The sequence below is a fragment of the Ptychodera flava genome, chromosome 11, assembly GCF_041260155.1.
Source record: "Ptychodera flava strain L36383 chromosome 11, AS_Pfla_20210202, whole genome shotgun sequence".
NCBI classification, from domain to species: Eukaryota; Metazoa; Hemichordata; class Enteropneusta; family Ptychoderidae; genus Ptychodera; species Ptychodera flava.
In genome coordinates this window covers 37,876,840-37,948,928 of record NC_091938.1, presented here as the reverse complement: position 1 = coordinate 37,948,928, position 72,089 = coordinate 37,876,840, and the positions used below count along the sequence as shown (strand labels likewise).

Genomic DNA, 72,089 nt, shown 5'->3' with positions numbered 1-72,089 from the left:
TATCATTGGGCACATAGTCCCTTGTTTGGACTATAATATATAATATGAAAACAGATTTTTTATCAACAAGGCAATTGCCAGAACTCTAAAGGCTGTGACGTTTCCCAAAACTTACGTGTAAATCATTCTGAGGGTTCCAGTCAGAATCAGATATGATGACAGTGTTATGAGCTGTCTCATCAACACCTAATCCCATTGTATGAGAAGCAAAAAAAACAAACCTATTTGAGTCTGAAATGTAAAATAGAGTTTAGAAGTCTTTATTAATCTTGCTGGAGATCAATGTTCTGTTAAAAGATATACTGACTTATTAACTTGCATTTCAATTGAGTGTATATATATCCTGTGTCAAGAATACATGGGCATTGTAAAAAGGAATGTTCTTCATAGTACTTGCATTTTCACAGAGTTTGGGGGCAAATTTTGCCTGGGGCAGGGGGCACATGAATAAGAAATGGCATCCACAATGAATACATTGATATTGGAAGTATGGTATAAGTGTAACCCCGTCAATGACAAAAGTAGGTATGTTCATTTTTGAATATTGAAATGCAGGATTTTAAATTCAATCAGGAGGGTTTCCTGCTGTAACTGAGAGATGAAGGCAAGTTTGGGTGGTTCACATTGCAATTAAGCTGCTTTCATTTCACAGGACTGAGGTGCTGCCAACTAAGCTGTTCATGCAAAAAGGTGTTTGTATGGGGTATCTCAGTGGGCGGGCAAATTTAAAAACTAATCAGTATCGGGGAGAAGAAATTGATATTTAGTGTTTGCGGGGAAGAAATTTCATTTTTTTAGTTGGTGGGGAGAAAAAATTTGACAGTGGGAACTGGAATTTGGTGGGAAAATGAGTAGAGGGAGGGAATGCCATGGCTAGTAGAAATTGTTGGTAGGGGAGATAAGCGCTTAACTTAGGGAGCAATGTTCCAAGGAATACTGCTTGCAGTTTTGCGTTGATCTGGGTTGCCTGGTGGGCATCTTGGGCAATGGGGGATTTCAGTAGTAAGAGAGGGCAGTGGGGAGCTTGAATTGTTATGAGGAGTGGGAGCAGGCAGACCATAGATACTGGAGGGCAGTTGGCATCAAAATTCAGCGAGAGGGCATATTTTCCGTACATGCTAGTGTAAGAGCAGTTACGAACAGCTTACTTTTGCCTCCATAAAGGTCAAAGATAAGTAAAATCAGCATATCAGCCTTAAAACATGTTTTATGATGATTTAGAAAAATTGATGAAATTTACCAGTTGGCGGCACCTGTTTTTATCCACGTTACACAAGCAATTGCGAGAGACCAGCATCAGAAAACTCCACATGGTCGTTTCACTACACGTCTATAAATACAAGAAGAGTAAATTGAAGGTGTATAGATTTTCAGAGTTTTTACCTGGCTTGCTCACTCTCTAGTTTTATGATGGTTGCTTGTCTCTTGTAAATTCTAAAACTCTTCCATCAATCCATTCATAGCAATGCCTGGTAATGAACAATGCAATTGTTGAAATTCAACTTAGGTAGTATGCCCTCGAAAATCGAGACTTAACTTTTACTCAAACTTTCTTCAATGTAACTGTCGACCATTCTCTTACCAAATCAAAATAAAAATTAGGGGTCACCATACAAAATTTGGTACCGAGGGACAAGTATCTGAGACTTCCCGATATTTCAAATTCAAAATGGCAGCTATCCCTGTGTTAACTCTATGCGGAAAAAATACAATTTTCAATTTTCAAAAAACTAAGACAGTGAAAAGTTTTCTTACACCAAAGAGCTTTAAAATGAACACCCACAAGTGGTATATGAGATAAGAATTGGAAAAGTGTGAGAGTCCAAATATCTGTCCCCGAGGTTAAAGTTAATATCAAATTGATCAGCGCAAGTTGTCGGCACTACAGAGGCAAATATGAAAAAGGGGATAATTAACATACTACTCTAGATTATGCCAAAGCTGACAACATGTCAGAAATAAAGACATTTTTGGCTATTACTTATGTGCCCAGAAAATAAATAGTTGCCAGAAAGGGGAATCCCTAATGATGATTTATGATACACTTCTTTCATCAGTTTTTAGTGGTTTCTTTGTCTAAAAACAGTCGATAAAATAACTGCTGAGCTGCCAGTCATCTTTTGAGCAAACTCCAGTGGCGTACACTGAGTGAGTCTTCAGGCTTCAGCTTCAGTTTCCACTCTCCCTACACGTGAACATGAGACAAGTTCAATAATTGACAATTGACTGGTACATATAGCGTGTGTTGTGGCCAAGTTGTCAATTTTCACAAGATATCTAGGAAGGTTATTCTCACCACTGGAATCAGTAAGCTTAAATGACAAAACAAGCAAGGAAGAGGCGAAAGTGGCTTTACAATACAAATGACAGTGCAGTAAGTAGCTGCAGTACTGTAGCTCGAGGTTATGCCTGGGTATTTGGGTCGGACGGCAAAACCAAACCCGAATACTCAGGCAAGACCTCTTGCTTACACTACAGGAGCTACCGTGTAAGTTGCAGCACCATAAACAACATATTGCTGGTATGGCACGGTTTGCACCTTGCATTTCATAAACAAGGGTTCCCGGAGGCGCCATGATCTACGAAAGCCAAGAAGTTCTATATCTGACAAAACATATCTGTTTTATGGTGGTATGGGGAAGGTATATATTATTGATAAAGACCAAAAAACCTGTTAAACTTATAATGACGGTGTATAAACGATAAATGCCTGTACTGTGAGAATAGACTCCACCTCCGCGACTCGACGCACACCCCTTCTTGGACAGCAGACAGCGGATGCCGAAATTCTTTTCGCCAGAAATATTGGCATCAGAATCAGATTAATTATAATGGAAGAGTGAGAGCGCCGCCACTGTTTGGAGTGTGGTTTGGAGGACGATCAGGAAGAACTATAGGCCATAGACCCTAGGGTCTATGGATAGGCTTGCATCAAATCGGGCATCAAATTCGAATAGCCCGAAGAGATCAACAGAATGATTGGTAAAAAATTGAAAACAGTAATGAATTTGACCAGGATTTCCTATTTATAGAAAATATCAACAGGATGGAATTAAGTGTTTGAACCACAGTCGCTGTTTGCTCCGATTCCGCTCTGCGTCCACGCGCCCCATAGGCCTACATGTAGACCCGTTTATATACAAGTACAAAGTTCGTCTTACGAGTATTGCAACGCTCTGCCCTGTAAACATTTATTTGATCTCGAAACGTTCCTAACGTTGCAAAGGCGTGTTAAGGTAGGTTCAAGATCGTACGAGAAGGAGACGGGAGATAACGTCATACCTGTAAAACTTGAATGGGGACAATCGAGAACGGGATATTCCAATAAGCTTATGTGATTTCAGAAACAATCAAAGACTGACGGAAATTTTTATTGTGATGAGCATTGTATAATGATGATAATTTTGTAGTCATGAAAGTATAGAAAAGTATATAACTTTGTAGAGAATCTACACTGACGATTAGAATTCGAAAGTGGAACGTCAAATTTTATTGTGATGAGCATTGTATAATGATGATAATTTTGTAGTCATGAAAGTATAGAAAAGTATATAACTTTGTAGAGAATCTACACTGACGATTAGAATTCGAAAGGTGGAACGTCAAGTTGTCATCTCAGACTGGTTAATAAGCTTCAAGATCTAAAGTGGTGCTGCAATCAACATAACTTGGTTTGTCAGCTGCAGTTACTGAAAGCATTACGATCCAGACAGGTACCTCAACTCATATTCCACCAACTACGAGCTCACAGTATATACACAGTCTATTGGGCGCGTAGGCGCAAAGCAGATTTGAAGCATACTATTAGCGACTGTGGTTTGAACTTTATTCATTTTTTGGGATACCCTAGTATGGGCAAGTGATCTCCAGTTTTGTATAGATGGTTTTGAGTTAAGCTTACACGTTGTTTTAAATTTTTTCCTTTTGTCAACTCTACTCGATATCAGTCAAATCTATCAATCATTGATAATGATAATGACGAACGATGCGCCAAATTTCAAAACAAAGCTCTAGGCGCATGGCAATCTAAGACTACTCCCTAAAATATGTGTCTGGAAGGCATCGCGGAATGAAATATATGAATTCATATATAGCTTAACAGGCAACTTGTGTTAACTTTTCGGCCTTGAGTAAGAAAGCCTTTTAACCAAAGGATTTTTGGCAACACATGACCAGGTATAAAAACGCGTGTCGGATGAAGAACGTAGGAGTCTTGAGGGAGTATTTTCAAAAGGTCAGAGAGATATTGTGGTCCAGTCCCTGAAACGAAGTCGAAAAAAAACTGTAGAAAGTTTCTACTGTGTACGACAATTGATTGGTAACCAGTGCAGTGATTTCGAAGTGGCTGTATGTGTGTGGATTCTTTGGCTTTGTAGACAAGTCTAGCAGATGATTTTCAACACACTGCAAGTTGTGATGATATGTTACGGACAGCCAGAAAGTAGGTTATTACAGTATTCTACAGTAATAACAAGAGTCTGAGTGACTTAAGCAGAGAGCAGATGACGAATAGAACTGATCTGCATCATCAATCGTACGCTTAGTTTTAGAAATATCGATTGACATATAACTTTTTGAAACCCAATAGGGAACAGGCAAAAGACTGTTGCAGATTTTAACTTCAACTTCCTCTCTATTGTTGCCTGATATGGAGAAGGGTTGATCATCAGCAGCATCATGTCTAAATTACCCACTTTAAGGTATAAGGGAGGTCACTGAGAAATATCAAAACTAAAGCTGCACCAAAATGCATCTCTTACTAGTAGGAGCATTACAGACAATTGGCAAGACCTTAGAATTTTAAACTTCACAATTATCGAATTGACTATGACCTTGGGGTAAGAGCGAACTCAATATAAAGATGAACCATTCACGCCATTGATTGAAAGATTCCTTATGATCAGCTTGTAGTAGACCATTTTCATAAGATTAATGCTTTACTAAGATCTAAAGATAGCAACACTGTACAAACCATTATAGACATTTCTCAGAGGTTGGTCTTTATAAGTGAAACTGCCGTCGGAACGGCTTGCCATACAACTAAATTGTTTGTCTTGAGATAATTATAAAAGCTATTATGAAAATGCCACTCGAGAATTTTAGATAAAGCTGGTAGAATAAAAACAGGCCTACCCACTACGTCTATGACTTTAACTTTTCTTTTACTTTTTACTTGTTTACGCACACACTTATATGGATTGGCAATATGAGGAATGGCTATTACATCAGGTTGAGAACCCCCGCACGTGGGTCCCGAAGTGGGTAGTGAATTAAGATTACTTTCTGTAAAACAGTTAAGATTCCGAATAAAGCAAGACAAATTTGTTGGTTTCACAAATTTCCTAACAAATACAACACTAACGTCCATCAAACAGGAAAACTATGCAGAACTAGATGGCCAGAACAGCAAGGTTTGACCTATCAGGTTCAAGAAGATGCTAAAAGCGTGCGATAGATATATTGACGAGCTTCTTTGAATTTTATTTGATACACAAATCAACGGGCAAACCTACGAACAGATCTGCGAAAAAAAGTCACAACATCACAAGACAAAAGTACAAGAAAACCATAAAAGTGACACGTTACATGATTAAATTAAAAAAAAATACACAAATCAAAAAGAGAACTATTAAAATGACTGGATAAAATAGTTTTAAAACTACACAGCGAAGAAAATATCTACATTGCATTTGAAAGAGATATCGTTAAAAACATACGTGCATCTTGGCACTGTCGAGAATTTTCTGCAATTAACAGAACACAAGTCTGGTTTAAAAAGGGTTTTCTTGCGTAAATTTCTACTGGGCATAAAAGCAGATTTGATTTAAAATTTTGGTGAATCATAATGTGAATGGATTATTTTGTATAAAAAGCACATGTCAAGGTTAGTCTTTTATTGTATAACTTAGGAATTTCAAAATTCTGCAATAGAATGGGTAGCTGGATTTTCTGCAGTGAACATTGAGTTTGCGACAAATGTACTTCACAAACTTAATTTGTACTCGCTAATTTTTTTTCTGACAGGACCTGCTGGTGGAGTGACCACACAACAGAGCCATACTCTAGAATAGATCTTACATAAACAAAATACAGAGAAATAATTGCTGAAATGTCATTGAATGGCTGGCAGAGACGCTTAATAAAACCAGAGATTTGAAGGCTTGAAGATTTGAAGATCAACATTGAGAACCGTTGGATTAAGGAAGGGTAACTGGTCTGACCTGTTCAGTTTATGTGTGGTGTAAAGTTGGAATGCAAGATTAAAAAGTCAAGGAGGTATCATGAATATAACCGTGTCAATTGTATCTGATGGCATGAAAAGTGGCGAAGAGATCCATAAATTATTCGGTCGTCATATTAAGCAATTTGCAAAAAGGAACAAAGTGTGGCATCAGTTGTACTCCCGTGAGTACTTTGCCAAAACAACAGCGAGGAGGTGAAGTGCGTGTGGGGTCCCCTCAAACGTCAACCCGGGCCCATTTTGCGCAAGTCCCTTTCCTGATTAGCTGTAGAAGTGGTCTTGCCATCTGAAGTCGGGATCTGTGCAGGCCAACCGATGCAATAAAGTCTGCCTGTCAGCCAAAATAATATTTCAATTTCTTCAGTATTAACAATATTAGCAGCGCACATTTTACATTATGTGTGTGATACACAAAATATGATATTGTTCGGAAAAAAAAATCAAAATTTAAAGCTACTTTCTCAATGAATATACTACTGAATGCTGTCTCTGTACAAGAAGAGCACTGTTTTTAAACGGCGTCCGAGACTACATTTTGATAACACTTGGCAAGGCCAGGTATGAGTAACTGCGCAATCTCCTAAGTCGGTAATCATAGCATTAGTCTATAGGCGGTATGCGCAGTTTAATGTTCAAGTTTAACAAAGCTCTGACAGTGAACGCCAAGGGAAATACACATCACAGTATGACGTCATCAATTTAGAAATTTGACTTATCTAGAATCATTATTGCGGTCCGATATGATATGATGAGATAAATCTAAAGTCTCCTGATTTCGTGCAAATCAATGATTTCTTCCGATAATTTTCTCTAAGACTTCATCAAAATATATTTTACTTGCAATTCTATCACCAGTTAACAGATAAGTTATGGGGCTGTCGTGAAGTATATGGCAGCTTTGTTTCATAAACAGAAACTAAGTTAATTCCTTAACAATACACTTGCTCAACTATTTCACGATGTGAACAAAAAATTCGAAACGGGAGCAGCAGGTTCCGTTGCATCGACATTGTAATATAAATTATCCAAGTCCCTGTTTTTTGTTAGCGTACCAATCAAGACATATTCAAGCCACTGTGGAGGCATTTTGTTTAAGCTATATTGACGTAGTGATATTAAAGACGAAAGAAGGCTTATAACGTGTGATTCTAACGTGTGATGGCGTCCATAGAAATTCCCGCCTCGATTTGAAATACTAGGCGCAACCAGTCAAATTTTTAATGACCTACCTCTAGAATACAATCCCGGTGTTTGCATACAATAGACAATGAACAGTTTGCTTTAAAATTACAGTAATTTACATAAAGAGCATGGAACGAATCTAGTTTTGCCTACACTCTTTACAAGTGGAGTATATTTCATGGATATGGCGAACGAGTACGCAAAAACGTAGTAAAACCTTATTGCCTGGTGCGGGGGCGCTAGACAGCGCATCATCCTATCGCGGTTTAGAGAATATTTCTGTCACTCAACTAGAAGTAATCGCACCAATACATATACCTGTTATAGTGGAAATAAATACAATTGACCAGTTGTATTTTTCTGGTTACAGAAATCAAAATGTATTCTGTATTACTTTTGGACACATTCACTTTTCCCTTCATTAAATATTCACCATGATATCATCGCCTACCTTGCGCAGTACCGATCTAACATTTGCAAAAACAAACGCATTATAATTCTCTGTGAGAGTGACTTTCAACGATTACTTCGATTTGGACTTTAAGTTGTCCTTACTTGAAGGAACTCATACATTCAACATTTTCTCGGGGATTATATTTGCCATAAATTTTTTACATATAGACTCAAGAATATTACTTCATTCTAAATTTCAACAACGTAAAATTCGGACATTTACGTCAAGCTGTGTCATCTCGATTCAACACAGACACTTGTCAACAAACAGCAATTAATCTACTGACAAAATCCATATCTTAACATTTTGCTCGCGGCTAAAAGGCTTCTACTGTGTAATGGAGGGATCGTTCATAGAAATACAAAACTGGATAATTTCAGGTAATTTTCAAACATCAACGTCTTCACTTTCTATGAAGTCATTTTGCGGAAGCTGCTAGTGTACTGCCAGGAACTCACAAAAATGAGCTGAGGACTTAAACTCTTGACACGTACACTCCAAAATGAGTAATCCGAGCATTAGTCAAGTCTCTTAATTGCGTACACTAGTAGACCTATTGCTCAATGTAGTGTTCATTTTCGACAACGTTCAGTCGATCGTCTAAAAGTTAGGCCTATAAGTAGAAAACAGCAAATCATTACCCCGACATTTCCAACATTAACTCCTCGGAAATAGTGTCTCCTCACATCCTGGAGATTTACGGTAATTATCAAAAGTTCTCAAGCATCAGTAAGGATACCATCGTCGCAAAATGTGTCCACCAACAAGTCCGTCCGTTGAACGGACTATTCGCATTACGATTGGTATTTGATATTTTGATAAGGCCAAAAAATTAATTGTGATATTCCGATAACATGGTTTTCAAAAATAGGGTAGGTAGGTCCTCAGGAATTTTTTTTCCAAAATATTTTTATTCTTAAATATGCATTTTCAGGGATTCAGGGCGGTCAAACACTGGCTACAACATTTCCAGAAAAATGTATCATACATATAAAAGGGAAAAAAACATAAAAGACATCCTCTTGGTCAATGACTTTGTCAAAAAAACAACGCATATTTGGGTGCCGTTAAAATGTTGACCTTTGCCTGAAGGTTCAATAATCTCTCTCGTGTTCCGTATTTTGGATAACGATCCACACATCATTGCTAACGGACAGTTTAACTGCTTCACCGCTCTTGACTGTACTCAGCTCCTAACAAGCGCGGCCCGCTTAAAATTGCCCCCCCCCCCGGTCCAGTTTCTGTACGTCGCATACACATGTTACAATAGATGAAAAAAAAAACACACTTTAGATCCCATAATTCACCTTCCGCGAAAAGACGCGATGTTGACTATGTAAAAATACTGATAATATATATCGATCGTGCGTAACAGTAATAGCGGTTTCATTACCATGGTTTCAACGGAATTAACGTCACTGGGTACATATTCTTTCTGTTATTCACATAACACAGTATACTTTCGGAGATTTTCAGATCTCCAAGTAAACATTCCATTAGTTTCACTGCCCTTGATTCCGGAAGCCAACACGCACATCAAGAATTTAAGTTGCAAACATTATCGAATTTTGGGAAACAAGCTTCTCCCGAATAACATCTATCTTTACACGAATTAAAAAACGCACGATAGCCTTAGATCTCCTCAAATTTCAATCTGAGGAGATATGTAAAGACGAATAGTCAATTTTATCCAACGTATCTACGCACGGAAGAGTTTTGGTGCAAACGGACAAATCCTACAAACGCGTACGATTTGAAGTGCAGTTTTCTCTTCGCCCCGATCCCGTCAAAAACTGAAAATATTACAACCAAAGTCAAGCAAAGATAACTTTTCCTCGACTTCACCTTGGTCGGCTGCAACGTGTATGAGATGCAGTCATGGTGTTGGCCGGCTCGTTTCTAAGATCACGTTGACGTGGTTGTTACATGTAGCTGTCAGTGACTTTCGCCTCGATACCAATCCCGTTCGGAAGATTTTCAAAATGCTGGCTGATGCACTTTGAACTCAAGGAGAAAGCAACAATACCTTTGATTGACTTATATTTGACATTTAAATACCACTCTCCGTATTTACTGCCTGGGAACAAATAACTTTGATTGTCAAAAACATGACTCTGAAAACTTCTGTAATTTGCAAAATGAATCTCTAAATGAGCTGTACACCGGGATATATTACTGACCGCGCGTACAGTAGTTATCTGCCAGTGGCTGATTCACCACGATTTCCCTGGTACTTATTAACAAGCGTCATTGGTTTTGAACTATCTCAATACTCCTTAAATTGTCCGTAAAGGAAGGCCGAAAGAGTACACGATCGGTTAGAGTTCGTAAATGGAAGCAAACAAAATTTCAAGGACAGTTTCAAGCTGTTCGTAATACAAACAAGCATGATGTCTTTGAAGCAGCGCACAAGAAACAAATCGAAGGTCAGCGAGATGAAAATGATGTAAACTCTTCAAACAGTTGAAGTGTCCAGTCTTAAAGAAATGTAAACAGTATATATACACTCAAATTTTGTTTTCATAGCAGTGACTGATAAGCCAGTTATAAAGTGAGTGGATGTGGCGACTATAGTCCGGTTGGAGGGATGGTGACGTGACCAGATAGACTTTTGAAGTGCAAATTTTAACACTTTTATTCCTTGGTTTGGATCCATCGAATGCGAGCAATAAATGATTGCGGAAATAAAATTATTGTGTCAAGGGAACACTAAAATTGATCTTATTTAACGTTCTTATTTTGCGTGCTGTGGGTCTTTATTAATGTATCAGTATATATTGAACAGATTGATGTGTAGCCCCTCTGCAGGCGATATCCATCAATGCCACTGTTTCTCGTACTTGTCGAACTTTGAAAGCGACCATATTTGTCCGCATTCTAACAACTTCTACGGTATACGTTGAGCCTGGTACTTTTTTCTCGTTTTCTTGGTACTCGAATGGTTATAATGTATCTTCTTTTCGCACTATTTGCCCAAACGAAAGCAAACTGGTTCGGAAAAATTGGCGGCGCACATGGAGATGGAGACAAGAAAATCGCATTGGTGAAGTCTGAGATAATATCAATTTTTTTTCTTTCATAATGACAGTGGGACATCACAGTAGGTGACAGTAACCGAGAGAGCGTGATTTGTATTTACAATCAATAGAATAATTTATTTTGTGAATTGTGCAATAAAATTCAATAAGTTTTAACCGATGTTAATGAGAAGTTTCATTTCAATATATACAGGCAGAGAGAGAGAGAGAGAGAGAGAGAGAGAGAGAGAGAGAGAGAGAGAGAGAGAGAGAGAGAGAGAGAGAGAGAGAGAGAGAGAGATCAAATGAAAAATAATTATGATATCACGCATGCAAAACAACATACGACTTTTACAACGACCAAGCTTTGCCTGACAAGGGATCAATCACCAGTCCAAAATTTCCATTATTATCTATAACTGACCTTTGTATAGAATTCGGATTTACAAAACAATATTCTAGGCACAAGAAAATTTAGTCTTTCACAAAATGTCCTGATCATCACCATCAATAGCTGACTATAAAACTGAATTAGGACTATCTATTACTCTTCTTCTTCGCCGTAATTGAGATAAATCTTGCCGGTTCGCCGATTCCTATGTAGCTTTTGTGGGCAGTGAAACAGCGCCACCAGCAGTGCTTAAACGAAGGAAGATTGTAAAATAAAGCGCTCGATTTAACGTGTCCTGCGTTATCTCTATCAACATTTCATACTGATTTACCTACTTTATCAATACATTTCAGAAGAAAGTCGGCTTCGCAAAAGTCGAAAAGCCTGACTGAAAAAAGTTTTCGCAGAAATCTTTAAATAGATCAAAGACCATCGAGCTGATAAATGCACTGATATTAAATGATAGTGTCGTTCACAAAAATGTTTCCAGTGAAAAGTGACGTAACTGCGACGGTCCTGGTTTTGGTGATCGAGATGTGTGGTTTTGTCGTGTTATATCGATTAGGTCTTCAGGGAACAATAACATGGTCTAGATTGTTGCTTGAATCCAACAACCGGAAGTGGGCGTCTGCTCCGCCTTTCACTTAAATGCAGCCATAATGTATGATAATGAATTCTGTTGTTATTAACTGCGTAAATACAATAATGATGTAGGATGATAATCCCGATATCCTGAGCATGTGAATAGCTGTTTCACTGTAGAGACGATAAATACTAGAGACGATCGCTTGAACCACTATCCATCTATCACGTGCTTGAACTGTACTGTACAGCCCAGGCGGCGATTCCGGTTACCGCGTTCCCCTTAATTTCAGCTTCACCTTATGAACGTGTGATCACCTCAAAGCTAGACTAGTAACGCCACAATCCAGTGCTGAATGAGTTTCATATTTTGTTGAAATTACACAGAATATAGAGTCTTTGAGTTTTGTGTTGATGCGGAGACAGTTGCCGGTTCACTGATATGTCCTGTCCATTTTAGCATGATGTCGAATACCCCCTGGCCCTATGAGGCTGCATTCGGGCTGAAGGAATTCAGGGTGGATTCGAAAATCCTTGGGTAGTAGAGGGGAGACTTGAAAGGTTTGCTCTGCATATAAGGGGGACCTGAAAATATTTTGGTTCCCTTTTATATTTTTACATTTTTCGATTTCAAGGTTTTCAATGAAAATGAATAACATTTTTATGTCATCCAATGGTTCTAATGTGAATAATAATTAAAGAAAATCTGGAACAATTTTGTCGCATTTCATGACCTTTATCTAGACAATGAATTTTTGTTAAGAAAAAATAAACTGGCCTCCTAATGGGGCAGAAGTGCAACAACTGTTGATATTTTTTTTTCAAAAGTTTCTTGTTGTCTGCTTAAAGCAAGCCAAAACACACAATTTTCAGCTGCAGTTTGTCAACAAAGCCTGGATATATAAACGTTGGTGTTAATTGAATTAGAGCCCAGACTGAAAGTCATTTGTCAATGATGCAATCAGAGTGCAAACTCATGCACAATCTCTACTTGAAAAGTAGGCCAGCAGCTTTACTTACAGTGGTCAAGAAGGAAATCAACTGGTCGTGAGGGCACCCTGCCGTGTACCAAATATAATGTATATTTTTGTACCCAGAACATTTTACTGAAAAAGTTAAAAGATACCAATGCAACATCAAACATCAAATTTTTTTGGTCTTTTTAATTCTTTTAAAGGAAATAAACGCAAATGAAGATGACTATCATTATAAAACCAAAAGTGAGGCAGCTGATCTTATCGCTAAAAAACATGAAGCCAGTGAAATATGATAAACAAACACACACAACGTCGTAGCCTTTCAAACAAACTTATCTAACATTGAAATAAATTAACGAAAAAATGGCGCTAACACGGGTTTGAGATATTTTCCAACACCGAAAAGCAAAGTGTCCTGAACTCCGCTCAGGGATACCACAAATATTAGATCGCACACAAATGGAGTCATTACGACAATTAAATTTTTCGAGAACAACGGAAGATGGCAATCATTAAGTCTACTGAAGGGAATACAAAAAGTAGGGTGACTAATGAAGAGAAAAATTACTTGAAATCTCAAATGGACGTTGACAGCATGCAATCGCAAAACTTTAACCTTTACACGTGACCAAAGAAATGATCAAGGTCAATCGCTATATTACTTGCGATTATATATGCATATATTTCACTCAAAATAACACAACTGAAATGATCTGCATCACTAACAGCGGTGGATCGGATAGGTGAAGTTGCCATCATTTCGTTTATTCGACATTTCAGTACTTTTATTACATGCCTCGTATCACAGTCGCTTGTTGTTCGATACACGACTGCCGCTGTGTGGCATGCACTAGAAAAGTAGGACAATGTTTCTAATGCCTACCACGCGGCGACCGTCGTGTATCTAATCAAGCGACTGTGCCTCATATATCATATCGAACGTTGAGCGCTTCATAGGATTCAAGGGTAACTTGTTAATGACATCGCGGGCCGCATAGTGGCATAAAAGTGAAAGGGAACGCTTATCAGCTTGACAGCTACAGGTTTTAAAAATGATCAAATTACATGCTTTACCAGGAAATATTGTTTTGAACAAAATTCTGCTTAAAAAAACCGAGTTATTTAATTCTGTAAATTTTCGAGAAGACATCACAGTCAAAGCCACTCGGTCTAATCCCCGTCCTTACGTTAGGCAAATGGTCACCTACCCTCGGGTATATAGTCCCATGTTTGGGCCACAATCTATAACAGGGCCTACATCTCAGCAAAGCGTACGGCACCTGCGTGCCGAAGGACCGTGGCCTGATACATCCCCGGCAATGGCCTGGCAATATCGTTTGCGGATAGATAGATTTATTGTATTTCTAGCCTCCGGCCCCTATATTGGTATTGTATAAATTGTCACTTCTTGGTGTATCAGGTAGAATGTTTTATATCTTACATTCTATGTATTCAAATGTCAGTCTTGTGTTAAATCAGGGTGCTGAACGACATGCTAGTAAATTCTGGTAATTTGGAGATTCAGTTAACGCAAGACATTTATAATCTATTTGCTCTGTTATTTGCTGACGATCTTGCCATTTTTTGCAGACAGTGTTGTAAATCTACAAAGGTTAATTGATGTTTTAAGTCTTTTCTGTAAAAAATGGGAAATGAAAGTAAACATTGACAAGACCAAAATCATGATTTTCGCAGAGGTGGCATACAGCACATTCTGAAAGTGGTTTTTAAATGGTCAAATGCTAGATGTTGTAAGTTATTATAAGTATTTCGATTTGTTACTTTCATCTAGAAATACTTGGGGGAAAGCAGTATCGACACTTGCTAACCAAGCCAACGAAGCGTTAACTGCATTATATGCTTCTTTCAAAACGTTTAATGGTTTTCCTTTTCAATTCAATATCAATTACGGTATTTGATACAATGATTATATCCATTGTAATGTATGGGTCAGAAATAGGGGGTATCAGTATTATGACAAATCTGACAAGGTACAACGTAAATGGTGTAGGATATTTTTGGGTCTACCTTCAAGTGCAACGAATGAAGCAGTGCTTGGAGAATGTGGTAGATTACCCATTTTTGTCAGAACTCTGCAACGTTGTGTAAAATTCTGGCTTAAGCTAATTAAACTGCCACCATATGGGCTGCCATGCCAAGCTTACGTCATGCTTTTTAATTTATACTCTCTTGGCAGGCAGAACTGGGCAACTTCAATAAAACATATTTTGTATTCACGCGGTTTTAGATATGTATGGCTATCCCAGGAAGTGGGGAATAAAGAAAGGTTTGTGCGGGAAATTTTTACCGGAGTCCAAGATATTGTCAAACAGCAAAGGTGGGCAAATCTGAACAGAAAACAAAAAATGCGTTCGTAAACTTTTTTTCAAGAGTGCTCTAGAACCCGAAAAATATGTGTTTATGAATTGGAATTTCAAATTTCGTCAAATCTCTGCATGTTTTCGTTGTGCGTGTCTGCCATTAAATGTTGAAGAAGGCAGACGAAGTGGTATTCAATTAAGAGTCAGATTTTGTAAAACTTGTCAATCAAACAAGGTTGAAGATGAATATCATTTTTTATTTGAATGTCCTGCTTATACTTACTTACAAATTAGAAGTATTTCCAGTGACTAGATTATATATCTTTGTAAATTTTACCGCCTATTACGTACATCTGATAAAGAATTATTATGTCAATTATACACATGAGGCTTTTTATTCACGTAAAGAATTGATATGTTATATAAATCAATGTTGTTTTGTTCCTGGTATATTGGCGTTTTCTCAGCTGATATTCGTTTTGTTTACCATAAATGTTTGTTCATTTGTGATTACTTCATATCGATTGCACATAAAGCCATAGATGACTCTTTATAAGGTCTATGATTTCAATTCAGAGAGCGTTGTACGATAAAAACCTGCAAAACTTATTCCAACGTCCGCGTTGTTAGAAGCGGCCAGTTAGATTTTTCGGCTCCATGATTGTACTCGCTGAAAAAAATTGGTTACGCTTTATGGACTTCACTGGATGCTCTGTTGCTTGTTCACAGATCTCAACCAACTTCTTTTGTTTTTTTATTTGTCCGCAAAGTTCTTTTGGTTTCTGTTAATTTTCACTACCGCGTTAACGTATGGCTGTAAAATGGTTATGGTGAAAGTTAGGATAGGTCGAGTAACTTTTACAACAAGAAGTTTCATGTCAGCTGATTTAATTACTACTCGTCGCCGCCTGTCAATAAATACATAAATAAATAATCATTGAATTACTACAATCAGACAATATTCTATTGATAAAAAGCCAAAAATAAAAGTCCAAATCTCGAAAAACGTTGATTTACGAACAGTAGTTATCAGACGTACATTACCATATAGTATACTGTAATGGTGATACTATCTCTCCATGGAGAAGAAAGAGAACTACTCAGCCATTGTAACTACACGCTACCCAAAACATTGATTGAAGCTTTAACAATTTGTGTATTTTTCAAAAATTACTTTAAGGCCTGGGACTTTCATATTTATAATCGGCAAAGTTCTTTGTAATGTAGATATCGAAAGAAAACGGCAAGTCATTTAGTATTTTACGACGGCGGCGACAGGCCACGTAGAACATGGAAAGTGACCGTGGACCTAAAAATGTGAAATAGTCCAAGAAGTGGTAAAAGTAGGAGGTCAGGGAAATCTTAGAAAAGAAATTCTCCGCCCTAATGACTAGTCACTGCTACCAAATAACGAATCGAAGGTTTCCATACTCACCTTGAATGAATACAAGCATCGGTTGTTGGAGATAACCTTAGTGAAGTAAAAAGGATTATAAAATCTATTATGTTGTAACATGTGTGTATAACGTATTGAATTAGTCTAGGGCCTCTCCTCGGTTACTACATGTTCGAAACCTCGGTGAGAGCATAGCGTATACACTGTAGATGTAATAGAGGAGATGTCTGTGACTATAGTGTTGACTGTATAGAACCAGATGACAGTTTCCTGGTGACAACCGACAATTAAAGCGCACAGTCACTTGCACAAACTCCAAGCCGACCTCGTATACAAACACACACATGATGTTTTGTTATTTAATTTTACTACATTTTATTGAGAGGTAGGCCGGTAAATGTTATCAGGATATAATTCGAAATCGTTTTATATAGGTCATGTCTCCCCACTTTTTTGGAGATATTTGTACTGTATACTTATCACCACGGCATTTGTAGCGGCGTTACAATTTTTGTTATTAAATATTTATTTATTTATTTGCCCTGGCCCTGTTACCGAAGGTGATTTAGCTAAAAGGCGAAAATAGACATAAGTAAATCTAAAAATTCATTACTTACCCTTACAATTTTCAATGCAAGTTAGTGAAACCGACATAACGGTTACATTTGGGTCATCGTTTGGCCCCTGACAGAGGTCACTGCAGGACACACAATGGTATCCGTCATATGGAGCTATACCTTCTCCCTGGTCAATACAGAATTTGTCTGGATCTCTGTAGCAGGATAGTTGACAGTTGACCTCATTATCAATAGATATTAGCAGTATTCAGAGAAACTGCTATGCCGAATTCAAAACATGAAACGTCATTATACAAAATCTCTGATTGCGATCCAAACTCTCTCTCTCTCTCTCTCTCTCTCTCTCTCTCTCTCTCTCTCTCTCTCTCTCTCTCTCTCTCTCTCTCTCTCTCTCTCTCTCTCTCTCTCTCTCTCTCTCTCTCTCTCATTTGATACCAGGGATTGTATGTTGTTTGACCAATTGAGTTTGCGTCAAGTAGTGTGAAAAACTGCATAATCCGCTATGGTAACTAATCGCCTTGTAAGAGGTTTCCGCTGTTATGTTTACCATTGAAAGGGGACGAATGATTATCAGAAAACGGCTCTTATAACAGGCGCACAAAGGGGTAAAGAAAGATATGAAATTCCACTCCCTAATGCAGCATAGTTATTGGTGTGCCTCTTATCCTGAAAGAACCCAATTATAGATGTCTTCTGTGACCCAACTAATTTAGTTTGATTTAATTTGTAATAACGATGAACTACACATCAAAATAAAGCAAACTATACGAGATTTCATCAATATCTACGTCTCTAAACACAAAATAATCACTGGACGGTAAGTCTCTGTCTCACGCGTCAGTCCGCTTCAACGGCAGCTTCTCAGGCTTCTCTGTATTGTCGATCAAGAGTATGAATACTCCCAGGCTAGTATGAATGCAGCATGGCTGATTGGACAAGTAAGGCCAAAAAAAAAAATGTTTCTGGTCCTATTCAGCAAAAGTGATGCGGCGACGCTGTTTTTTTTCCTGTCTTTTCCTATTCATAACAATTCTTGTTTGGCACTATTGATGCAACAGTTGTTGTCTTTTATCACTGGCTGCATAATACTTCCGTTTCCTTTTTAGCATTTTTGGACATGCAAACAGGGATATCAAGGATAGCTGTACTGATGAGTATGTAACCCCCAAAAAGCAATAACTCGCAAGTTCTGAAATGACGCGCGCGGTGACCAGAAACGATTTTTTGGCCTAACTTGCCATATCAGACGGTCACTTTAAAAGTACTACGTGAAGGTACAATATATGTAGTTATCTCATCGGGCCACCGACGGAACATGGGGTGACCACACTTGAGCTGATATTTCATCATGGAATACAATTTAACAAGCCGAGAGAAGTGCTAAATATAGAGAACATCTACAGTCCACGAATTTTTCCCAACCTAGAGCGTGGTATAGAGATAACTGTCATAGATGGTAAGGGTTATATATATGCCCGGGGTTAGATGTATACATGTAACTCAGCAGACTAAGTCATGTGGACTAAAAGGTGTCTTGAAATGCCCTATCGGACACTCCTTCAGAGGATCGTTAAACTCCTACAGTCTACGGTCGTTTTCCGGGGGTTAACTCCCATAGATGGCTATACGGGGAGGGTCCGCGCGAAAAGGGGTCGTTTTTTTTGCACTGTTTGGTATCAGAAAGGGTATACTTTTCACGAGGTGTTGGTATGAGAAAGGGTGCGGTTTTTAAACACAAACTGACATTTGTTAAAAAATCATGCTGTCAACACTGGAAACCCATGTATCTACATCCCAGATCTACCATCAAAATTTCCGATCTGTCGGTTGGACTGTTGGTACCCCTGGTACGCAAGGCGAGTGAGTCATATCTGTAACCGAAGATAAACGTTCCATTTGTAAGCAGAGGAAAATGCCCTCGAGAGGTCTCGCGGTATTCTATGAGATTTTACATGTGAGCATGGCAGATTAAGAACAGTCCGACTGTTCTTAGATTGATTAGATTATTATATTGTATGGTATCAGAAAGGGTAGGGTTTTTTTGCTCAAAACTGGTATCATAACAGTTTTGGTTTCCATGTTCGTGCGGAGCCCCCCCCCCCCCCGGTACTATTAGCCATGGAGTTACCCCCCCCCCCCCGGGTCGTTTTTACGGTTTCCGTAAAACATTGAACAAGGCTTATCGTAGTCCTCTCACCTTTCATGGCGACATCAAATTATGTTGACGATTTAACCAGCCTTCTGAGTTATGCCAGACGAGTTGATACAAGAAATCGTTCTTCGAGTATAAGCGTGAGTTGCAGTCAGTATCTACTTGTATAGACATACAGCAAGGGAGATTATTCCCTTGTCTACGGTAAGTTTCGTTTGAGTCGTAATCACCGATGAGGGCGACCTACAATATTGATACAGGTAGGCGGTCATCATCAAGGTGCAGACGGCGGTAGCGCACAGTAAGTGAGACTACCCACAATTCCCCTTGATTTGTGTGCTCAGACATTATTTGCTAAAGGCTTCTTCAATTTTATCAGTTTCTGAACAATTTGAAACTTAAAATTTAATTTTAGAATTATTGGTTAAAACTATGGTCCAAAATTATTGATTATGTTTAAAATTCAGGAGTAAATTGAATAAGAATTCCACGTTTGAAGGTGCTAAAAATTGTACACTTGTCAAGGTAAAGTTATCAGCAACTAAGATGGTCTCATCATACCACCTGTCAGACATGCAAATTTCCTTTGTTACAAACATTCAAAAAATCAATACCCTTTCTTTTGCCAACACAGATGCAACTTATTCCCTTAGTTTCCTTGAAAATATTGCATATGGCTGTCAAAAAACTATGTTGACAAAATCACAAAATTGCTATCTCCTCCGCGGAAAAGGGGTTGATCTTCTCATTATTCACAGTGAGAAATTAGAGAATTATGATTATCAAAACTATGGTCCCAGAATTTCGAAATATGGACCAAGCTGTTCTGTGTACAGAAGAAATTTGCTTCAGTTCAGTGAGTGATCTCCGTGTGTACGGATCATGGAGAATTGTGGGTAGCCTCACTTACTGTGTAGCGCCACAGCTTCGCAAGTTGTTGTCACCGGCATCGAAATTAATGCTGTTATGTGGAAATAGTCTTCATATTACAATACTCGTTTGTTGTGAAAGTAGGTCTCTTGGATGGTACGGAGTACGCTCCTTGAAATTGAAAGAATTTTACTCAAACTTGCTGAAAGGAAACTTTAAACCATTTCCTTTTTCAATCACGAATAAAACCCGAGGATTTTTAAACAAGTTTTTTATTGAGGTCATCAAAATAGTTTTACAATCTCAACAGTTGGAGTGTACATACATGTTTATTACAAAAACTACAATGCAACACCTCAGCACTTCCTATTAAAAATGACGATCGTCCCTGTATTAACTCTTCAGGGTTAAATTGTTCATAACTCCGTGAACTTAAAAATGATCTTAGATAAATGTTAGACCCAATAATTTATGTAAAATTCTGAGAGTAAGATTAATATCTGTCCCTAGGTGCATTAATTCTACCTTAAATAGAGGACGCTTCTTTGTAAATTTGATGTTAGTTGACAATACAGAATAGCAGTGATACCTGCAATGGACAATTGACATCATTATCTCTGATGAGAGAGAGAGAGAGAGAGAGAGAGAGAGAGGAGAGAGAGAGAGAGAGAGAGAGATAGAGAGAGAGAGAGAGAGAGAGAGAGAGAGAGAGAGAGTACATTTCTCGAACGTGTGTCACTTTGCGTTTTTTGTGGTTTAGATGTCTTGGGTCCGCTGCTCAATGTTCTTTGTATTGTTTTGAATGGGATTTTAAACGTTATCTTTACGGCGTCGTTTTTAGCATACAATAAATATGATTTAAAGATAAAATGATACATCCAATCATAAACATTAATGCCACAACTAATATAAAAAGTGTAACTGTGACACGTTGTAAACCTATAACGTGAAATTATCATGTTCCTTCTTTAGTGTTGACTATTTTCATCAATCAAACACATGTTCTTGTTTTCATCCTGACTTCCGTAACATCCTCGTAAAACGTAATTAGCGTTATTTTGCGTTTGTCTCAAATATGGCATGTATTCATATCGACTTTTATATTTGAGATCTTCTTGTTTTAATTAATTATTTTACTGGTGTCGATGACCGCTAGGTTGATTAACCCTTCTGTGAGATAAACTGAACAAGTACATGCATATGGTTAATCATACACCGCCTTTTTAATACATGCCTGCTAGCTTCCTGGGCCATTGCTATGAAACTCATTTCTATCGATATAGGCTTCAAGTCAGAGCACACCGATCAAAAAGTATTATAAGATCCGCTGCTGTAAAAGAGCGATGATTCGCCAACAGTACTGAAATATTTTGCTTATCAGAAACAGTAAATAGGAGTTGATCAAAATAGATAGAAAATCTCGCGGAAGCTTATCCATCCATGTGGCATATGTCTACTCGAAGGAGGATATATGGGAAAACAGCCGGTCTTTCTGAGAATTTCGACGATAAGCTTATGTTAAAATAAAATGAATACAGAAACAGTTTGTCTTGGCCACGGAAACATGACCCCCTTTCCTTTCCTACACTTGTTTGTCGTCAATCTGACAGTCAGGGGAAATATTGGAGATCATGAATGCTCACTCTATAAGTCGTGGAAACTTCCAACAATTTCATTTACAGCGGACCATACTGCATTTGATCACAAACCATGATTACCCGTGAATAGGTAACGCCGCTTTTACACTGGTGCAGTACAGCGCCGCGAGCGGAAAAAATCGCAAAAAAAGTCGTTTTTTATTATACCGGCGATAAAGCCATCGATGGCATAATGTGAACTTTAAAAACAGATTGAAACTTTTCAGGGTTCAATCGACTCCGTCTTGCCCGGTCGATAGACAGTAACGTTGCCATCACCATGACGACAAAGAAATAAATTATTTTCGTCACAAGGGGATAACAAGGGCGCAACTGCCTATTTTATGGCAACAATGATATCCTGGCGGCAATTCATAAACGGCAAAGACAGCCGTTTTTTTGTACATTACCAACGATGCACTCCCTTACTTAAGCTATATATAAATTAATATCTGTAAAGCGTATTAAAATATTCACACCTACATACCCAGTGTTGTCCTTATATTTAAAAGTAGCCAGGTAATTAGAGAAAGTAGACGGGTGGACTGCGACACCCCTTTCTCGCAAGGCGAAAAATGAAATTTTGGAGTGGAAATGGTGTTCTCTGGTGGCATCTGAGTTGCATTTGACTTTGCTGAGACTGAAACATTAATTTTGTTGTGTGTCTTAGACGTGGCTCACATACAACAAAACAAACAAACATGATTTTGTTTTGTTTGTATTATTTATGACACATGGTTTTATTTGCAGTATAGATTTAACATTTAATCTTAAGTCACCTGCAGTCTGCTCATTTCATTGCTCATTTCCCAATCTTCATTACCACATAATTTAATTACATGCACCAAATGAATAAAAATGTCTATTTCAGACAATTAGAAGAAAAAAGAAGTTTTCCAGTTGCAATTACGGCAATGTAGGGAGCAAAAATATGTAACTATATCATCATTTTACAAGAATACTCAACCAAATCAAACTAGAATATCGTCTTTGTCGGATGTAAACCTTTTTAAGGAATTTAGATTTTTATCCGACATCGATCTTTTGACGTGGTCCTTTGGTAATATATTCCATCGATGAACCTTATTATCTAAAAATGACACCAAATAAAATGAAATATCCTGACATACGCTTAAATTTTAACAGTGCGTATACACGCAGACACGTATAGCGTATCAGTAGGAAGACGAGGCTGTCAGAGAGAACAGCGTAAAACGGTCGGAAACACAACTGCCCGTGACTGTGTAATTAACGATCGGCAACACACATGCCTGTGACTGTGGATTCTAGTACGTAAAAATAATCAATGAAAATAAAATACCCATTCAAATAAACAGTTGGTTCTAAAAATTCAGTTCTAGCTCATTTTTTTAAATCTAGAAAATGCGTCGGTATTACTCTGGGAATAACTTGATTTGTTGCGAAGACTATCATACTCGTTGTGACGTTGGCAAGCACTGCGGCGGCGGAAAACTAACTTGCCAGTCTCGTGAACTTCGAATCGTCGATCAAAATCACATCTTTTCGGTGCTTTTCTCTCACACATTCAGCGGTTTTTCATACATAAACTAAAGGTATTGTTGAAATTAATTATAACTTTTAAACGGGCTTTCTTCGGGAAAAATATTCCCTGGTGCCGCCAACTAAGCTGTTCGTGCAAAAAGGTGTTCATGCGCAATTTTTCAGCGGGCGGGCAAATTTCAAAACTAATCAGCGGGCGGGGAGAAATAGTCAGTATTTAGTGTGGGCGGGGAAGAAATTTCATTTTTTCAGTGGGCGGGGAGAAAATTTTTGACAGTGGGTAAAGGAAAATACGGAGAGGGAGGGGAAAGTCGTGCTTGATAGAACTTGTGGGGAGATATAAGCGCCTAACTTAGAGGGGCGCTATGTTCTAAGGTATAGTACGAGCTGCTTTCAAGGTTTTGCGCTGTCTTTGATTGCCCATTTCTCTTTTATGTACTTCACTAGCCTACTCAACTACCGATTGTTAATTCATACTGATTTGTACTGTACAAAATGATTTCTATATTTCCTCTGATTATTCATAGTCTATCATCGCTCACCTTAAATAACCTAGCCTGACTTACGTAAGACGTATGTTGTTATAAATAAACGGGAACTTTACAGGAACATTTTATGTTCAGAACTTTGTGGCAACATAGCATGCATGTTCATCCGCGGGTCTCTTAATTATACAAACTTCTAATGCTGATAATATCATGCACTCGATCAATATAATGGATAATCTTTTTCAGCATGGCCTGCAAAAGAAATCGCTCTTTCTAGAAAAAATGTTGGAAATTGATTTCTTTGCAGTCAACCAGTTTGACAAGTTTCTTTCTCACAGCAGATAGTAGGGAAAAAATCATATGGCCAAATTTTCACCATATTCCCGAGAGACAATTTGCAAGAAGTCCGGCCGACGGCCATGGAGTAGATTTGCTCTCTCTTTACCAGTCTGCCGAGGGGTATAGGAGATAACCCCTTGTGGTGAGGAGAGGGCAGTTTGGAGCATTTGTAATGCACAGAGGCTGAGTTTGCTGTGTTTTAAAAGCGAAAAAGTCGAGTGGATTGTCAGTTGAGAAACATCTTTCCACCTATTTACTTAAATTATGCTTTATTTCTGCCAATCGGAGACGTGTTAACCGATTTGAAGTAAAGTAGAAGAAGTAATGACGCTCTGATCTTTATAATTTATCAATCGCGAATATGTTTGTGTAGCGTGCTATGTACAGTGACCTTTGGCAGCATGATTAGATAGCGAAAGTGCCGACATTTGAAACTTTGAACTGGCATGTACAACTCACAATAGTTTTATGAACTTTGCCGGACTTGTCCCTGTTTATCAACCTTGCCGGCGTTTTATGTCCGTGAATGTATCAGAAATACAGCCTGCCAATAGACTAATTATAACATTAGAATGAAATTCACACCAAGAATCCTTCATTTAATACGCAGTTTTCAGTTTACTTTCTGTACCCTCCCGTATTGATTTAGCAGTCAGTGCCTCATCTCGGGGCGGCAAAAAGGGCGCCCCAATGTCAAGAATTACACCTCAAATATTTAAAAATTATCACCAATTTTCAGCATTTTCTCCTTTGGATCTTACCAGAGTCCGTTCAAAAGTCACCAGGGTTGTACATTAAACAGAACAAAAGGCATCAGTAGCGTTTCTGCCTCTCTTAAGGCTTTAAATCCGGCGGAGGAAGAAGAAAAGGTGTAACTAACCCACTTTTGCTGTAACGGTCAAAATTGACATCGATTTGACCAGTGAAAGGGGTTTTGGAGAGAAAGTGTTAGCAGGTCACTTTTAAGGGAGATTCACGAATGGTTTACGTGGGGGTAGCTTTTCGCCTCTAATGCAAACCTCTCGTTGCTTGAAATCCTGATCACTGACGTAAAAAAATGAATTCCCTTTTCAATAAGATTTTTCGTACGCATCTGATATCACAGTTTCACATCCCTGCTATGGTGTATCTATATTAAAATACGAACAATATTTATGAAAATAATATTTATTTTTAGTAAAGAACCTTTCTTGCAGCCGTCCAAACCTCATTTTACAAATCATGAACTTCGGTCAACTTTTATTGAATATGATGCCGTCTAACAGCTGTATTCCATCGGCAAGGTACCGAGTACGAGTGGCCGACGCCACATTTCTTTTTGACGCCATCGTTAAAGATGAACTAAGATGACCTTCATACTAATCAAACCAATCACGCTGCTCGTAACAAAGGCAACACCATAGGCGCGTCCATCAGCCAATCACACTATTTAACAAGTAAAAGATCGGGCTCAAAAAGCCACAAAAGGGTATTTAGAAACTGTTTTATATTTGTGCAGTTCCAAGTGGGGAAAGGGATCGCGAAACTGCTAATCGCCCGTCTGCCGTCTAACAGCTGGCAGTGTGATCCCGAAATTAATACGTCTATAACATGACAATAATCTGAAAACGTTAAAAGTAGCCGGGAAAAAACGCAAAACAGGCGGGTTATTTACCCGGCACCCGGCTTCTAAGGACAACACTGTATCATACCTTCGGATCGAACGACTATGAAGCAGATTGAAACTCATTATAAATGATAACTACTTGGCTAGCACTGACCTTAGACTCTTTTATATTTGTGATTTGTCTTCACCGACCTTCTGGTTTATTTGACGTCATAAATCTAACTTTTCTTTTCTTCGTAGTACGTAAACCTTCTGAGACGAATCTGTATAAAGGGCGGGTAGTCAATAAGACATTCAGTTCGCAGACGCTGACTCGGCGAATTTTCCTTTCAAATGCCTCAAAAGAGGGCATGAGTTGAAATGGTGTGTGCGGTCAACTTGAAACTAACTGGGGAATTCATAAGGACAGGTCAACTCGACCCCGGCCATGTCCGTTTCGACCCAGGTGATTAACACCCTCTTGTCACTACTTGTGGTCACCTCGACCCAAGCTCTTAAGTCACTTTGATCTTGTCACACTTTCCCTGTCTGGCAACATTTTAAATATACCATGCAATTTGCCTGAGAGAATTGATGGCTAGCTCCTGTGCGTAAATGGTGACGCTTTGCCTTGTACACTATAAGAATACAATGCATCTACCTTTTGACCATGGAGGTTTTTGGCACATTGGGCATGCGCGTTGTCGGCGTTACTAGCTTGCACTACTTGCAACTTAATTTGCCACGAACATCTAACAAACGGGACGACGTGCTTTCGAGATAATATGCCCCTTAGGGAGCCTTCAGTAATTACAGGGGGTGGACCGGGGGAAAGAGGGGGAAGGTCATTTTTTAGAAAATTGTCCAAGGGGGAGGGTCACTTTTTATAAACCTAGCTTGGGGGAGGGTCACTTTTAACCGAAGCTGATTTTCCGGCCAAACCTTCAATTGCCTATTTGATATTTCTTTAATACGAAATCACCGACGAAATGTACCGATTCTTTTAAATACATACATATTATCAACAATTTCGCAAGCAAAGTAGATGCAGTGGTATCCTATATTAAATACATTTACCAGTTAAAACTGCTGAAATACATGAGGTGAACAATCGGACAGGTGGCAAAGTGTATATCAAATATCAAACGTCTATGCATTGTGTTTTATATCGGAAAACAAAATATTCATAGTTCTTTCATACACTACCACGTAGAATCAACATTTTCGATGAAATACAAAGTCTGAGTTCTTGTATATACAAATGCACTTTTACTTCCCACTTCAGGCAAAATACTTTCAAATTTATTATCAAACATATATAAGTACAGAAATAGCTTGTTTTGTGGGGGAAATTGTCCGGAATAGTTTGCCTGATAGACTCCATGTATTACGGTTTGTTATTTTGGGTGATGCACCATATGAGCCACATCTTGCCTTCTTATAGTTGCACAAATATGGCAACCCTTCCAAAAATGTATGAAATATCATTTCCCTTTAAACATGCTTGCTTGATAAATTGAGACCTTGCCTCCAAGGTGATACGGTATGTTAGTAAGAGCGGTGAAATAGTTATTAACGGTGGTGTAATTAACCACTTACGTGATAAACAGATGGTGGTCGAACAATACTTAACTAACTCTATCAAACAATCCGTGGTGCTGGAGATGATATCATGAGTTTACAAGCAAATGGCCCAGTGAGAATATTAAAAGAATAGCTGATACAGCCTTCAGCAGATAATGCTATGACTTCTGGCCATGGAGCATTCACCAACTTTAAACACCGCCAAAGTTACAGTGGAATTTGATTGAGTGTCCGGTTTGCCTTGCAGAGCTCGACGAGTCTACACGTTGCTTATCATTAGAACAGTAAACATTTGCAACAAATTCAGTCTTCGTCTTTGGTTGGTGTTAGATTACAGCGTGCAGCAAACGTTTCCCATACACTGTCTCGTCACGATCACTGCAGTCGTTTCAGCATGTCACTCACAACAAGCTTAACACTGCACTACATGCACATCACCAGTTTTCTTTTAGGTGTTTACAAATTTAAATTGGAACTTTATGAAGAAACAAGTAATTCTTTAAAAAACTCTTCTTCTCCTCTCGATGTCAGCAATCACGGCAACAGTTCCTTCAGCATGCAGTCTGTAGCATTGCCAGTGCAGTCTACTCTATCAACAAGTTTGACACGATACAACACTGAATATTGTCAACCAGAAAATGCTAAACACTCCTGCATGAAACTTTAATCCCGCTTTATCTTTTGTCTCAGCTAAATGAAACTTTCTCAATTGACACTACTCTGAGGTACAAAATAGACTTGAAGATTTTGCACATGCAAGTGCAATTCAATCAACACGGTACATTTTGTGCCATTGAATAACACACCCAGTGTTTCTGAAATAATTCACTGTATTTTGGCACTTAATTTCCCGGACAACATCATACACGGCAACGGGTTAGCATGGAGGGGACGGTGATATCTCTCTGCCTTCAAAATATTCTTTACCTTGCTGAAGAAATACAATGTTCTACTATAATAAAACGCCCAGAGTCAGTCCGGTTGATGTTGAGGACTTTCCTCGAGATATAGATCCGACACTTGAAAAATATGCCAGTGAGTTTTGTCTGAGTTGTATTTCCCAAATCAAAGTACAAAAATAGCTGAAAGAAAACTTTGATGATGTGCTATAGCTATAGTGCGGTGTCAAGCTTGTTGTGCATGAGTGGCATGCTGAAACGACTGTCATTATTGTAGACAGACAGTGTATGGGAAAACGTTGCCGCGCGCGCTGTATAATCTAACATCAAAGACTCAATTTGTTGCAAATGTTTACTTTTCTAATGATAAGCAACATGTAGACTTGTCGAGCTCTGCAAGGCAAAACGGACACTCGATCAAATTCCACTGTATTTCGAAATCTTTATTCAGACTTATCTCATCATTGTTATTCCAGTATATGGTGATTTTGTCATAATTATGTCATTACTTGGCAATAATTATACGATTGATTTATTACGTCATGATTACGATATTGTCACGACATGATTATGACATCATTATGAACTAGATGTCCTATCTGCCTCTTGAGTGAAAGTCTGTCCCTGTCCCATGAGTTGTTTAATCGACACGTTGATGCCTTGGCCGATTGCCAGACATATAAGACTTACCGCTGAAACCGTTTCTGGAGTCGCCATGTTGTACAATGATTTCTGAGTAGGGTTCAAATCATGAAGCAGGTCAAATAACGAGATCAGATAATAAAGTAGGTCAAATGATGTCTAGTTAATATCGTAATAATATCTAATATACTGGCCAAATACTGACATAATATTGACCCAAATCACCAAATAATGGAATGATAATAATGAGATGAGTTTGAATATTAAAGATTTCAAAAATATTTGGCGGTGTTCTCACCTCATATTTGGGCCCGCAGTGAAATTAACTGTCATAAAATACTTTGGTATTCAAAACCAGGGTCGTTAGGTGTGCCTATGTCTAGTAATCAGGCAACGCTGGTTGTCTTAAACTTACTTACTTAAGGTAGTATGCGCCTCGAAAGTGAATGATTTAAACTTTTGCTCAAACTTTCCTAAAAATCAGGGTCAGCGTGCAAAGTTCGGAACTACCGAAACAATTACTCAATATTTTGCGATATTTTAAATTCAAATTCCCTGTGTTAAAGGTACATGAGCTGCAACTTTTGGCATTATTTTCATTAGTTGATATTTTGATTAAAATTAGTTCAGCGAAATGTTCTTACTCAGAGATGTTTACTCAAATATAATTACCCACTGAATTGGACTGCATTTAGAGGTTTCAGTAAAACAAGTAAAAAGAACGTGTTGCCACACCTAAATATCAGGTGCAGCCAACGAACAATGCACTTTTAAAGGGGTCCTTACCATGATAAGATATATTGTGCATGACAAGTAATGTGAACTGACTAATTTTAAGTCAAGAGGGTAATTAATTAGCTGTTCATAATTTGCCCTCCCACTAAAATTTTTTCGACTTACCCTCCCGCACTCAAACTTCATTTTACCCACTCCCCACTTATTTTTGCCTGTTTCCCCTCCCCACTGTGAATTTTTGAAGCTCCCCTGCCCTATGGCATAAAAAACTTGCCGATTTCCCCTGCCCTGGAAGAAATTCCCCTCAAAATTTTGTCATTCCATTTCCCCTGCAGACATGAAAAGTTATAAGTTCTTGCCCTATGTCCCCATCCCCGGAAACACCATGGCTCAACTTCCCCTGTCCCTGTTTTAAAAGTAGCTTTCCTCTCCTCGTTTTTCGCCAAGCCCTGTCCCCAGAACAATCAACCGATATCTGCCCTGCCCTACAAAAAAAACTAAAATTTGCTCCCCTGCCACTTAAAAACATGTCCCCTGCCCGAGCAAAATTAAAATTTCCCCTGCCCTCAAAAATTGCTCCTGGAACAGCTTTTTCGATGAATAGCTCCGTTGGCTGCACCTGTAAATATGGCCGCCTCCATACAACTACACATGATAAACAACGTAAATGGCCCATGTACACATTTGAATCTTCCCCTGCAAATACAACATGATGCAACCCACTGAAACGACAGGAAAGGGATTCACTCCACTTTGACAACAAATTCTCCGTTTTTCACAAATATGGCAAGATTTGAAAATGGCGGAAAATTTAAAATGAACAAAAATCTATTCAATATCTCGCCTATTCTGTCACAAGCAAACGTTGTTGAGGCATAGTTAATGAATATATCGTTAAATGTGCAGATTGCAATGAATATTTGAGGAAATTGGAGGTTGGACAAATTTCGCAGAGTCGCAGCAGATGGGCCTTTAAAAATAAATTTTGGATTTCGGAAAACTAAAACGGTAAATTTTATTCTTTCTTCAAGAGCTTTAAAAATGAGTCCCCCAAGTGGTAGATCAAAAAGGATTGTAGAAATTTAAGAATTCAAATATCTGTCCCCGAGGCACACTCTACCTGAAATTCATATTTTGGAAATCAATCCTCCACCAAAATGACTGTTACCGGTGATGTCCTTGCCAAATAGAAAATGTACTCTCCAAATCTTTAAATATTTTACGTTCAATTCCACCGTAAAATCTCTCGTGACGCTCATTACAAGACAGCAATGTCAGTCAGCATTCAGTTCCCTTGAAAGATGAACAAAACTGTTAGACAGTCAACGTGGTCGACGAACACATTGATAGCAAACCTAATAACTGAGACTGCATATTTGGTACTGACAGAGGGCTTCTAGTCATCTCGACCCTGAGCGATTCGACCCCGTCAGCCCTGGTCATCTCGACCCCTCACAACTTTTCTTTGGACAACCGTGTATCATCATCTCGAAAGCACGTCGTCTGATATGTTCGATACTCACAGCACTTTGAAAAGCTTTTAGTGGAAGCATGATGCGTTTCTTGAAGGGTCTATGATTTTACAAGGCCAATTGTCGCCAAACTGATTACGCAAGGCTGCAATGCCGTGGTGCCTGTATTTTGTGTATCAAAAAGGCTTAATTATTGTTTTGAAGTAAGCATATTTCTCATGGAAATACTTATAAATTCCCTCAGGCAGGTTGCATGGTATATTTAAAATGTTCTAAAAGTATGACGAGGTCGGCGTGCTTGGGTACCGGGGTCGAGGTGACCACAACCAACGACAAGAGGGTGCGAATTATTTGGGTCGAAACGGACAGGGGTCAGGGTGACCTGCTTTCTGGACGGCGTATCCACACGCACTCCCAGGCTCTGACATAAAGTGAATACCGTAGTTCATAGTGATGTATAAACGGCAATGAATACAGATGCAGGTGAAATAAAATAATACATTATAGTCTTTGAAATTGGCGAAAGAAACGTTGTGCTGCAAGGATCTGCATACGAAGACTGGTTATGAAAACACCCATGAACGCTCACAACAAGAAGTACGAATAGCCCAATTGTACACAAAGGACCGGTATTTGCATTTGAACGGCCCTAGAGTGTCCTTGTCCCCGACATTGAATACAAGAGTTGACTCGTTGCTTACTAGCAGCCAATGTAAAGAAGGGAACAAGGGTATATGATGGCTTTGGCAAGTCTCCAGAGATGACGTCAGCTTACTTTTAACTAAATGTTGGATTCACATATTCTCATATGACCTGTCCCGTTCATCCTCAATAGTACGCATGCTCAGCTGTAATTTTGACAAAGAAACCCACACAGAGCACGCATTTCAAATTCATATTATTTCATAAAGTTAATATTCTTTGCAACGTTACAAAATGTTATTGCCGAGCGGTCACTTTTTAGCCCACGTGTTCAGACACGTGAGCTAATTGTGGTAGCGATGTCCTAGTGTGTGTGTCAGTGTGTGTCTGTCTGACCTGAATCCGTTCAGGCGTTCTTGAGTTATCGTGTAAACGGACAGACAGACAGACACACTGACACAAAGAATATTAACTTTATCTATGATATCATGAAATTATCAAGAACTGATAGGGTTTTGTTAGTATGGCTAGCATATTAATGAAGTTATCAAATACCATTTTTTCCATATAATGGTTTCCCGTTGAGACAGTATCATTACTGTTGCCATAGGAAACCATTATATGAATGAAAATGATCGACATATATAAGGAAATGCTGTACAAAGTTTCATGAAACTTTTCACTGGAGACAATGTCACAGAACATTATAATGACACCGTGAGTGTCATGTCAATTATCGACTCATTTGCATATTTAATGAACTTTTGTAATAAGTGATATAACTCCGAAATATCCTTCAACAAATTTGATGATACCTGCTACAAAATTGATCTGATAGATAGTTAATTGTACTTGGAAGCATTGAACGCCGTCAAAATTAATAACGAGCTCGTTTGCATAGTTAATTAAATTTGTAATTAGCTATAGAACGCCGAAATAACTGCACCAAATTTGATGAAATCTGCTGCAGAAACTGATCTGACAGATATCTGACTGTGTTGTGAATCATTTAGTAGTGTGAAATTGAGGATTCATTTGCATATTTAATGAAGTTTAATGTAGTTTGTGAAGTTAGTGATATAATTCAAAAACAATGGCACCTAATGTGGTGAAACCTGCTACATATATTACAGATATTGATCTGATAAATATCTTGTTGTCGCGTGAAGCACTAAGCAGTGTCAAGTTTGTTAAGGGTTCATTTGCATATTTAATGAACTTTGTAATTAGTGATCTAACTCTGAAATTACAGCATTACATAAAATGAAATGTGCTACAGATGTTGATCTGATAGATATCTAATTGTCTCATGAAGCATTGAGCAATGTCAAGTTAATAAACAGCTCATTTTGCATATTAAATACAGTTTTGTAATTAGTGATTTAACTCCAAAAGTACTGTGCTAAAGTTGATGAAATCTGCTTCAGACAGATCTGACAGATTTTTTTGTGAAGCAATTAGCAGTGTCGGGTTTCCAAATAACCGGTGGTCGGTCATGGGTCAAAGACGGCCAATTATCTCATTTCGTCCAAAAGATTCTATTTTGGTGGTCCATCTTGAACACCAACTTTTCGGCGGTCACACAAGTACACTGCAGAGCTGTAAATGTTACCGCCTCACACAGGGTTTACTGCTAGAATTATCCGGACACACGATAGATTGTCCTCAGAGATAGATACTTTGGCAATTACGTAGTACATATCTTGTCTGTTCAATCACAGTCCCCTATTGTGGTTCAAAGGCAGCCCTACAACAACAACCCCAATCCATTCTACTCAACTGAGCAATCGTTTGGATAGACAATGTCTTTCTTTATTTTACTGTTTACTGCAATGATTATTATGATTATGTCTGCAAACGTTGCATAATATTTCTTTGGAAATTTCATCCAACCACTAGGTGAGACAGGTCAAGGTACAATTCTCTTACACAACTTCATAACAGTCTTCAAAGTATGCAATAATTGTGAAGTCATCAGCAGTAATTGTCATTACTTGATTTCTCAGTTTGTAATTCTGTCAAAACTTAAATTATTTAACACAGATCCTTTGCATATAACAATTCAGTCAGTTAATTTGCGGAGGCCAAAATAGGTCAAGTTGATCTGTTGTGCAAATACTGAAAATTTTCTGGTGGATTTACTTGGCATCACACATAAACCGACTTAACAACTGTGACAGCACAGTATTTTTCCCTTTACGTACAGTAGTGTTACTGATTAGAATTTTTGTCAGTTTTAATAGTATTCAAATGTTAGTCATGTCGAAAAGGAAACATATCCTATGTATCGACTGATCCATATGATACCTAATTTCCTTATCCTAATCCTATTTTCGTCGACACGTTTTTGTCCAGATCTTGTTGTTAAGATTTAGTTTCGATTTGATCGAACGTTTATCAGAATCTGAGAAATGTAATTATGCGCAATTTTTGTTCATTTTGTAACGTTTGAGCCTAAGAGTGATGTATATCGATCGTGCATCTACGAGGTAGAGTATAAGCCGTTTATGAGAGGGTGGGGTGCTGTTACATTTTGACACTGAAGGTCAATGTAAAGTTTGATAGGGGCGCTCTGTTGATTTGAATTATCACAGATATTATTGGGGAGAGAGAGAGAGAGAGAGAGAGAGAGAGAGAGAGAGGGTTAGTTTAACAGCAAAACGGCATATATGTGTATGTGCTAGGCAAGAGTCAATATCACTTTTTTGAGTGTCATGTTAAGACACATCACAAAGAATGCTGTTTCGTCTTTTTCTACCATTCTGGCATATAGACTAAAAAGAATAAAATGCCCCTTAATGACAATAAAAAGATGTTCTCTTCTTTATAAAGTGCGTTTTTGTCAGATTCAATTTATTGTGAAATATGTATGTTTTGAAGTAATTGCAGTACCCCAGTATTAAAGGGTCAACATAATATTACTCTGAATCAAGCTCCTGGATCAGTACGTTAAAGGTTACTCTGAAACTGCAACTGGGTCTGTGGTATGTGTGATAATAATATCCTTATAATTTCAATAAACTCCGATTACTTTGTTCATTTCTGGATAAACATAATCGTTCTTGTTACAATAAGAATAATCATTATTGTGCAGATAAGTGTTAATGATTTCTATTTGTCATAAATACGTGTAACATAATTGCTCTTTGTAAAATCTTCTCAGGGCACGACACGGGATCGGTAATAGTGGGTTCCTTCCTTCGTTTTTAATGGGTCTTGGGGACATATATCATTGTTCGGACTTTAAAGCTTTTACAATACTTTCTCAGTCTACCACTTATGGTGACTCGTTTTGAACCTCATGGAGTAAATACAGTTTTGTAAAACTCGGAAATTTGTTTTCCCTTTAGAGTAAGCACAGGAATGGCGGTAATCTTGATTTTCAGATATCAGAAAATTATGATTTGTCTCCCGTCGCCTTCGATTTTATTCCTGATTTCGTAAGGGAACGGTAGACTTGCTCCAGGTCTATGGGCATATAAATATGAAAAAAGCAAATTGAAGGACTAAACTTCAGCAGACTGTCGCGTTTGTGCATGTGGTAGACTTTTGCGTAGATGGTGGGGGTGAACGGAAATCACATCAACGTTATCCATACTTGTACTACGGAACAAAAGTGAATGTCGAATATCGTAATAAACAACTGTACGATGGAATACTGATAGTGGCGATACAGCTATGACGACATAAGGCCCCATTGTTTAACTAGTAACACCTGGTTACAGCATACACTGTAAAGTTAAGTGTTCAAGGATAGTACACCAATTAAACGCCTTTTTGTAACACTTTTTGAACGCTTCTAGACGTTCAGAAATTTAACACTACGTGTTCAACTAACGTTCAATTTTTGAACACACGTGTGCAGATTTTGAACAATATGTGTTCATCAGACGTTATATTGAACACATGGTGTTCCACATCTGAACACACGTTGCACATGAAATGTGTTCACAAAATTGAACGCATTTACGCGTTCAAAGGGCTGTAACACTTTTTGAACGCATGGACGCCGTTCAACGATAAGTGTGTTAAAGGCTAGAACACATGATGCGCGCTTGTTGAATACCTTTAATTTTGGCGTTCAGGGGGTGTTCAAGCCTTGAAATAACATTACAGACCACTGATATTCAGTAAAATTATTTTATTTTAAAAATACACAAAGCATTTCTAGAGTAAAATACAATAATTTACTGTAAAACGGGCAAATAAACATTGCCAATTTGTATGTAAAGTTTGTCAGAGGAAAATACCAACGGTGTTAACACCCTTCTATCAAAAACATAAGCAATAAAAATCCCATGAACACTGTAGATCGTTTAAAAAAATATGAACAAAGTAATGACAAACAGGTTTTACTTAAATATTGTGGATTACGTTTTAAGGTTCATACTTGTTTAAAATGTACAAAAAATCATCTGAAAAAGCTCAAAATTTGGCTTACTTATTGTGTTGAAAACATATATAGTATGAAATACATACTTCATTTTTGTAAGATGGTTTCTTAAAGACATTTCCTCTTGTATAGACAATTGTAAATTTTGAAGAAAAAAAGTTAAGGCTTCTCTAGTGCACATGGTATATAGTTGTCCACATTAAAGTAAACACAACATGTCAAGTTGTCAAAGTGTCACAGTAAGGCACAACATGCAGAAAGTGGGGAAAGTTGGTCCTTGGCAGGGTAAAACCTATTTCCTTGTCCAACAAAGTCCTTCATAAACAAAAAGGGTTGTTTGTTTGTAATATCTTTAAATAAACAATGAAATAAATCGGTGACATTTCAAAACTCTACTTCTCAGAAATTAAAAACATATTCGTAAAGACCTTTCAAATTCTGGTGTACCTTGCTATTAATTTTTATACAAATGTTTTTACCAAAAATGGTAAAAATCACCCTTAAAATAAAAAAAATGTAGATTTCATCATAACGTATATATATCACATTCTGGTAATCCCTCATATCTTAAAAATGTCTGAAATGTCTTTAATGTCTTAAAAATAAAAAGTTCCAAATTTCTTCATAATTTGAACAATCTGAAAAAGGCTATCAGTAGAGATCTATGTCCTAAATATCAAAGCTGTTCAATTAGCAGTTTTGAAGAAGATTTTTAAAGATTTTTTGACCAAAAATGACGAAAATTGCCATGAAATATAAAAATTTGAATATTTCATCACAACTAGCACAAATTTGACTAGGGTCATTCTTAGGGACATGTTTACCAAATATTGAAGACGTCAGTAAAAGAGAAGAAGATTTTTGCCAAAAATAGCAAAATTAGCCTCAAAAATATAAATTTGCATAGTTCATCATAATTTGAACATATGTGATTAGGGTAATCCCTGGGGACCTGTAATCCAAATATTAAAGGATTTGTACAGGCTGTTTTGAAGAAAAACCTTGGGATGTACAAATTTGAGGACAATGCTACACATCCACCTATATATTTAGCTGACGGCAAAGCTAAAAACCTTTGGCTAAGAACAAGAGATGTGTTGAGCTACAATACAAAATTCTCTTAGGTTTGGTAGCATACTATGATCAAATAAATGTTATAAGGGCATAAGCTTCCAAAGACGTGAAGTCTCCTTTATCGGATGCAAGGGGGAATGAAAAATTGAAGCAAAACGTGACAGAAAATTCAGAGTGAAAATCTCAGAAAATTCAGTAATTCAGAGTGGACATTTTTACTCTGAATATTCTGTCGCTTTCAGCTTTAATTTTTCATTCCATCCTTGCATCTGATAAAGGAGACTACACGTCTGTGAAAGCTTATTCTCCGGCAACATTTAGTTGATCATAGCATGCTACCAAAGCTTAGATTAATTCAGAAAAAATACAGAAACTTATCAAAATTCAGTTACTGACCCTTGGAAGTTTAAATCTACATTAGAGATGAACTGAGGTTCTCAAGCTTGTTTCCAGACAGCTACCTGTACACTCACCTTCTTCATTATCTGTACCACCAGCTTCTGTAAGAACTCTTCAATTTTCAGTTCAATACAACTTTTTACATCCTGAAATAATGCAACAATAGGTAATATGGCGAGATGAGACTTTAAATGAAAGACAAGGAGCTGATTAGGTTAAGGAAAAGGGGAGACTTTCATATACAGTGCCTCTTTTCAATACTGTTACAAAATATTGGCTTCTTCTTGTCATCAACTGATTAAATAAAAAATCCAAACTCTCATATGCTGAAACAATACATTGTATACTCTACAATGTTTAATTGATTTTTTACATGCGATTGTCTCTACTAAAAGACATGTGTCAGCTGTGATTACGCAGCGGTACTATGCAAGGCGTATCGATCGCGCTCAGGTCAAGGGTTATCGCTACAGTTGTGTTGCGATGACCCTTGACCCGAGTGAGATCGATCGATAGGCTATGGCCACAGTACCACTGCGCATTCACAGCTTGTTGTTGGTATACCAGCCACTGAAAGAAAAAAGGTTTCTTCACGTAGTTAAGCTATTTCAAAGTACAATACGATTAATTTCGAAGAATATTAATACAGATGCTTCAAAATCTAATACCTTTTACTATTTTGGAGAGAAAACTTACCCTTTCTGGTCTTGCTTCCGCACGATCACGACTTCAGGGTGCGCTTACAAGAAAAATGTCGCAACTTCCGTTTGATGGATCATGGGATAGGAAAAAGCACCAAACTTGAACACCAAGTGTTTAGAAATAGAACGCCTCTTGCACTCCGATGTTAAAATTAAAACGTTCATGGTGGTTTTCTGATTTTCTTTTCAAATTTTCAAAATTTCAACACATAATAAACGTGTAAAAATTATTTTGTATACTTTCTTTTTTAGAAAAAAAATGCTTTCAGCAATTGTAGACCGGAAATATTGTTCTCTTAGTGGAAATTCGTTACACCAAAATCCGTGCACGTTTGCCGGACAGCGAGGCAGTAGTAAATTTAATATAGCCATTGTAAAGTGAAAAAAAACAAAAGATTGTTCATTGTTTCACGCATTGTAAAATTTCTGTGATGCTGATTTTTGAACACCTTGAAAGAGATGGTTGTTAACACTACGTGATCAGGTTTAGAACATCATTTTTAATAATATGAACACTAGTGTTAACAATATGAACACTAGACGTTCAAATTTGAACACCGACATGTACATTTTGAACGCGTAAAGACGCGTCAAGCGTCCGCTATTTTTACAGTGTATGATCGTAGTATGACACCAGGTATAGGTACAATGAACTGGTGAACTAATTCGGCTGTATACGTGACGACTGTGCATTGAAAAGACAGACTGTGTCACCACCATTCTTAGTAATCGTACGTCAATAAAGGAATAGGAAAGCACAGTCTGGCTTACAACTTGACTGCTCGAGTGTGACTTGAAATTCAGCCCTATTAAAACTGGTTAAGCTGAACCTTTCTTTGACAAATTGCGGGTTCGTAACATGGCTTTATTCGTCGCATAAAATAACACTATAGAAATGCACTGTACTTTTCAGACTAATCTCCGTTATGACAAAGGTCAGAACGCCAACTAAATCATTGCCCCTTAATAAGAATGGTGAACACGAATATCCATAATTATCATTTTGTATTTGTTGATATTGTTTCATTGACGATAGTCTGAAATCACAATCAGAACCAATCCGAAAGACATAACCGTATAGTCGCTGTACTAATCGTCACGGTCGGCTGTAAGCAAGGCAGTCTACTGATTCAGAATTGCCATCATCACATCTTTGCCAGTTGTGTTCACTCTACAGTTTAGGCCTCTGTCCGAAACCCCTTGTTCTTGAATTGATTCTTGTTTAACACGTGGTGTTAGTAGTTTTCCCTTGAATGTTCAACGTGTTTCGAGACAAAACTATAAAACAGCTTATGTCGACCCTTCTGAGCACAAACATAACACCGTGAATCTTTACGGTAAATATTGGTGTAGGCCAAGTTCGACTTTGCTGATATTGTCGTATTGCACATTATGCCGTGTAATCTCATTTTATTTTCATTAGCAATGCCCAAAGGACGAATTTTGATTTCTTCGAGCCGGTTTCATAGCTTTCTGCATGCTAGAGTGCAAACAATACATAACGTCTCCTCGCGTACGGTATCGAACAAAATCATCATGCCCAGCAAAATTCAGGATGTTTAACATTTTGGACTTGTAAAAAAATCGTGGCTGAAAGAAAAGTGCAATGTGCATGTCTTAAAAAGTAAACAGCGTGTCCTTGTACTCCTGAACTCGGGTATTAAAGAGTGAACGTAGCAGGTGACAAAGGATATGAATAGACTTGTTGTGCCCCATCCATCGTCTTGTGAGCTAGGCGTAGGCTCTATGCTCGCAAAGACTTGCTTGATGTTGACTCGGGAAAATGAAATTAATGAAAATCTCTTTGATGTAGCGGTGAAGTCCAAATAGTCCAAATTATTGACTTTTACTTCCAGAAAAGGTTAGATAGAAAACAAAATACATAACGTCTCCTCTGTCTGTCTGTCTGTCTGTCTGTGTCTAACTAATACTTCGTTCACAGTTGTAATCCAACTGAAATTTGGGCCGACGTAAACTAATTGTCCTACTGGGAATAGATTTGGGTCGCGTCCGCACTTATCCACACTTACCAGTACCAGAATTAGGGCCGACGTAAATTTACCGTCCTTTGTGACGTTTGACCTGTCAAAGTTCAAAACGGCGTATTTGAATAATTGCACGCTGTTTCTACTGTTCATGATTTTCCTGCGTTTTTACGCGCAAGAAGGGCAAATACGACCACCACTCGCCATTTTAATTATCGGAGAGATCTTCACTATTTATTAGATGAGCGTAGGGTATATGTACGATGGCGGTGGAGAAATAACCAGCACGCGGCATTTTTGACATCGTTGTTAACCAATCACTCTAGGAAAAAATGCAAGACTGGAGCGAGAAAGTGGCACTTTCTCGCAATTGGTGGGAATATTTTGTCATTCTCACTGCTATCGGTGAGAATTTCTGAATTCTCACTGATGAGAAGTGAGAAATGCACTCCTTGGTGAGACTAACACGATTGGAACTAATTTGGGATAATTGGATGGTGAAGTATGGTCATTTAATCTGCAAATGTAGGCTCATCTGCTTTTCTTTTAAGTTACACACATGTTCTTATGACTAATTTCTTAAATTACAACATTCAGATATATGATATCAGATATATGATATAACACATTTGAGAAATTTGAAAAACATGAAGATCCAATTATCCCAAATTAGTTCCAGTCGTGTTACTGTGAGAATGGTAATTTTCATGGTGAGAATGAATTATACTCATCATTAACTGGTGAGAATCAACCAGACTCATTGTTCACTGGTTAGAATTAACCAGATATGATTCACACCAGTGAACAACAAGTCTGGCTGATTCTCACCAATGAATGGCGAGTTCGGTTGATTTTCACCAGTGAAATAATGAGTATGATACATTCTCACAGTGAAAATTATCATTCTCACTCTGCTTGGTGAGAATTTCCATTCTCACCGGTGAGAATCTGTTATCATACCAAAGAGTGCATTTCTCACAGTTTAATTCTCACCGATGAGCAGTGAGAATAACTAGAGACTCTCACCAGTTGCGAGAAAGCGTCACTTTCTCGCTCCAGTCTCGCAATTTTTCCTATAGTGAACGCGTCTCTTATTACGTGCACTGTGAATCGAATGACATAGTCTCGCTTGAATTGCGGAGCAAAAGTTGGTTGGAAGTTATAGTTCAGCGTACATGGATGATAAAGACTGGATTGAAAACTTTCGATAAGTTTCAGACGCCGTTTGTTTGTTGAATAGGGTGACTAGTTCAACTTCGATCCATGGCGGAGGCCTGGTCAACTGGGACCAGGGCCGACATAACGTGTCCACACACGCGTCGGCCCTGAACCCCTTCTTGCCGGACTAAACCGTGACTTCGGCCCTAGGCCGACGCAGTGTGTCTGCATTGATTATTTTACGTCGGCCCGGGCCCAGCACCGGTGCTTCACCGACGCAAAGTGGCCAATCTGAACGACGCTTTAGTCTCTGTTTGTCTGTGTCTGTCTCTGTGTTTGTCTGTTACATGTTGCAGTGGGCAAGTTATTTTTGAGCATTGAAGAGTAGGACATTTTATTTGAAGCGTTTATGCCGATAACAATAGATCATCTTTCTTATAGGATAACGTAGGGTACAAAGTTCCACTAATCCTTGCAAGCAAAACGATGTACGCTGTAGTCACCATCTTTTTAAGAAATAAAATAGATGTATCAAGCTTGCTCTTAGCTTCAGGCGGTGGACCAGCACAAATTTATATTTAGGGCATACAAATGAAGGGATAATCGGACAAAGTACAATTTTGGCAAGTATAGTCCCAGAAAAATATATTTTATAATATTTGTCGTAACTATTGACAATGGAAATTAAAATTCAATAAAACCATTTGGTATTTCTCCACTGTTTAGTTTCCTTTGCACTCCGAAATACTTGGAAAATCATTGAACTTGTACGGATCACACTCTACGTTGACCGTTTACGGTGTGTCCGATATAGTCACGTTGCACATGTATGTTCTGGGGAGGTGACCGACAACAGCAACCAGTCCTTTCTACACGTCTCTGAAAATGTTGTTTTTCACGATTTAATTCACCGTATTTCCACCGCAGGACTAATGATTGATGAGATCATCACGTATCCTACCTTGTTTGGCCCTTCTTGAACATCGCTCTTTTTGAAGCCATAACTCCAGAAGAGTAATGTGAACTCTTAAATTTAATTTTATTGAACTTTCGTTCATAACAACATCGGGAAATATGGCCACTAACGTTTCAATTTTGTCCATTGCCTTTGGCTTATTAGCATAAATCAAGTTATCTGACATTATAAATATGTCTTCCAAAGAGCGCCCTGGCTATATGTAGGAATTATGATTTCTGGAATAACATTAATTTTTCATAATTATGATAATATACCATTTCTTGGACTATTCACGCCTGTTGCGCGTACGATCAGACAAGCAGAATGAACAGGATTTTATTACATACTAAACATCGACGCGAATTTGTCAAAACGGTTCTTACTGAGTCCAATTGAAAACCATTACTTAAGGATATGGTGCATAATTTACAAAATACTGTATCAAAGATATAGGAAATTTTAATGTCTCTGGCTTACAGAAAACTGTAAATGTGCAATTTAAATTTGCTGGTCAATATATCACATCATTATCACAGTGGTTATTTTATGTGTAGAATCATGTACGCAGGTCACTAAGCTGGGAAGCTGAAACAGTAATAATTGATTGATATACGTGATTGTTGAAGGCGGGGAACAAGAACGTCCAATGACAAAGTGAATAGTCGCACTTTATCACATGAACTTGCCCGTATCGCCTCCTGTATGACGTACACCAGGAAAGATAAGAAATCCATATTACTCCTGTTGTACGTCATCAGCCGGAACTTTTTCCAGCATGGTTCCGTTCATACATGCACGTCGCGTCGCGTCGCAACAAAGACCGATTTGTCGTGATCGATGCCGCGCTCTCATGATATTTTTACAAAAAGGTGACCCGATAAATCCAGACATGGAAACATAGAAGACATGTCCAGCGAAATTTCGAGTCGCTAAAACTATGGCTATTCCCGAGAATCGAATGGGGATACCGTCGATCGTTTTATTTTAGCTGCTTAGTAACGTCACGGCTCCAGTGGATGCGTAAGGCTCAATGTGGGCGTCGTACCTGGCGATCCCGGTTGGCGATAAACCCGATATCTACACCTTAACAGAAGTTCAACTGAATAAATGAGCACCGTTTAATCATCGGGAAAGCGACATTAGAGACAAAAACATAAAGTTATTCGGCTAACAACGATAAATTTCCTTCGGAATCAAACCTGTAGCGTAACCTTGTAGCGAAGACTAAGCTTTGTATAGCTGCCGAGCTATAGTCTTAACTCTGCGGTGCAGCGCTGTAGAATCCGATGTATTTCGAGCATTGACTCAGACAACACTCAGTCTGAGAACAGAGTTTACGTCAAGTAACAAAATTAGGATGTAACTACGGGCGAGAGATGTGTCACTGCAATCATCATGTCCGTAAGACGAAAACATTGACGACCGAGATCGGTATTGACGAGTTGACACTGCACTGGCGGAGAACGGTGACGGCAGCGTTGTGGCCACAAACATGCAATGTGGTACCTTGTGTGTCATCAAACGGAATCTTTCGCGCTCGCCAAGGTCGTAAACTTGTGTGATATTTTCAAAAGCCACGGCATCTCTAAGAATGAGAATTACTGTTCGATCTTGTCGTTGCATTTACTTCATAAATCTATTTGTAAATATTCTAAAATAACTCTGAATACTATCATGGCTATCCGTCCGTAGCGCGGTGAAAGCTATGTCAGCCGATGGCCGACTTGCCTTGGCATCGGTACAGCGCGAGACAATGATTGACACATTCACGTGACCGAACCCGTATGTCTGATTGGTGGAGATACCATTCGGTTCATCAAAATTTCAACTCGATGGGATTCATGAAAAAAGTATCTCCTGGGTGACAGGCCGCTTTACTCACTAAATGAAAGTAATCCGCGTAAATAAAACACAAATCGCGACGAAATTCATGCAATTTGTTACAATAATTTTGATCCATCTACGTCAAAAGAAAAATAAGGAGACTGCTCATGTCATAAATATATATATATATAATCCCATGGTATTTTTCTCTGTTTGACGTCATCGTATACGAGTGTTTTTCGCAGAGCCGCAGAACTTCTCGCTCGAAGTTGTACGGATTCGCAAAAAACTCTCGTATACGATGACGTCAAACAGAGAAAATACCATGGGATTATATATATATATGTGTACACATAGTGTTGTGCCCCAATGTTCAAACTCTAAATTTACCAACACTTGTACAAATGAAATATACATATGACTCGTCATTTGTACCTCGCACTATTCGAATTTCCTCAGAAAGCAATATATTAAGCACCTTGTTATTTGAACCACGTTGACAATTACTACCTAACAAGGGCGATGTTTTACAATAAAGTATGAGTGGCACAACCCGCTTTCTCATTGACCGTGCTTACTTTTCCGAACACTCCATGCTACCGTTACGATACGTTCTGCGACAACGCCTAGTTTTGGCAGGTCTTCCCATCCTCTCCAAGTGTAAAGGATTCTTGACAGGCGCAGTGATAGCTACCCTCGGTGTTAACACAGATGTTGTTGCAACCTCCATTATTGTCGTTACACTCATTGACATCTGCGGATGGATATCAAAGTAAATTAAGCTTTTATAAAACATCCACACTGATTTATCAGCGGTTGGGATAGTGAAGATCCGATATGAATGTCCGTGAAATAACATACAATGTCGCCGTTTTGGACTGTAAATGATTTAAATTAAACTTCTTTCCACCCCCCCACACACTCACACCACACCACACACACACACACACACACACACACATATATATATATATATATATATATATATATATATATATATATATATATATATTCAATGCTATTGTAACCTTATTACTTATTATTATAACCTTATTACGTGATAGATATCTTACCGTTGCAAGTGTGCCCATTGAGATCAATAACATACCCGACTGTACATCCACATACGTAACTACCGATTGTGTTTTCACATGACTGGTCGCATCCTCCGTTGCCGCATTCATTAACATCTGCAATATTGTCATGGAACAAAGTGGACAAAGTAGCAATATTTGATTGATTTGACTTATGCAACATATGAATTGAAAGAGTTTGACCTGAAATTACATGTAAAACGCTACATGAATGCATAACAATACGTAGAAGGAAAACACAATTCATTTCGCTGTTTACAAGATGCATCAGATCATTTCAGTGATTTCGTACGTACGCAAGATACAATTTTTACAAATTAGCCTTTGTCATTATGGGCAGTATTGTTGAAACTTCCGAAAATAATAGTCTTACCATTACAGGACACCCCATCGTCATTAAGATAATATCCCAGGTCACAATAGCAGATGCCTCTTCTAAGTATATTCATACAGTGTTGTTGGCAAGTCATGCTCTCACAATGATTCTGTACTGTGGACAAATACCGGGGAAATAAGATAGAAGTTTTAGGCCAGTCAGTTTTATTTTTCCTCGCACCGTGGAAAAATGAAAATATTAACAGCATTTGCGTACAAATCTGCACGAAACTATCTTTACATCGAATTTATCGTTTAACAATCAAGAATTTAAGTACATGCAATACAGTACAATATGTCCACGTTGTATTTTGTGGAGTTGACAACAGGGCTAGCTGCCATCTGAATTTGAACGAACAACCGTGACTATTGAATTACTTTCAAATAAGGTGTACCATGGCACCTGAGTTTCTTTATTGGTTAAAGAGATAATACTTTCAAGTTTCCTTGAGCAAATATTAGTAAAAGTTTATTTTTTTTCTGTTTCAAAGCGCATCATACCTTAAAGTGGCACTCCCACTTGGTAACATTTTTAAAACACATGTTTTTAATGCCAACGGTCGATATTTCACGTGGCAACTGCGCGCGGATCGCGAGATATCGATAAAAACATGTCATTTCCCGAGCGTATTTTTCACATCCCGAAGTTTTACGATCGTTTCTGATTATGACCCGAAATCCCCCGAAGGTTTGTTGTTGTGCTGATTGACGATATTCTAGGGAGTCCATAATAAGTTCGAAAGACGCAATTTATTTACCCCCACTGCGAAGACTTAATATACAGCATTATGCCTTTACCTCAGGTAAGTTTTTAAAAAGTTCTCCTTAGTTTTGTCGTTTTCATTATTCTCAATCAGCTGTATTATATTTTTAACCAATACCACATATATATCAGTTTTACGTGTAAAATATTAACCGCCTCTGATGACTACATTTTGTCGTCTGCCACACGGTTACGCGTGGTTCGATGCATAGCGTCCGCCGCGTGGTATGCGTCTATGCATACCACGCGGCGGCCGCTATGTATCAACCGCACGTAACTGTGCTAGTCACCTATGCGAATTCTGGTGGAATCAGCAAAAATTGTTTTTCGTTTATTCGTCAAGTCAGTAAGACTCAGCTTTCTCCCACCGGGCATGGTTGATCACAGACGCAAGTGGTGCTAGACTCGTACTCCATAGCTTAGTTGACAATGGCCCCAGTGCCGAACGTTCGATGTTCGGAAGCTGAATTCAGGTGGGCCACCGGAATTCAAACTTTTACTTTTTTGAGGACATGTTTTTATCGATATCTCGCGATCCGCGCGCAGTCTCCACGTCAAATATCGACAGTTGGCATTAAAAAAATGTGTTTTAAAAATGTTACCAAGTGGGAGTGCCTCTTGCAGTGTTAACAATAAAGCTGTTGCAAATAGCGTTCGCAAAAAGACACGTGAAATATCACGTGACTATGTTTTATTAGGAGAATTGATATATCTTCAATATAACTCTTGGAGTTTTTATGACTTTACTTTTAAATGGAGGATGAAGCTTACCTTCACAGTTGTGGGCATCGATGGCCAAAATAAACCCAACCTGACACACGCAGCTATAGCTGCCATGATTATTGATGCAGGAATGGTCACATCCGCCATTGTTGGTCAGGCACTCATTCACGTCTATGTAAAATAAATAGGATGTCAATACAGCGTTTTCTTATTCTTCCTTGTACTGATTCTCTAGCAAAATCTAAAAATGTAGCCGACGGGTTATCGCCGCAGTATAAATACGTGTATCAGAACACACGAGGTTACAGAATTAAAAGAGACGATATATATGTCGTATAATAAGGGCAACTAACATTCTGAGTGAAATGCATTCGCTCTGAGCGAACCTAAATGCAACTCTGGTGAAATGCATCTGCTTTGAGCTGCGCTTACTTGCAACTCTCGAGGAGGACATTCCACTTTGAGCATGAAATGCATTTGCTTTGAGCCGCGACTCATTTTGATTGGACTCCCTGGATTCCCTTTAATTTGAAGCTCAGCTGATTTGAACTACAATTGCTTTCGCCTTGCTTGAAACTCATTTTTGAGTTGAACGCGTTTGAGGTTGGGGAAAGTCATTTTCGAAATAGGTCCACTGCTGCATTCGATCGAAAGGCACTTATGATTTGAGACAGACTACAAAAGCACCATATACTTGCATCTTATTACTATTGCTAAGTCGCCAACTCCACTATTTTTGAAATCGTTTTGCAGTCCTTGAATTATGCTGTTCAGATTGGAAACAATCTGTGCGCGAACGAACCATTGCGAAACGCGATTACAAGAGTTTTCTTGAAACTCTTAAGGCCGAGATACACGAGGCAACTCGTTGAGCAACACGACGGAACAACGCGTTGTAGGCAATGCAGCCAGGCGACGAGACTTGAACTGTTACTCGAGGCAACTCGTTCGGCTATCTGTCGTTAGTTTCCTTGCAAAAGATAATGTGGCGCATGCTTGAAGAGAGGATTCTGTCTTGTGGCGGCCCATTATCAAAACGTTCTTTAGGCCGTGACAATCCGCATAATGACTCGACCACAAAAATATTAATATTTCAAATCGTCGAATTTACAAAAACTCCAACCATGTAATTTTAAAGATCGAATTCATAAAGGACAATTTCTAAAATTCTCAGAGATGTGTCCGTGGAATGAAAAGAGACTCCTATTTAATAATTTTACAGGTCGAATTGATAAACACAATTTCGAAAATTCTAATCGAGACATGTTTGTCACGTCGAGATGGCTTCACGGACATGCTTCATGGGTAACAAAGGGCCGGGACAGTTTTAAAACTGTAAGAGGGGTTTGGGTGGTGCGATTCAAAAACTCGGTACTTGGAAAATGGTAGCTCTCTCCCCAAATAGGGCCTTCTTCTGAATTCGTGACCCTTTCCGTCCCGATTTTAATGCCAGTACACATATAGAAGTAATAATAATATTGGTTCCTAACAATTATTAATAATTCCGGAATAATGTCCCGCAGGACTATAAGGGACTATGTAAAACTTTGTACAAAATAATGTACAAAAGAAACCAAATACATTATGGTGTGCAAGTCCATAACGTCCGGGAGGGGTACATTATTGTTTTATAGTTTTGGCAATGCCAGGAATTTTATAAAACATCTGAGGCTACATTACGAGACATTTGGATACATTATCAGTAATAGTCTGGGGAATAACGTCACAACATTCTCTGTATTGACAAAACGGTGATATAATTTTATGTAAAGACAAAAGAGTATGGCACAGTAAAACAGCAATTAGCTTAAAACAGTATATGAAATTTCAAAATCAGCTTTTCAACGACACAGGAAAAAGGGATAGCTTGTGACACGAAATGGAGCGATGCAACTTCTCTTTTTGTAGAAACCATTAAAATGGTGTCATTTTATGGCATTTTAGGTAACTTCTAGTCATGTAAAAACCATTACAGCGATAATAAGTCAGCGTGGACTCTGATGTGCCGCCCAGCAAAATAAACGCAACAACTGACGTTTTCTTACAAAACACACAGACAATATAGCAATTATTATGAAATCTTCTTTATTGAAAAGGCGTGCTAGCGTTACTAGGACCTGTTACTTTGTTTTCATAAACACGGTATAGATTTCATCGTGGATGTGTTAGACAAATATTTCCATGTCTATTACAAAAAAGCTGCAAAAAGTTGATATCAATGTTATTAATGACTACCTCTTATGGCGCATAATGAGGGCCAAAGTTAGCACCTAACATAATCTGGTTCCCCCCCATTTCTAAAGCTTGCTGCGTTGCTAACGAAAATACGGTCAGGTATGGGCTAATGTTTCAGTCAGGATTTTGAATGCTTATTAATGAGCCCAGTCAGCTGACAAGATCACGTGATCAGCACATCTGTACAGTGGCAAGCTCGGAAATTAGATGACGAAACTTCTTACGTTGAAGTTGTTTGCATGGCTTCACTCTAACTCTCTGACTCTGTTCTTCTATGATGGTATTTAGTCGTGAAATGAAGATTATTGTCTATTATTTTTATCTCAGACGTGACCTGCTGACTATGGTGACCTTTTGCGTGTGCGGCAATGACTCAAAAATAAATGATTTCTCGGTTTTCATTCAACGTCAATATTGGATGCTTAGTTCGGGAACTTACAAGGAAGTAAAATGACTCCATGGGCACACGAAATCTAAATTCGATGGTAGCTTCAAGTTGGAAATAAATTCAACGCAATCAATGCACTCGCAGTATTGACCAGTGATAAAGCCATGCTTAAAATAGCCCATACCTGACCCTATTTTCGTTAGCACGCAGCTCAGCAAGCGGCAGAAATGGGTCAAGGAACCAGACTATGTTAGGTGCCAATTTTGGCCCTGATTAAGCGCCATATGAGGTAGTCATTTAATTTCATTCTAAAAGATAGTGTAAGTTTGACAGCTTTAATATTGTCGGCTTCAGAGCGATATCTTTACATTGAAACGATACAAGATAGCAATTGATAGTTTTAAAATTTTAAGGTATCAATCTTTATTGTAAAGAAAACAAGGGATAAGAGCGACCATACAAGCCCCACATTGCCCAATGAACAGCGCGCAATATAAGACCCAGTTCATGCCGCTGCACGATTTGATTTGATTTAATAGTTTAGAGGTGGTAAACGCCGACTTACTATTTTCAAGAACAATTGCCTTACCGATGAAGTGTGAGTACTATCGAATTTCAGAAAATGACATATTTTGATCCTGAGAGAAAGCCAGGTTCTAGGTTATCACGGATGTCACTGTTAATATCGCAATTACAATGGTAACATTATAAGACTTAACGTAAGTCTCAGGGCATTCAAAATTGTTCAGAGAACTGCAAATTTATATTGCGTATAGAAATAAAGAAGGGCATTGCTCACCGATGTCACAAGTAGGTCCGGAGAAATTCGGGGTGCATTCACAAAGGTTCGGGATAATACATCTGCCACCATTTTCGCATCGTTCACTGCAGATTGCTGTTATTTTCAAAAGTAAGGGAGGTTAGATTGAGTCCTCATAAAATATGCCTATGTATGTATGTATGTATGTATGTATGTATGTATGTATGTATGTATGTATGTATGTATGTATGCATGCATGCATGCATGTATGTATGTGCGTACGTACGTATGCATGCATGAATGCATGCATGTATGTTAGCGTGCGTGCGTATATCTATCCATCTGCCCCCTCTCTGTCGTCTATCACTTGATCTTTCAAGTATTTTGTGTCTACTGCATTCACATTTGTTTTCTCAAAGTAATACTTCCGTAAAATAATTGCTATCACTATTTATTATTCAGAACAGATGGTGTTTTTTCCGCATGTGATCGACATGCATGTCTATCCCAGGAGAGAAAATGCCGAGAGAGTTGACGGTTGACCTCGCTGTTAATTTATGCAGGAAATTACAATAACAATGCTTGGTCGAATGACGCAGTGCCTTGAGGGTGGGATCGCCAGGGTATAGGGGGAGGAGTACCTTCCCGATGGTGATAAGTGGTGCGGATTACCGTCGCCTAGGTGACTTGCATTGCAAATACCTGACTGAACCCACGCGTGGACTGAACCATTTGGGTTTTTTTGGGTGTCGATGGTACTTTGACAATAAAAGTAAAGATGCACAGATATCGAGTTTATTGTCTTGTTTATGAGCGGCCAGTATTTCCAACAGCATGAATTACGTGCATTTGCCCTAGAAGAAATAAATAATTTCGAATAAAACATCGCGAATATAACCACATTCCTTAAGCTCGACGTACCCAAAGAACCATGAAATCGCCCGACTTTCGATTGAAGAGATGAGTTTTGCCAAACCGCGTATAAAGAAAAAGTGGCAGATGACTTTATTTTTAGAATCATAGACAGTATAGCGAGATGTAAAAAATGTGAAAGAGGCTCCCCATCTAACTATCCTAAATGTTTTTGTGTCGAGTTTGTGTTTGATTCGTTTCGAAAAATGTGTTCCTACATTCTTATCCGATTGCATAAAAATGTTTGTTTCGCTTTGGATATTTGTAGAGAAGTTTGGATTAGTGTGTACGGTAATGTTTTGTTTGTGTGGGGAAAGCTTATGGCGAGACGCAGCCGGACCTATGTTGTTACAAAAGTTGATAGAGTCGCCCTTTGACGCTTGCGTTTCGAAACCCGGTTGTGGTTTCTCATCAGTCGCGGTGTAGATTCTTTCCTTAGTTTGTGTTTGTGAAAATTTAGTGGTCTTGCTTTTCGATTAGCGAGGCAGTATATTAATTTTTGGTCACGTTGTGAGTCCGTTTGGTGGTTCGGTTTGTTTGTTCTATGTTTCTTTACTTCGGTAAATTTTGTTTTGACTGGTGTGTCTTTTAGATTTTTGCGGAGGTTTGTGAATTTTTAGGCAATAAGTACCACTGGGGGTACGGATTTTATGTTTATTGGATCAAGATACTCACAAGTATCCTGGTTGATGTGCTTGTTCTCGTACATTTTGATTCATAGTTCGTTTACTTTGTTTACTGTTTGTTCTGGCTTGTTGTGTATAATACTGAGTGTTGCGTATTGCCTTTCGCATTCGAGTACGTAATCGTTTGTGTTGACAATGACGAAAACCCGACCCTTGTCGAGGGTTTTTTTTCCCGAAATTTGTCTATTGTTTGCAAGCTGGTTTATCGCGATTCTTTTAGCACGCGACATGTTTTGTTTCCTTGTTTGAAAGGGTATCTCTAGAAGTGCGAGTTTAGCAGCTTCAGATCTTAGCTTTCAAGTTTTTGGTGTTTGTTGTTTGTGGAGCCCAATTTGACTTTTCTTTGAATTTGTGTTGTTGCGATTGTTTGTGTCTCACGATGTAGCGTAGTCACATTTTACGACTTTATTTGTTGAAATCCTGAGGTGGTTTTATTCTGTTTGGTTTTGTTGGCGTCCGAATTAATTTTAAGGCCTTTGCCTAGTACTATTTTTCGGAGTTTCATAGTTTGAGCGATGATAGGTTGTTGTTGAATTTCATGTTGTTGTCGGCTTTTCTTTGGAAATAGCTGATTTATTTCCACGGCCATTTTTTCTGTCACGTTATTTTTATGTGTACGATTTTTGTTATTTCTTTTAAGTGTTTGTGTGTTCTATGTCATTTTATGGTTTTTTTGGGTAGTTCTCTTTTTGGAGTGTTTGGTGGCCCTGAAAAGGGCCGCTTGGTATGGGTTTTTGTTAGCGCTTGGCGCGTTTGTTTTGGCGATGAGCCTATAGCTTTTTTATGCTTCTTTTCGCCGATTCGATGTGCTTGGTAAGTAGGTGTTTGCCGCCTTCTTGTCACTGTGTGTGCGTACATGGACAGTCTGCATAGCCCTTGAATGTGGTCTCGATTTTGATCAAACCATGGAGGTACCTCCATGATCAAACTTACAATTTAGGAGTATATATCAAAACTGATAAATGATTTATGTTTTCACATGGGTTCACAAAAGTTTCGCCCCGGTGTTCATTTTGGCCCAGGAATTCCATCTACCCACCCTTTACAGAGTAGTAAGCTTATGGGGCAAGTAAATATGGATGCGCCGGTGCGATTCAACGATCAACCTCTATATCGCATCGAAAGTCAACAATTTTACGGCACGGACTATGATTTTATAAGTTTATACACAGTCCCTCGTGGATAGAGAGACTGTGGTTTATATAAAAATTATAAGGCGCGGGGTATTATATATTGACTGATTACTGTAGCTATAGATAGGCTACATTCAGGACGGGCAGTAATTAGTAGGCAAAACCACGGTCCCTCCACAGAGGGACCGTGGCAAAACAGGTGGTTTTCACCGTGGGCAGAACTCGGTGCAATGATACTGAACATTAATAGTTAGCCTGTCACCTTGAAGGTAATGCTGTAGGTGAAACAAGTAAGCTTACTTCAAACGCACGATGGTACAAACATTCCTACCTCCATGGTACAAACAACACCACAAGTGAAACGTACACATAGAAATACACGCGTTCCTACATTGTGCCCACCCGGCTGATGACTGATACTGCTGGATAGTGTTAATTGGGTCGGTAAACAGTCAACTAATAGTTTAATTGACTACCTGGGTGATTGGCAGGTCGTGTCCAACGACGCATATGCAAAGCAGGCCAAAAGACAAAAGCCCCCAAAGTTATTGACAGCTGGCCAGGGGTCACCATGAATACGTAATGAAGCTTCACTACGCAGAAACTGCGTAGTCAAGCCCTTCTTAACCGGTCAAACTCTCTCGGCATTTTCCGGCATGCCTATCTAGACTCACGTGTTGTGCATGTACCATTCTGCAGGTTGGTCCATCCATCGCAACAGTATTCCTCAAACACCGTTCTGTACGCTGTTTGGTAGCCAATGCGAGTCATTGTTCTGTTTGATAATTCAAAAGTAAATTCAAACAGATTTTAACTCCGAAGACGTATTAAAAAGAAACCTCGGAAATGAAAATGAAACGCTTCTGACGCTCTTCTGACGCTTCACCAATACAGAAATTTGCGAGAAATAAGTACTGTAAGAAATAAAAACATTCTCGGTTTTTAGCGAGAAGTGTGCGAGAATTTTGTTTTCTCGCAAGCAGCCAGTAATAAATATGTTTTAAAGCTCTTCATCTGCGAGAAATAGAATTCCTGCGATCACAGAGCAAAAAATTACGTAGGAGATTAATTGCAAGAATGCAATATCTCGTAGATGCAGAACGAGAAAACACAGGTCTCGCTGGTTTATTGCGAGAAAACAAAAATTCTCGCAATTTAAAATAGTATGTTTTCTCGCATACTGTACCAAATCTGGTTACCGCGGCCGAAGATGCTTCATACAAACGCAAGAAACGTTTAGTTTGGCAGAGTCTTCAAGTTGCAAAGATTGGAAAGCTACATGCTTAAAACTAGTGAACTTGCAATGAGCTACGGATATAATATGCTGAATTTTTGACATACATCGCCAATTTCTGTGAAGAGGCCATGTTTATCAATCAGAAAGTCGGGCAGGCAAAGACTCGACGACTTTTACCTTTGACCCGATGAGGAAAAAAGTTAGACATTTAATGGTTGTAAATGAATCAGCGTGTGTTAATTAAGCTTCTTTCAATTTAGCTGTAACTGTTATCTCAGATGATATGATGCTTTGCCTACACAAAAATAAATTCAATAACTAAATCGCTTGAATAAAATGTTAATTTGCTCAGTAAATTTTTAAGAAATCTTTTAACTGCGAAGATTTTGTTCCTCTAACATTTACAACCTACTTACCTTTATGCAAATTGGGCAGTGTCTCACCCCTTACTCTTAGAATTTATTAACATTTGTTTGTTACTCTGGGACCGTTCCGAAATACGCAATGAAAACATAAATTTTTTTTTGTAGATTAAATAGATTTATTTTATATAAACACAGTGGCAGCTATATTTAATTTATGCAAATGACGACTGATATACCTCTTAGATTGTACTAGACTTTATTACGTCATTCTGGGACCCTGGTAAATACACAGTGAAAAATTATTCAATTGCTCTCAGTTGTAGCTTAAAAAGTTATTAATTAGGAAAAGAAAACAACAAAAGTGAAGTGTTGCAGCGGCCGTATTGAATTTATGCAAATTAAAAATATTTATGTGACGACAAAATAGTTTCACCAACAATACCTAGACCTAAACAAGATAAATATGCCGAAAGCCTGCATAAAATATCATAGAAACATTCTATCAGCGATAATTTTGAACCTAAACCCCTTTTACATTTATGCAAATTAGGCACCCCTTTAATTCTAGATTGTTCTAGACTTTCAGTATGTCATTCTAGGACCTCAGTGAAAACATTATTCGATTGCTCTCAGTAGTAGCTTATTAATAGTTATTGACAGGGAAATACAAAGGAAAGTGAAGTTTGTGGTGGCAATATTGGATTTATGCAAATGAGGAAATATTTCTATGGTGACAAATATTTTTATCAACATTGCCTACCAAAAGTAAGGCAAATAAGCTAAAACATGCGTAAAAATATCATGTTTAGCGACATATTTCAAGTAGAAACCTTCCACTTTTGTACTACGCAAATTAGCGATTTGGTTAATGAATGTATGTTTTGTGTAGGCAAAGCATCATATCATCTGAGATAAGTTACAGCTAAATTGAATGAAGCTTAATTAATATACGCTGGTTCATTTTCTATCCGTAAAACCCCTTTACATTTATGCAAATTAGGCACTTCCTTAATTTCTCTTAGATTTTATTATGCTTGTAGTATGTCATGACAGCTTTTCCCCACACAGATTTAGACGTGATGGGTATGGCCTATTTGGGCCAAATCGGCCATTCCCACCACGTCTATTAAAATTCATGAGTTTACTTTTCTTGTTTACGCACACACTTTATCGATTGAAATCTGGGGAATGGCTATTACATCAGGTTGACAACCCCCACATCGGGCAGCGAATTAAGATTACTCTTTGCATGGAGCTAGCTCCATGCTCTTTGTAAGACAGTTGCGATTCCGAATAAAGCAAGACAAATTTTGGTTCCACTAATTTCCCTACAATTACAACACTAACGTTCATCAAACGGGGAAACTATGCAGACCTAGCAAAGCCGTTTGTAATGACATTCGAAACACAGTGAGCATGCAATGACCAAGATATTCCACAATGCTTGCCGTATAGCATGGAGGTACTAGCTCCGCTCCTGGCTCCATGACTAACCATGGAGGTAGAAGAGAACTTTTAACCTCCTTGGACTGACGTACGCGTGACCTAAAATAAAGCCACGGAGGTTACTATTAAAGTAATTTTCTGTCACGGTATCAACCGATGCGCATGCACGATGGTCAGCTATTAGCCCTACGGCCGGTATGAGTCAAGAGTGCTCGGCTATGACTACGCCGTAGCCGTATTATAGCCTGCCACGCAGAGCGGAGTAGCGCGTGTGTAGACGCCAAAGAAGTAGCCGAGGCCCTTCTTTTATTGTACATGTGGTCTTTGGTCCTTGCAAACTTTGCAGCCACCTAAGTCTGTGTATGGTGATTTGTGTTCGTCCAAAGTGTTTCCCTCTATCCTGATGGAGGGTGACATAGTGAGAGGAACATGTACACAAAGGTCCACACAGAATCGTACTTATGGTGCATCAGAAAAAACATAATTTTCTTCTCTATAGAGAGGGATTGAATGCATACAATTAGCACTTGTTAAAGCTTGTGGTAACTTTTTAGAGAACACAAACTGACCCTGAATCATTTCCGCTAGTATTAACAATCCATGTAGGCACAGACCTTGTCCGTGATGTAGGGGACATCATAGTTTTTTACTCCATGGATCAACTATGTGGATTGGTGGGACACCATGGAATTTAGTTTCTTTTTTCGGCCCAACCACGTGTGTTGCAAATTTGATTGTATTTTTATCTTTAGTGAACTGATATGACCGTCACCAACTTGAACAATTTGATGTCGATTTGTGCAGTTCTAGCACCCCCCGGGCCACATCCCCGACGGCTTCTCTATATTCTCGTCGCGAAACATCCGGTATTAGCGTGGCGATTTAGTCATTGTTGCATGTTTGTTGCGTCACGTCACGGTGAAGACATATGACCGAAGTTCGGATTTTCGACTGCTATACTGTACATATATTCAACGTTTCAATGTAGATGAATGTTCAGTTCTACTGTATGTCACACAATTTCTGTATCGTTTGCTGTCTTGTAGAACTGATAATCCCCCTATGTTAGAGTTCACTGTGAAGGAACTCGGCATGGCCTCTCAAACGAAACTTTGCAGTAGTGTAACAGCTTTTTGTAGTTTAAAACTACTATAGGCAACAGCATGTCTGACCTGTACATAGGCCAAGGGGTAACTACAAATGCTCAGAACAGCCACTTTATCCAATCACATACGCGCTTTGTCAAAGGTGTCAAAACATTGGGCTGATCTAACATTCCAGAACAATAGTATCTTAGTGCATGTGTTATAAAACCAAGCAGGCCAGTTTCTGTGTGCGGAAAAGTTGGAATAAGTTATTTCTAGGACCATCCAAAAATGCAGAGTGAAGATATAGTCTATCGAAATTAGTTCTAGGTTGACCCCTTTTTTGGCTTAGATTGACTGGACTATTAGTGTCTTTTCATAATTTTAAATTATGTTACGATAAAAATATACATTTATTCTGCTTTCAGCGTTGTGTCGAATATTCTATTTATTGATTAACGATTTCTTCTTCACTATAATTAAGTTGCTACAAGCATCATTTCGCAGCGTTCGCAGTATATTCGATATGAAACAGTATTGTTCACACCTGTATGCCAGATTCATTAGCAAACGATAACATGATATTGTACGATTACTTTGTCTTGATGGTTATGGCATTGTATTGCAACACGTTTTAGATAAAGAATGAGAAAAGAAGGCTCTTTTTAAAATATCACCAACAGATATACTGATGAAATCTCTTTTGATTACAAAACTGAGTCCCGGCAATCTTTGAATCATGAAAAGGTCCAAAAAAGTAAGAATCTTCAAGCCATATTCTATTTTGAATCGGAAAAATGGTGTAGTCAGCTGGAATAATTACTGTATTACACGTATGATCCGTTAATTTAGCTGTAAGCATAGGGGGGTGCCAACATGACCGTCCCCGGGGTGGGGACAGGGTAGAGGTGTCTTGGTCAGCATGGACGTAAAAATTGTCTCCACACAGGTTTCTTCTTGCTATTGTATTTGACTACGATATGTGTTGCCAATAGAGATTTATACTGCCAAACTTCGGTGTCTTGGTCTAATGTTAGCTCTGGTTTCGGAATTCTTTTTCTTCTCTGTGTTCTTTGACAATCTTACGCAAAGTTTTGTCACTGTGTGCGTCTATTATCTAACACGTTTGATTGCCTAATGCGCCAAAGCAAGCAAGGGCAAATTACTAATCTGTTGACTCTGTCACTAGATTATCACCTGAATAATTTTGACAAAGTCAACAATGAACGCACCAGCAATGTATAACAGAAGCTACACCTTGCAATCAAACGCATCGGGTAATAGACGCAACAAAGTGACAAAACTTCGCGTAAGATTGTCAAAGGACACAGAGAAGGAAATAGATTTGCAAGACCAGTGCTAACATAAGACCAAGACACCAAAGGTTGGCAGTGTAAATCTTTATTTGCAATACCTATCGTAGTCAAACGTATTAAAATAAAATAAACAATAGCAAGAAGAAACCTGTGCTGAGACAATTTTTAAGTCCATGCTGAGATCAAGACGCCTCTACACCAGCCCCTCCCCGGGAGACGGACACGTAGGCGGCTTCCTATGCTGTATTACAGCATAGTAAGGTACATAAAGGGAATCTTGCCTGTGATTATTGTTGCAATGGCCCCAGCTCCAATATTTACACGAACCTATGTTTTTATCATGGGTTAAAATTGTTCTGGTGCCCCGAGTTGTTACCTGAACCATACGTGTGCACACATGTGTGATGCTTGAATTCCTGCAAAGGAACAAAATGTTACAATCTGGAAATAAAAATATTTACTAATTTTCATTTTTGCCTTAACAGTAAGAAATATTTATTCATGATTATTTAAAGCTAGCAAAATCTTCCGAGAACTACTTCACTTGCTTCACTGAGGCCATCGGCAAGAACATCGGGATATTGAAAAAATGAAAATCACTATAATTGTGATTTACAATCGAGGAAGTGATGTTGCGCGCATATTTGCCATCGAAATATTGAGCGACCCATAGTTAGTTTTCTTATCGATTATATGACTTTGGTGTGCAATAGTTGAATAATCTGGACATCCATACACACAAACAGGCGAATGATACATAAAGTCATTAGACCCATCAACTTACGCATATACGGAAACAACAACCACAATTAAGGTTGTTAGAAGGCTCAATCCTAAAGTTGTTTTCATGTTGACCTAGGATAAGAACAGAAAGTTATCCTCCAATATATATTAAAAGAAAAATACACAGTATCACCTATACACTACAGAGAGGTCGATGATATATATTCCCGAGCTCTGATGAAGGCAAATGACTAAATGTTTTACTTTATTTGTCGATATCAGTAGCTGTTTCTCGTTTTTTTCCATTTGAGTCATTAGTGTGATTATTTTTTATACAATATCTCTTGAAATTGACAACAAAAGCGTTACTCTTTTCTCTTTCTCATGGCTTTTCTTTAAGATTGTATTTTATTATAAAAGTGGCATAATGAGCAGCTATCCAACCACGAAGCCCACGTACCACAGGGCCACCGGTTTTCAGGGCGAAACTGACGATGTTGACAATCAATCCTGGGTTAGCTGCAGCACTTTTTGCAGCCAGTCCCTTCAACCACTGGCCCAATTGTTTGACCGCTCCTTTTGCCGCGTCATGTGCTTTGATGCCATCGCCACGTCTACCACTTTATGCATCTTGCGGACCACTGGCATTTTGTAGGACAAGAGCAATTGTTGAGATCACCAGTCCTTTGGCCTGTTGCACAACTCCAATGATGAGCCCTTTCCGTTTGAACCGCTCTGTCAACTTCGTTTTCAGCTCAAGATGTGAATCCTTTAGAACCTCTTTCAGAGGTCTTGTTGGAGCCATTCTTTTATGAACTCTCCGAGACTTGCCATGAAGTACTTCGATGCAGATGTCAATTTTTCGCTGATTGGGCTTCAAGTTCAGGCGTCAACTCAGGATGTTCACAATAGGGGCTGGGGCTTAGTATTTTGTTTCTATAGGCATAAAGCTCCCAAAGAGTTTGTTTGCAAGGGTTAGCTTGTCTTTGTAAGCTACATATTCGGGGTTGAGAGCATTCCATTCGGCAATCCTGTCCTCGATTGCCTGTATCTTTTCTGCATTGCTACTGCTATCCTCTCTGAGCTCGGTCAGGTAATAATCTCACATAACCAATGTCTTCAGGGATGAGTCTACTGGCTTCTCTTTCCAGATTGCGAAGTTGACTTTTGCGCTTAATAAATTAATTGTCTTGTGCAATTGGGGCCTCTGATAGTGCTTTCCGGGCATTTCGTATAAATTCTGTCCCACCCATTTCTCTCTTCAATGTTAAATCTGTGCATTGTGACCTTCCCCATGGTATGTCAGCTTCATGCCCTTGTAGTAAAAATCTCTACCCCTAAGCCTTGCATGGAGCCTCAAGAGTTCAACACCGGTTTAGTTGATGTCCTTTTGCCGGGCGTAAGTATTAACTGCCTGTTGTTTCAGATCTAACCACTGTGTTGTCAGTCTGTCTGTCTACCACAGAATTAGCCTTGGCGCCGGCAACCCCCTCCCCTGAAACAATCTCTTCCTCCAAAGTCTCGTTCTGAGTATCATCATACACTCCTGTCCCAAGTCCTGTTAATTCGGCATTTGTGTCTACCATTCTACCATATATAATATATGCAAAAATGCTGTAAAACAGATCTCTGACCATCGCATATTGCCAAATATTCCCACAAGGAACAAAAGCAGCTAGGACTCATCGTTTTCGGCCATGCTATATTGACGTTAGATAAAGGTGTAACGGAAATCATTGAAGTCGACGAGCTGGCAAACCTGATCTATAATCCATAGCCTGGTACCCCGCTTATGGGGCATTGTGAGGGGGTTGCTGATGTCGTAGACCACTTTTTGCAGATTTCTGTGGTGTCCTGTGGATTTGCAGATAATCTTCAGGAGAGGTGCAGGCGTCTGTCCACAGCCTTGCAGTGGAGGTCGGCCTTGCTGCGTAATTGTTGGCCCTATCGACCACGTCGCAGTGGATCACATACTCCTTGACATTGACGAAATCCGCCCTCCTGTGGCTCTCTCTCCCTTTTGTCCACAATCATCTTTTTGAAACCAAGCAGCGTGCGAAGCTGTTGTTGGTGCTAAATTGACCGACCAATCTTTGGTCAGATCTAAGTAGGCTTTGCCTGTTGGCTTTATTTTTCGGAAGACAATCTTGTCTTGTAGCGATGCCCTCGGTTAGGTAAAGATGTTCTAGGTTCCAGGTGGCACGGTCCTTTGTCTTTTGCCCAGTTGCAATGCGATTGGTGATGATGTTTTCTCCTCTGTCACTGTGTATTAAGAGTTGTACAGTGTGCAGCGCTGCAGCCGTATGCCAATGAACCCCAAAAGTGGATGCTTGGGTCAAAGTGGACGACCCGTTTTTACTGTTAATCAAGATTATCATTCTCACTGTTTATATATATTTCTGGAACGTCGAGCTTGATGACATAGGAGAAAAGTTTGTGCCGTTCAATATCCCCACTAAGCTGTAGGACTTTCTGAGTACCCCTCTGAGACTGTGCCACCAGAACTTCCACTAGATGTGCCTCACATCTTGTTATATGATGACAGCGATAAGTTGTTCAAGCTGCAGGATCTTCGAATGTACCTGCCAAATCCTCGCACAGATCACACGCAAAAACTGACTCCAGACAAAACAATAATAACAACAGGCAATGAGGTAAGGCGCAGTATCAACAGCGGCACCTGGTATTGCAGTTAGCGGTATGGTCGATCTGTTATATGATGCAGAGAAATCGATGATGAGGTTGAAACCAATAGATGAAACTACTTATGCATGAAATGACAGACTGGGGTTAGGTTCATCAGTTAAGGGACAATTCCCATTGACTGCATCGAGGTGAAAACTGGTTTGATCAGCTACTGGCGGACTTTTCACTCAAAGCAACAAACATAGAACATGTTGGAGTTGCCATCAGAAAGATTCATGAAAACTTTCGTGTCGACCTTTTTGGCACTGACAGAGAACACATTGAGGTAGAGTCCTAAAAGAAGACATAAAGGGGTCGATATCAGCACGATTACCCTCAAGCAAATCATCCTTCTGGACATCAAATACACCCCACAATTACCGAACCATAATGCAATTAGGCCTGTTTCATAATACATGTGAATAGGCACCTGTATAGAGAACACCTCTCCCTGATCGACAGAAATTTATCTCTCTCAGACATCAAAGACGTCAAGGGCGTGGAGAGAGCAAAGAAAAAAAGAACCATGGGCAGGCCTTCAACCTTGTTTATCAAGACGATTGAGGGTATAGTCTTGAGGCCGGTGGTGCCTTACAAACCTGTTGAAGGTATAGTGTATTGGGATGTCCTTGTCCATGAAGGCAGGACAGTAAAGGCTCACAAGCCGTTCCTTGCTTTAAGGGTTCTGAATGACCTGAGAAAAACACGTTATGACGTCTACTTTGTTTACTACGTTGATTCATTTCCCTGCAAATGAGTATAGGTTTCACAGTCCACGCCTCCTAGACCCTGTAACTCTTCCACCATTGAGTTTGTCTATGGGGCCCTTTCTGAGCAGTTTCAGCACCCCCTCCGGATGAAGGACGATGACATCATTTTGGCCCTGCAGATTGAAAATAGCAGCGATTCCGAACGAGTCCTGCCGGCTATCCCTCTTAGACTTTATTTTGTACCAAACGTGCTCATAAACTACCATGACTCGGTGCCCCACCCTCCCGGTTCAAGCCACTCTTATGTAGGATATGGCCTTGTGACATGTCTTTAGGAGAATATTACCCCTCCCTCCATTTGCATGAGTGGTTGCCGCGGCTGACCTAACAAAGTTTTTTGTGTTCATCCATAGGTGCTGGCATGGAGACACCGCAGATTTTTCTCTCTGACATCAAAGCCAACGTTTCTACACAAGTGTTCCTGTATGAACGCCGTTGCATGGTTTACCGTGGCTACTGCGTTCTTACAGGAACACATGCTCTGAAAGTCCAGCCAACACTTGCAAGCAAATGTTCCTGTGTGAACGCTGTTGCAATGGCGCATTGTATACTTTGGATACTGCGTTCTTGCAGAAACACATGCTCTGAAAGCCAGCCAACATTTACACACAAATATTCCTATATGAACGCTGTTGTTATGGTGTAAACTTCTAATCAGGATGTGTGGACCGCACGCATAAGGAGAGCCCGGGCCGGTGAGGGTGGTTGGCCGTCCCTAGGGCTCTCCTTGTGCTTGTGGGCCATGGAGCTTCAAACCGTGCAAACAATGCGCTCAGGGGGGAGGGGGCCTCCATTAACCAAATAGAGTGCTTTTTGCCCTCCCTGCTACTAGGGCACAACATTATGGAAATGGAGTGATGGACTGGGCGGGTATAGAAAAGGCATCTTAGCTAGATATAAGTATGATCACACAATAACTTTCTGGTCTGTTCAGTTACTTTGCGTTATGGATGATATTAATGTTGTTACTGTCAGATATACCTTTGTTGCAATGGTTCTAGCTTTCGATAAAATCAGTTTCACATTGTTAGGTCGATGTTGCGTCTCAATAAGTATCTATAGGCACTATCCCAATCATCTGGGCAATGTAAAAGCGTAATTGTTAAGATTGACAATACAAGAGCTAAATTCCGACACAGTAGTTGTCCGATATGCTAACGCCAAGAGTAAATCTCATATGTCAAATCTTACCTTACTTTATTCCAATACTTGCTTCTCAGCTGTTGAATTAGGAGCTTACGAAGAGGCCTCGACAAATATACAGAATCTGTCAAAGATCAGTATAAATCTGCGTCGCGGAGTGATATATTCACTGCCCTTTGGATACTTTGTCTGTAGCAAAGTGTTGAACAGGCTTGCATTTCGCTGATTGGCCTATGCTAACCCTTGAGTCAAATACGTCAGCAGCGCAAGTTTATTGAAGGAAACCGCCGTCGGAGCCATGACGCACACTATCGACTGGTACATAGTTTTTACAAGGGAAAAACTCATAATTTGACTTGTATTGTTATTCTGTTTTGGCTAATTATCATTATGAGGAAAACCAAAGGCTGTGCTTTGACAATTACATTTCGTAGAGAAAGCCTGGTTGTTTTTCATTAAATTTGTAGTGTATGGTGTGTATGTCTCCACGCATTTATATTCATGCACAATCGTTTTACCGTATATCTTTTATTGTCCATGGTCCATAAGCACGTAGTATTCACAGTTCTGCACACAGGGTTGTCGGCAGGAATTCAAGTTTTTATTTAACAACCTTTACCTATGTCGAAAGAAATTGTGTGCTCATAACTTGAAATGTTTCATTTGCATCCAGGCCGTTGTCTCAATATAATAAGATTTTCAAAAAATTCTGTCCTAGGATAGATACTGTAGATTCTTAAATAAATAGACAGAACTAAATATAAATTGTATGTACATTTTAATTTCAGGCAACTACGTGTCTGCTTAATGTAAAATAAAACTTGGTAGACGATGAAAAAGGTTGGTTTTTTGAGGACGACTTTTGTGTACTATTGTGACAAAATTCATGTTACAATCATTTTCCGAAAGACAATGTCGAGTAAATATCTTTCCACGAACTATTTTAGCTTGTTTTGTGGCTTGATAAACTTGAATACACTTTTTTTACACTAGCTTGTTTGATTCACTAAATACATATTGAGGTGACTAACTTTGCGACAAAGTGTGAGGGCGCTATGATTTTGTGGGGGAAGCTTCCAATGACAGGTTGCGACAAAGTGTGAGGGCGCTATAATTTTGTCGGTGAACCTTCCAAAAGAGAAATAAAATATCGGATATAGAAGCTGAATTTATTCTTAAACAAGTGAACTGTACTTCTACAACGTTTCATGGTGACCTGCGTGGTCTGCGTATGACGTCATACATGTTTTTTTTGCATACTTCAAAGGTATACACTGAGGTTATAATTCCGAAGTTATACTGAAAAACCTTTGGTGAAACTTATTATTTAACCATTGCCACGTTCAGTGCTGTCATACGAGTGATATTATGAAGATCTAGGACGATGGTAGTTTAATTTCAATCAGACAGAAATTTGTCGTTTTTCGGCAATCGTCAGCGCTTACGTGGTCCTCCCCTCGGTCACAATGCACTGCGCAGGGAATGACATATTATACTCAGGTCCTGGACGAGGTATATTTTCGATGTCCTATGTGTACATCTATCGATCCGATCCTTTCCCGATATGAGTTGATGGCCTAACAATTCTTTGAAATCAAATAATTCCTTTTTCTGGAATTTGATTTTGAAACAACTCATGACTTCGTCGTTTTCTCATGGTAGCCATATAGTGCAGTAGCCGCTTTTCCAAATCTATGAGCATTTGACACGACCTGGTTTATATATCACGATGTGAACATACACAAAAAGTACCATAGCAGTGTCGACATTGTAAAGAAAGTTAAGCATATCGGTAATTTTTTGACAACATGCCCAAAAGACGTAATTACACCTTGAAGGAATGATACAGAGCAATTAGTTACTGTTGGATGGGATATTAATGTGCTCTAGTAACACCTGATTGTTGAATGTAACATCGTGCCATTAAAACCCGTTCTCGGAGCTGTAAATATATAATCTAAGGTAGTTCACTCCTTGACGGAGTTGAATGTTGCTGAAAACGCAAACAGCATGAACTCGAACAACTTGATGCGGCGTTAAATGATGTTGACTTCACCTGTTGACTTCATTGTTCTCTATAGTCAGTGCTGACGTGGTCCTCCCCTCGGTGGTCCTGTCCTTATAAGTACCCCAGACTGGTTTATTTCACTTTGATCGCATGTGCACACACCATTTCAACTCAGTCCTCTCTTTTTTAGGGATTTGATCTGCGTACAGAATAGTCGTATTGACTGCCCGCAATATATTCAGATTGGTCTCAGCAGTTTTTTTTTATTTTACAAGGAAAAGAAAAGTCTGATTTACGACGTAAAATAAATCAGAAGGTCGGTGTATACAAATTACAAAAGTAAAAGGTTAAGTTAAACGCTAATCCTTTCCCACTACAATTTATCAGTAGTTATCATTTTTTTAAAGTTTTCTTAATGGTGTGTATTTCGCATTTCTTAAGTTACACCCCTATCTTATAATAATAAGCTTCAGAAATGGTCGCTCGACCCGAAGGTATGTGGGTGGGAAGACGTCAATACTTGACATTAACTTACCTTTGTATGGCTTAAGTAAGCAGATGCACCTTCGGTAATGTACATAAAGAATAGTAACTGTTGTCTTTGCCGTTTATGAAGTGTCACCACAGGATAATTGTCACCAAAAAATAGCGAGTTGTGTCCTCCTAACCCCCTTGTGAACGATTCAAACTTTTGTTTGTTTGTAGCCATGGTGATTGCAACGTTATTATCTATCGACCTGGAAAGACCGAGTCAATTGAACCCTGAAAAAGCTTCAATCTGTTTCTAAAGTTCACATTATGCCATTGGTGTCAAAGGTTTTACCGGCCTGTGTTATAAACAACGTCTCGGTGATTTTTCCGCGCTCGGCGCTCTACTGCATGCACCAGTGCATAGCGGCGTTACCTGTTCGTGGGTAATCATGGTTTGTAATCAAAGGCACTATGGTCCGCCATAAATGAAATTGTTGGAAGTTTCTGCTTTAATATTTGCTTGGTTAACTAAGCATGTGACTTATATATATTCATGATATTGTCTTCGATATTTCCCCTGACCATCAGATTGACTGTAGGAAAGGAAAAGAGGCGTGTTTCCATAGCCAAGACCAATCGGCAGGTGGCGGAAGTTGCAACTGAAAAATGACCCTCATGAGGGCAGTGCTGCCTTCAGGGCAGCTCAGAGCGGGCTCAGTAAACATGTGCACAACATTCAAGAACGTCAAAGATTATTTGAAAATAGTCCTAGTTCGCATACCGATCTGCCCTGAGGGCAGCAATATATCAGAGTTGACCTCAGCGCAGACAGACATTTCTTATCTTATCTACCAAACTGCCCTGAGGGCAGCAATGCATATATGAGCTGCTTCCTGAGGGCAGACATACATTTCCAGCCCCTACAGCATCGCATAGTGTATATCTACCAATCTACTGCGAGAGCAGCAATATTGAATCAGACTTGCCCTCAGGGCAGACATACATTTCCTATGCTTACAGGATTGCATATTATATATCTACCAAACTGCCCCGAGGGCAGCAATATATCAGAGCTGCCCTCAGGCAAACATAAATTTCCTATCCTATCTATTAATCTGCCCTGAGGGCAGCAATATATGTGAGCTGCCCTCAGGACAGATGTACATTCCTAATTTTTACAGCATTGCATAGGGTATATCGAAGCTGTGACCGTCATTGAATGTTGTGCACGTTTACTCCGCTCTGAGCTGCCCCGAGGGCAGCGCTGCCCTCAGGTCATTTTTCAGTTGCAACTTCTGCCGCCCGCAGACAAACAGTTTCTGTGTGTCATTTTATATTAACTTAAGCTTGATTGTCGAAATTCTGAGAAAGACCGGTTGTTTTGCCATATTTCTTCCTTGTAGGAAATGTATTTGATTGGAAGAATTATGCCACATGGATGGATACGCCTTCGCGAGGTTTTCTGTCCGCTCATCTCTTATTTACTGTTTCTGATAAAAAATTGTTCATTGTTATTCAGTCCTGGTGGTGTTCATCGCTCTTTACAGCAGTGAGTCTTCTAATACTCTTTGATCGGTGTGCTTTGACAGGAATCCCATATCAGGAAAATGAGTTACGGAGCAATGGCCCAGTTCAGGAAGATAGCAGAGATGTAAGAAAAGGGCGGTATAGGGTCAATCCCCTAAATGCCAACCTACCTACCAACCTACCTACCAACCTACCTACCTACCTACCTACCTACCTACCTACCTACCTACCTACCTACCTACCTACCTACCTACCTATCTATCTACCTACCTACCTACCTACCGACCGACTTACCTACCTACCTACCTACCTACCTACCTACCTACCTATATGAGTTTTGGGGCCATGCTATTGGCTACTTATTTCTCTCTGCCTTTGTGTGTATATTTTAATCGTCTTGTTTTTATGTTAGCTAACACGATTCACATTTCATTCCATTTAGTTGTCTTTATTCTCGCCCTGTGCCCTCATACATAAAAAGAAATTACACACTACATTGTGTAAAAATGATGGTGTTAGTCGCTGTTAATTATCGCTGTTTGTTTGTACACCGCAGCATTTGATCATTCCCATTTTTACATTTCGACGTGATTTTTATTGATCTGCTCTTGAAATGAGGCTTACGACTGTACGTGAAGTCGGTACAAATTATATGAACTTACCAACCACCAGCCATCTACAATTCAATATATTGCAATATCGACCGACGATTGCTTAAAGTTTTAGTCTTTTGAATTTAATTGCAACGATTAACAATAAGTCTGACCGATAGTACCATACACGTGATGCATCGTGAGAATGACCTCTCCTTGTTTATTTTCCGCCTCTGTGAAGTAACCGTCCATCCTATGTTAGTGAATGTATGGTTTAAACAACTGCTTAAGTCTTAACATTGACCAAAAGTCGAATCCGGATTTCCATGCTCTATGTTGATAAATCGTTTCATTCTGTTTGACATTGTACTTAAATGCAGTGGCCGTTTCTTAAGTAAACCGAGGCTTATCATAGTACTTGTATGAAGACTTAAAAACCATGTCAGATAATTTAACCTTGCCAATTCCGGGTTTTGGTTGCCATGACAATACGCATATGCGGTGACACAGATGTTCGCTTGGCGCCAGCAGAAGTTCAGATGAGAGAAACAGTGAGATGAGCAAACAGAAATTTTGGCAAAACAAGAGAAGATATTGAAGGGATCAAAACGATGACAGCAGAGAGAAGAAAGATCCCGCAGAATTCCACATCTCTTCCAAGCTGTAAGTGCTATAAATCGCCATGGAAATACTATTATTGGGTAATGATATCAAATTACCGTTATTTCATGAGATAATTCGGGTACATTGATGAAACTGCGGGCAACACAGAAAGTCGAAGTAAGATTTTGTCTACGCACAGGATAGAGATGGTATGAGAATGTGACCGCCAATATCAATGTTTAGCCGAAATCTTAATATTTCATGAAGGTTTAGTGGCTCTTGACGTTGTTTGTGTGCAGGTGATGATGAACTTGTATTCCAGATACACGAGAAAATTAAAATAATCGTGACAATGATCAACATCAGAATAAATATTCCTGTTCTCTTTCAGGCCCAAAGTTCCCAAGACGTTCACGTGAAATAATTTGTCACATGGGAGTAACTTGAAATGCTTATGCATCGATTAAGTATAAAGAAAGGATATTATAATTGGTGTTTTGAGGTGTTCAATTGTGTAATGCTAAAAATTAATAACACAACACGGTTATCAGATGATTATGTTTACAACAGCGTTATATTTAAAATTGGATTAATACTTGTTATAAGTCAATTTTAGATCTCATAGATATGTGTATTTTGTGTTTGTCCTCTAAAACTAAAGTACAAAAATTATATCGAAATCGAAGAACCAAAAATTGATCCCCTATATGTGAAACAAGTCCTTGCTTTCGTATTTAAAAAACGAGTCAAGTTGCACTTCCTCACTTCTAACACTATCGATGGGCGTTACAATCATGACGAGTTTTAATAAAACGCACATTGTCAGAATAATAACATTTATCAGAAAAATGACAGTATTATGTCATACAGTAATATAGTATTATCATTAATTAGGACTCCATTATAATTATCACATATTTTAAAACAATGAAATATAAGATTTACTTCATCATATTATATTTGATCATTGTTCAACATGACAACGGTCTATCAAAAGCCATGTATTGTCATATGATTCAGTATATATAATATTCCACAATGGATTTAGAGACGGGTGATGAATTATTAACAAAAGTATTTCTGTCATTTTGGAAAAATAGAATAACTGACGCTGAGTTTTTGTTACGTATTGCCTTATGACTCGAACAAAGTTGAGGCTGTCCGGATAATTGATTAAGTCAACATCACAGCTGTCCCACATGTGTGGGAGTGGGACAGCTGTGATGTTGACTTAATCAATTAATCCGCTGATACGAACAGTCGATTAGTCAGTTGGCAATGTTTGAGGAGCAGTTAAAGCGGTGTGTACACAGGCTGGAGAGGAGATAAGGATTTGTAGATTAGGACTTGTAATGAAAGCAGTTAGACGGTTTGGAGTAGAAATCTTTATTTGAAATTAATATCACAGTCAAAATTAATAAAATTACTTGTAGTAATAAATAATGTAGTTAGACGGGTTGGCAGTTGAAATCCTATTTTAAAATATCACAATCAAATTATTAAATACAAAATAAACCGTTGCATAAAGAACCCCGCCCTCCCCACCTCTCGGGACTTAAGCTGCTCTCTGTGTTTTAATATGTAGATTTGGCAACTACTTACGTTGTACACGTGCTAAAGTAGATACCACAGTTGAAAGAGAGATCGTTGAGCAGACTATGATTCGTCACCGTTGCCGTTGAGTAATAAAGACCTAAATTGGTGCTTATAACCTACAACTCGGTGTGTCCTATTCAGCAACTGAAGGCATTACGATTCCAGACCGTACGTCAAATTAGAGACCATGGAGGAAGAGAATGACATAATCAATGAACAAACTTGTGCCTAAGTGAGAAATTCGGATTAAAAAATGTTACATTACGTGTAAGATCATCCAGCATTGAAATTTAATGTAGCCGGTGAGGCTCAAGCACTGGAAAACCTGATTGTTGATTTTGGCTATGATTTACGGTAGCTGCTACATGTGATCAATTTTGCCTCATGAGATGGTAGTTAGCGAGTGTATCGAGTATCGAGTGTTTTGTGCTATTGTGTTCGATTAAAAATAATGTTAAACAGGTCGGATAAAAAAAATTGTACGCACATCCCTGAGAAAACAAGATAGTATAAAGAACACATCGTTTCACAGAAAGTGGACGAAAGATGTCTCTCTGCTAATCATACTCAGTGTTTAAACAAAGATCCCTGAAAGTATAACTTAAATATTGTGGGACAAATACGAACATGTCATGCTCGATTTTATTGCATCAGCTTTTCAAATGTATCAGGGTGTGTAACCTTTTGAACAAGACAACATAACTCAATGCTCCGTTTTGCACAGCTGAAGCATCCTTTCCCAGTTTGAGTTTAGTAAACGATCAAATTACTGATGTTCGTAGTACACCTTTATTACCTGAAATTCATTCACGGTAAAAGCTGCTACCTGACTACGGCAATAAAACTGAACGGCAACAAGAGACAAGAAAATTAGTGTAATATTTTAGCAAAACACTCGAATGGAGCGTCATATGTGTGCTCAATCTTCTCCTTTTGTACAAAATATGAATTGGAAACGTAAAGTAATTGAGTGTCGTGAAATGAAAATAAGGGGAGTCAATAACAATTTTAGAAAACTCTGTATGCAAACACAATAGGTACCTGTGAGAATCGGCTCCACCTCTCCGACGCACACCCATTCTTGGACAGCGGGCAGCGGATGCCGAAATCCTTTTCGCCTGAAACATTGACATCAGAATCAGAGTCATTCATAGGGATGAGTGGGAGCGCCGCCACTGTTTGGAGTGTTTGGAGTGTGGTGTGGAAGACGATCAGAACTGAGAACGATAGGCTTGCATCAAATCGACATCAATTT

General features: G+C 38.8%; 1 protein-coding gene across 1 annotated transcript; it reads right to left on the bottom strand.

Annotated features, from left to right (window-relative positions):
• Positions 1–42,047: 42,047 nt before the first annotated feature.
• LOC139143149 (epidermal growth factor-like protein 6) lies at positions 42,048–64,281 on the bottom strand. The gene is made up of 9 exons (XM_070713286.1): positions 64,085–64,281; positions 59,500–59,570; positions 58,997–59,131; positions 53,941–54,041; positions 50,575–50,670; positions 47,201–47,323; positions 45,665–45,781; positions 45,271–45,387; positions 42,048–44,951 (listed from the first exon to the last, which is right to left on the bottom strand). The coding sequence occupies exons 2-9, from the start codon at positions 59,562–59,564 to the stop codon at positions 44,824–44,826; spliced, it is 882 nt and encodes a 293-aa protein (XP_070569387.1). The 5' UTR covers positions 59,565–59,570; positions 64,085–64,281; the 3' UTR covers positions 42,048–44,823.
• Between the last annotated feature and the right edge of the window lie 7,808 nt (positions 64,282–72,089).

Coding starts and splice junctions, on each gene's coding strand:
- LOC139143149 (XM_070713286.1), bottom strand. CDS start 59,564: ATGAAAACAACTTTAGGATTGAGCCTTCTAACAACCTTAATTGTGGTT. Junction 59,132..59,499: donor GTTGTTGTTTCCGTATATGC/GTAAGTTGATGG, acceptor GTTCCTTTGCAG/GAATTCAAGCATCACACATG. Junction 47,324..50,574: donor CGGACCTACTTGTGACATCG/GTGAGCAATGCC, acceptor TATTTTACATAG/ACGTGAATGAGTGCCTGACC.